At 40.6% G+C, this 72089-nt stretch overlaps 1 pseudogene; it reads right to left on the bottom strand.

The window, feature by feature from the left end:
- Positions 1 to 5021: 5021 nt before the first annotated feature.
- On the bottom strand, positions 5022 to 52727 carry LOC105033390 (probable inorganic phosphate transporter 1-8; annotated as a pseudogene).
- Between the last annotated feature and the right edge of the window lie 19362 nt (positions 52728 to 72089).

Consider the following 72089-nt stretch of genomic DNA (forward strand, 5'->3'; position numbering starts at 1 on the left):
CGGTAAGGTGGGAGACCTCCTCGGTGAGACAGGAGATCTCCTCTTCAAGCCGAGCCTCCCGATAGACTGACTGCTTCAGTTGGTCGACCATCACCGCCTTGTCGGCCTCGGCAGCCATGGTCTTATCTTTCCAGGTCGTCCGAAGATCGCCGAATCTCTGATATCTGACCTCCAGCTTGGACATGTTATAAATCAGCTGCAACCAACAAGACCGACCGTCAGAAGACCGAACTTATAAAAAATGACGACGAAAATGAAAAGTAAAGGAGAAAGACTTACCCGGATCATGGTCGGGTAGAAGGAGAAAAGCATGTCGGATACCCGCTGGTTCTTCATGACCTCATGGTCGGTCGGAAGGATGATCGCCTGGCACAACCTCCTGGCCAAGTCGTGGTTGGCCAGGGCCGATGCTCCTTCGGGAAGTGGGGCATTGGACGACGTGCCACGGTCGGCCGACCTCCTATCATCACCGGATGCCATCGGGGCCTTCCCTCGTTCAGACACCCAGGCCCTGACATCAGAAAGGGAGGGTAGACTCGAGCCCGACTGGGTCCCTCCCGAGGGTGCAGCGGCCGTCGATGCAGGTTGATCGGGCTCGCGTACCTCTGTCCGAACCTCTTCTGCCGGCTGAGCGGCCGGCACATCCTCGACCGTTTCCTCGACCGCCCGTCCCTCGGATGGGGCTGCTCCCTCGGCCGATCGTTCCTCGGGCGGGGCTTCAGTAGGCACTATTGGCACTGATAGTGCGATGATCGGCTCCCGGTCCGGCACCCGTTCGGAGCTGGGCTCCGCTCCCGTCGCCGCCGGCTTGCTCGGTAGTGCTACCTGAGGCCTCTTGGGAGGTCGAGATGATTCGGCTCCGTGCGCCGGCCTCTTCCGTGCCGCGTGTTGCCGAAAGTCGGCTTCCGTCAACCTCACCCTTGGTGGCATGTCTGCAATTTCAACAGAGGATCAGCACCAAAAAAAAAAGAAAGAAGAGAGAAGAAAAACAGACCTAGGCGAGGAACCGAGCTGAGACCGGCGTCATACAGGGCTTGCTCGGTGACGAGCTCCCTCTGCTTTGGCACCGAGATGTCCTTCAGACGGTGGAAGTCCTCTCGGTCTCCGGCCTCCACCCGACTGTTCTCATTTGGTTGAGTTCGGGGGTCCCCCAGTAGGAAGGGAACCCCCAAGGAACGGGAGAAGAGATAAAGAAGAACTGGTTCTTCCATCCATGAATCGACGATGGAAGATCAGTGATGAAGGAAAGACCCTTTCAAGGGTTGAAAAACCACCACCCTCGGGCTTTAGGGTGGGGTCGAAGAACAAAAAAGGCTGGGAAGAGGGAAATACAGGGATTGGTCGGCAAAAGCCGACACAGCAAAGCAAAGCTGACTACTAGTCGGACCGAGTTCGGTGCCAGCTACGTCGGACACAGTCCGTAGTAGTCCAGCACATTTCGGACAAACTCCGAAACCGAAAAGCGAAGACCGACTCGGAGGTCCTCGATGTAGAAAGCCACCTGGCCCGCGGGCGGGTTGTTAACTCGACCATCGGCTCCAGGGGCGAACAGCCGAAACTGTTCCAGGATGCAGTACTGCTCCCGGAGCCGATCGACGTTCGACCCCGAAAGTGAAGAGACCGCCACCTCCGGGGTCGACCGAGAATCGTCAGTCGGGTTCCCCGACCGACTTTCTCATGGGGAGGTTCTGACCATGATGCTAGAACCGAAGTCGAAGGATGAGGAGAAGAAGGAAGAACTTTTCAAGGAGAAAACAAAAGACAACGAAGGCTCCTAGAAAACTCTCTAAGGAAGGAAGCAGAGACAACTACCTGAGGCAAGGGATCGCTCGGCCAGAGTCTTGACAACAGGTTTGAAAAGTAGGGTTTTGGATGAAGGTGACCCTGTATATATAGTACCCCTCGACGGTCGGGATGAGAGCACGCCCAACGAGGATCTCCCAGATCATGACATGTGGCAGCATCTGGGCCTTCCCTCAGTCCGACGATTCAACGCACCTGCCCCAGATCAGGCCATATCGCCTCCATCCGCCTGAACGGATTCGGCCCAATGGCCCCCTGCCACGTGGCGGAAAAAATCGTGGCGGTTTGCGTTCCCGAAGGGATGGCGAAAACAGCGATTTCTATTCTCGATGGGATGACTGATGTCTGGTGCCGGACCGATCAATGGTACGATCGTCAGAGTCAGAGCTTAATGCGACGGATATCCACTCCTTTCGCCCGAAGCCGCCGCCCATGCAAGGATGCTGGCCAGCACGTCATCCGACTCAGGAGTGGGGGGGGGCAACTGTTGGGATATACCAACCATTCCCCCTCATGCCGACACACCGGACCCGCCTAACCGGTGCCCGACTCTACCGACCGACGACTGCAGACACCGTCCGACCGAAAGTATGTCGGTCGGACAGACCCCTTCCATCCCTGACTAGCCGAAAGACGGAGCCCGATCTCCGACTCCCGCAACGCGTCAGACTGACCGTCGGAGGGTCCCTGGGTCTTCATCCGACATCCCACAACCAAATGCCGACGTATGGCCAGTCGGCTCCCTCAAACGCCGTACGACTGCTGAGGACCGCCGTCCTGACAAAGGTATGCGGCATAGCCGCCCTGGGACATTGTCCTGCCAAGGACATAGATTAATCCCAGCGATTTGACAACCCACGATGACTTAACAGTCCGCGGCGACTCTGACAGCCTCCGGCGATTTGACACCTCCCCCAGTTGTCTGCACCATTAATGGCGGCACCACGCTGCGCCCTACTATAAAACGGAGAAGGCAACAGTGCTGCGGAGAGGTTCTTTTTCGAAACCCCAGGACTCTCTCTCTTCCTCACTTGTTGAGTTCCCCTAATTCTTTTCTACTGTTGCCTAGTCTCCTCTCTGACTTGACCGTCGGAGGGTCCCCACCGAAGGCATCTCCGGTCAGTGTGGACTTTCCTTGCAGGTGCTCGTTCCCGACGACCAGGCGACGAGGGGATTGGCCGCAACAGTCCTAATGATAGGAACACGAGGGATGTATTCTTTCAAGAATTGGTGAATATCAAAAGCACTTTGTTAGGGCCTTAGCTTGTTGGTGGTGACTTCAATATTACTAAATCTTATGATGACAGAAGGGGCAACCTACAAAGCGTCAACGACTGAAAAGTATGTAGAGCATTACTATTTACAAGTGATCTCCTCACAATAGTCGAACGCACAAAATCCTATTTAAACTACATGAGTATCCTAGTTCCATCATCATTTTGTCAAGAAAAATGAAACGAAAAGAGAAAAAATAAATGACCAAATCCATGGTTGATCAATCTACACAAATACCTGCAATGGAAGTTCATTCCTTCTTCCATTTTTATTTCCTGAGCAACTTTGAAACCCCTTTTCTTCTACTAAACAGAGAGAGAATATTTAGACCCTGCGATGAATTAAGCTATATAATCCTCTAAATGCAGGTACACTCCTTGATTTTGAGTTTCAGAATCGTGCTCACACATTCTCCACAAGATCTGAAGTCATGAACTAATCCAATGTTTTTCAGGATTATCAATATTTATCAACATTCGTGTAACTGAAGATATAATTATCACCTTTCTAGACAATAAGAAATGCATGCAATCGACCAATTTGGCCTAGTACACTTCTTGCTCATTCCACAGTAATTAAAGAACGCTGGTAGGATATATCCTGGCCTGAGCAGGACTTCACGGGGGCCGGGGTTGGACAGAGTTTATCCACAACTGCTTGGCCCTGTCCGAAACGATACAAAACTGATCTATTAGGAGCCTATACAACAGCAACTTGTCCCGTGATTATTTTTTTTTAAATTTTCCAGGGGGTGGGGGTGATGGGATATTGTAAGCTATTTGGGAGATGGCCAACCAATAAAAGAGTATATCTGCTGGTCTTTGGTGGCAAGCAGCAGGCTTTGTGGACCGTTACACTTTTTTCTTAGATTAACACGCGTTACTTTGCTTTACGTTTTTGATTAAGAAGACACTGTGACCCTTATAAAATCCCCAATATGGTTCTGGAACTGATTATTGAATCTTGGATATTAGGTAGAAAAATGACTCTTCTAATAACTAAAAATTCGTAATTTCATTTTTATGTCACCCACTTCAACTTTTTGAATTCTGCTTCTCTCTCCCACTTGGCAACATTTGTAACGTTTTGCATCAACTATCCAAGTAGAGGCAGCAAATCTCGCCGGTTCCGACTCAAAAGCTTCTTTTCAGGAGCCAAACAAATAGCCAATTTTGTGGATCAATGCATGAAGCTCAAATATCACAATTTTCGTGATTTTGTAAGTTAAATAAACACGCTCTAGGCACCTTGGGAGGTTACTGAGACTGCAAGAAAACTAGATCACCATTTACCTTTAGGCAAGTTGGGAAGCCAGAACACTTTTGAGGACCTAGGTTTCTCCATATCTCAGTTGTCAAGATATCAGAGCAGCAACTAATTTAGTAAAGACAAAATAATCTGTTACAAGATTAATGGCTTGTAGTAAAGACAAAATTATCTATTACAAGATTAACGGCCTGTATGGGACTGCTTGACGAGAGAGAGAGAGAGAGAGAGAGAGAGAGAGAGAGCCAGGGGAGAAGCAAGGTCCTATGTCCACGTGATAAATATAAATATAAATATATATATATATATAATTTTTTTGAGATTAGATCGAAATTATACTTAAATCCAATGATTTAAAAAACCTATGCTAAAGCCCTTGACGTTTATTTTAATCCTACAATTTAGTCCTGACCGTTAGGCAGCCCGTTAACCCAAAATTGGACTGAAGTGCCACGTAATTATTTTTTTGAAATGACTGAAATGCCCTTCATCAAAGGATGAGTAAGAAAAAAATCCTTGTCCTCTTCTCCTCTCTAGTCTTTCCTACCTCTATCATTCAGATTTCTATCAAGAGAATAAAATGGAGGGTAAATTTGAGATGAGGTGATGAGATTCTCACCGACCTATCAAGGGAATGATGTGCTTGGGCTCCATAGGAAGATGTGGCCCTTGGTAGTCTAGTGGTGGTAGGGGATGGTGAGGCTAAGCATAAAAGCGGTCATCTTGAAGAAGCCCATAAGCTGGATTGAACAAGCCGATGATGTCGAATTGTCAATGAACATGATGGTGAACCAATAGTCAGGGACGGTGTTGCAGAGGATGATCAAGATCTGGGTACGGGCAATCTTGTAGACTTCCTCGAGGGTGTTCATGATGGCGGTCTTGGGGATCCAGTCGACGACACTGAAGATATCCTTCTGGAAGAGGTTTTGGCTGTAGAAGGCGATGTCGAGGAGGAACTAGGTGGTGGCGGTGCCAAGGAGGTACAGACTGTGGCGGTGGACGAATTCCTTCGAGAAGATGCCAAAGTCGTCAGCCGATTTCTGGTGAGTTGCTCCACTGTTTGCTACTTCTCGATGATGTTGACCTAGAGCACCTTCGACATATCGGCAGCGGCTTGCTTGGCATTCCTGATGATAAGTGCAGTGTATTGGGTAGTTTCCGGTATCTTCAACCACCAGTAGTAGATGAGCACCGTCGGGACACACACATACATGTGGCTTTGACCCACTCTCACACACACATATACCGCTGCTTCCACACGTACGCATGTTAGTCCGGGTCAAAATTGGTATCAGAGCCAAGCAACCATCATTTTTCGTACCGGGAAGGGGATCTGGCAATTTTCTTAGCCATTTAGTGCGAAATACGTACAGCGAGTACGGTAGATCCCGCTTAGCCGAGGGAAGGTGCTAGAGTGGTAAGTCGCAAATAGTCTGATGGTATTATCTCTATGGCTAGTATCCTTAGATCTCTTGCCGAACGATTGATGACTGATTCTATTCTGTCTTATCTATGCTAAAATCTAAAATAGATAAAAAATCTAATCGCTTTGAAAATAATTTTATTTTAAAAATAACTCAAAATAGCAAAATGAATAAGAAGAAAGTAACAATTGAGGAGTTAGAAAATAGTTTAGAAAATAGTTTAGATAATTATAGTATAGATCTTAAAATAAAAACTTCATTTGATCCTTAGGTAATATAAGTATAGATGTTAAACGAGTAGCTAGAGTAGTATTTAGAGATACATTTGATACATTTTAGTTAAGTTTTATTCTTTCTGTTATATTAAGTAGTTTTATTTTATCTGTTCTTAGTTAACTTAGTTCTATTTCATTCTGTTTATTACACTTACATCTATTTATTTTTGTTTAAATTTTATTTTTTTCTTTTCATTTTTGGTTTGCTCTACTCTTATTTTATTTATTGGAGCCAGCTAGCAATTAGTTTATTTTTTTTGGATAGCTTTAGTTTTAATTATTTTAATCATTTGAAGCTTAATCATAGTTCTAGTTTTAATTCTTAGAAGTCTAGTTTATCTCAAGCAATTGAAGTTTTAATTATTAGTTAATATACTAGCTTGTGTTCTGTTTGTTTTCTCTTTTCATTAGCCTATGTCTTAAGTTTAGGTTCTATCTTATGTACTTAGTTTGTCTTTAGACTTTTTGTTAATCGTATGTCTAAGTTTTGTTAGTCCTTCCTTTATCTTCATTCTATCCATCTTTTACCTTTACCTTTATTTCTTAACCACTTAGCAGAAAAAGAATGTTCTTTGAAAGCTATCAAAGAACATATTTATAAAGTTAGAAGATAGATAACACAACCTCCTCTAAACTCATCTCTCTCTATAATCTCTATGAAATACCAGAGACACCAACAATGATTAAGTTCAAAAGACTTGATTACTGGTAAAAAGCACAAGAGGTTTTAAATTCTGAACTCCAAGAAGATATTTATAAAAAAGCAACTCAGCTGGATGAGTCAAAAAAGCTGTTGGGATAGTCTCTATAGTTGGTATCCTTATATCTCTTGCCGAACGATTGATGACTAATTCTGTTCTGTCTTACCTATGCTAAAATCTAAAATGAGTAAAAAATTTGATCATTTTAAAAACAATTCTATTATTAAAATAACTCAAAATAGCAAAATGAATAGGAAAAAAATAATAATTGAGGAGTTAAAAATAGTTTAGATAATTATAGTATAGATCTTAAAATAAAAACTTTGTTTGATCTCTCAGGTAATATAAGTATAGATGTTAAACGAGTAACTAGAGTAGTATTTAGAGATACATTTGGTACATTTTTAGATGATAGATATATCAAAATAGCTGATTTTCAGATAGATAGGAAACTACTTAGTGCAGATGTTAATTCTATTAAAAATCAAAAAAAAATATAGTTTTATAGAATTTATAAGAAGAAAAAATGAGATTTCATAAGAGAAGTATGGTCTGCACAAATGAGAGCTGAAGAGAAATATTCTTTTCTTTGACTGATTTATAAAATACTATCCTAAAGGTCTTAAAGATGTAAATCCTAAATATCAAGAGTTGGGAATTAAGGTTTTTTTCCAAAATTGGGCGATACTTCCAAATAGAAAAGATAAGGTGCATATTCAGCCAATAAGATACTAAAATCCTGCTAGAATTTCTGCTGAAAATCTTACTGAGGATACAAAAGCTATTTCAAAATCTTATAAGCCAAAGAAAATAAGTACTAGTCTACTGAAAGAAACAGCTAAGGATCATAAAGAAATTTATTTTGATAAGATTTCTAAGCATTTAGATCAGGACAAGGGACAACAAGATTGTTTGAATTATTTTCTCAACCTTGTAGAAAAATAGAATAATAGTTTTCTAGAAGATAAAAAAAAATCTAAATTTGATTGGGATTATTCTAACAATTTATTAGTTAAGATTGATGATTTTACAATAGATATTGATACTATACCCAATCCTTTAGAAACTGAGACTGAAAAGATTGGTGACTCTATCATAAAGCTAGACACTACACCCAATCTATTAAATGTTGAAACCAAAAATGATTCATCTGAAGAATCTGATAAAATTCTGATTAACAAAAATCCTTCTGATGAAATCATTGAGACTGTTTATGATCCTAATATTCAAGTTAATTTGAACCCTATATCTGATGAATCAAATCTAGGCATCAATCAATTAAATGTACCAATTGAAAATGAAAAGGAGATTATTGAAGAAGAACATTTAGATCTGACTAAAGAACCTCCAACATCTGACCTTTTAGAAGCACCATTAGAAAAGGAGTTTTTGGAAGAATCAAATAAAATCATATTAAACCAAGCTGATAAAACTCCTTCTGATGAAACACTGGAAGAAAATACTTCTATATTTGATTCTTGTGCTTCTACTTATGATTTATTCCAGCTAGACTCTTTATTAGATTTGAAATCTTTAAATCAGTCTACCTTAAATCCGTCACTCTCATCTAATAGGTCTAGTTCAAACTATCCGTCACTCTCATCTAATAGGTCTAGTTCAAGCCCTTTATCTAAAGAGATTCATGAAACTTAATATTTCTCTAAGGATAAAAAAATTAATAATTTCTTAGTCTTAGAAACCAGTAGTCTTTTAGGAGTTAGTACTTCTGTAGAAAGTAATAACCTCTTAGTCTCAAAAAATACTGAGAATAAGAGAATAGTTAGTAGGAAAAATATAGTTAGTAAATTATTTATCTCAGAAAATACTAAAGATAAATTAATTTCTAACTATAAACTTGTAGTTAAGGTCCCTAGAATAATAAATTATTATCTTAGACCGATCTGGATGGATATACAGTTATCAAAACCTTTTGATAACTTATCCACTATCCATTCCAAGAGAAGATCTCTTGGTTGGAACCTTGATGGATTTATCGAATTTCAAATGGTTAATAGTTGTCATCAACTGATAATAATATATTTGAAAGTCAATAAAATTTATGATTATTCATAAATTTTAATTACTAAGATAATTGTAAATTACTTGTTAAGATAATTGAAAAGTTGGTGAAAGACTCCTCCACTAACTCAAAAATTATGAATATTGTTCAGAAGAACTCTAAAGGTAACAATCCTTTAGATTATCCTCTGAACACTATAGATAAGTTATATACAGATAATAAATTAAGTAACTTTAGGAGTAGCAATTTAGACGAGTTTAGATGGTATAGAGAGACTTACTCTGCTATATTAGAATCTTCTTTAGATTTAAAAAGATTTTATTCTTTAAATTTAAACCAATTTTTAAGCTTAGGAATTGATTTAGAAATGGTTCTTTTACTCTTAGAAAAAGATAGAACTAGGATAGAATACATAGATATTATCAGTAAGATAAATAGAGTAATTTTTTTTGATAAATTTGAATTGACCAAAGATCCATCTATAAAGTCACATAAAAGAAAAAGGAAAAACTATCTCTCTGACTTTAAAAATTTTGACTATAAATTTGGATCTCAAATAGATAAATTATATAAAAGAGTTAGAAAAATTCCTAAGAAACCAAGTGAAAAATGGATTTATGATGCTTTAGTTAAACCAAAAAATGGATATCATTTTAGACAAGAAGCACCAATAGATTTTGGAGTTGATGTAAACTGTATTAGACAAAACTTAATTACTTCAAGATACTTTGAAAATTTTAATAGAATTCTTCAAACTATCGAAAGAAGAGATTTGAGAATAAATTACACGATATCTGAACTTCATGTATGCATTAAAATATCATTCTTATTGGCCAAAACTCTAAAACTAGGAGTCATATTGGAAAACCCTTTATTGCCCCATCTTAATCCCTTTACTATTACAAAAAAAAAAATTAATTACACAAGATAAATATTGCTATAATTCTGAAAAATTTTCAAAATATGTACAGGAAATATCTTGCAAAAATAATACAAGACCAAAATCTAAAAATAAGAGAAGAATAAATAATCTACGCACATAGCCTATCCATTTACTGCTTCTACGTGTACGCACGTAGGTCACACTACTGTGACAATATATCTGTGGCTTTGACCCACTCTCACATACATACCACTGCTTCCATACATACGCACATTTGCTCGGGTCAAAATTAGTATCAGAGCCAAGTAGCCACCATTTTTTGTGCCAGGGAGGAGATCTGGTGATTTTCTTAGCCGTTTAGAGTGAAGTCCGTACAGCGAGTGCGATAAATCCTGCTTAGCTGAGGGAAGGCATTAGGGTGATAAATCATAACTAGTCTGTAGGTATAGTCTCTATGACCGGTATTCTTGGATCTCTTGCCGAACGATTGATGACTGATTCTATTCTGTCTTACCTATGCTAAAATCTAAAATAGATAAAAAATCTAATCACTTTGAAAACAATTATGTTTTAAAATTAACTCAAAATAGCAAAATGAATAAGAAAAAAGTAACAATTGAGGAGTTAGAAAATAGTTTAGATAATTATAGCGTAGATCTTAAAATAAAAACTTCATTTGATCCTTCAGGTAATATAAGAATAGATATCAAACGAGTAGCTAGAGTAGTGTTTAGAGATATATTTGGTACATATTTAGATGATAGATATATTAGAATAGCTAATTTTTAGATAGATAAGGAACTACTTACTGCAGATATTAATTCTATTAAAAACCAAAAAAGAAAAACATGATTTTATAGAATTTATAATAAGAAAAAATGAGATTTCACAAGAGAAATATGATCTGCACAAATGAGAGCTGAGGAGAGAAATATTCCTTTCTTTGACTGGTTTGTAAAATATTATCCTAAAGATCTTAAAGATTTAAATCCTAAATATCAAGAGTTTGGAATTAAGGTTCTTTCCCAAAAATGGGTATCTCCATCTAAAAAAAATAAGGTACATATTTAGCCAACGATGGTTCCAAAGAAAATCAATACTAGTCTGCTGAAAGAACTTGTTCTGATAAAATCTCTAAGCATTTAGATCAGGACAAGGGACAACAAGATTGTATGAATCATTCCCTTAACCTTGAGAAAATACATATTGATAACTTTCTAGAAGATAAAAGAGAATCTGAATTTGATCAGGATTATTATGACAATTCATTAGTTAAGATTGATGACTTTACAATAGATATTATACCTAATCTTTTAGAAGCTGACACTAAAAAGATTGGTGACTCTATCATAAAACTGGACACTACACCCAATCTATTAAATGCTGAAACTAATGTATCTAAAGAATCTGACATAATTATAATCAAAGAGAACCTCTCTGATGAGATTATTATTGATACTAATATTGATACCTTTACTAAATCTCACTCACTAGATCAAGACAATAGTTATGAGAAGGTAGCAATTGAAGATTATAATGAAACTATTGAGATTGTCTATGATCCTGATACTGAAACTAACTTGAACACTATATATATATCTGATGAGTCAAGCCTAGGCATCAGTCAATCAAAAGTACCTATTGAAAATGAAATTATTGAGGAGATCACTAAAGAACCTCCAACACTTGACCCTTCAGAAGCACCATTAGAAAAGGAGTTCTTGGAAGAATTAAATGAAACTATATTAAATCAAGCTAATGAAACTTCTTCTAATGAAACACTTGAAGAAAATACTTCTATATTTGATTCCTATGCTTCTACTTATGATTTGTTAAAGCCATACTCTTTATTTGATTTGAAATCTTTAAATCAGTCTACTTTAAACTCGTCACTCTCATCTAGTAAATCTAGTTTAATTCCTTTATCTAAAGAAATTCATGAAACTTCATGTTTCTTTAAAGATAAAAAAATTAATAATTTCTTAGTCATAGAAATCAGTAGTCTTTTAGAAGTTAGTATTTATGTAGAAAATATTAACCTCTTCGTCTTAGAAAATACTGAGAATAAGAGAATAGTTAATAAGAAAAATATAGTTAGTAAATTATTTATCTCAGAGAATATCGGAGATAAACCAATTTCTAACTATAATCTAGCAATTCAGGTTCCTTATATAATAAATTATTATCTTAGACCGATCTTAGTGGATTCACAATTGACAGAAATCTCTAACAACCTATCCACTATCCATTCCAAGAGAAGATCTCTTGGTTGGAATCTTAATGGATTTACTAAATTTCAAATAAATAATAATTATCATCAACTGACAATGAGATATTTGAAAGACCGTAAAATCCATGACTATCACAAATTCCAATTGGTAAGATACTGATAAATTACTGGTTGAGGTAATTGAAAGGTTGGTGGAAAACCTCTTTCACTAACTCAAAAATTGTGAATATAATTCAAAAGAAGTCTAAAGAAAACAATCCTTTAGATTATTCTTTAGATAATTTATATATAGACACTCATAATAATAGATTAAGTAGTCTTAGGAGTAGCAAATTAATTGAGTTTAGATGGTATAGAGATACTTACTCTGCTATATTAGAATCTTCTTTAAGTTTAATAAAAAATTATTTAAAATTATCTTCTTCAAATTTAAATCAATTTTTAATATTAAAAATTGATTTAAAAATTATTCTTTTACTCTTAGAAAAAGATAGAACTAGGATAGAATACATAGGTATTATCAGTAAGATAAATAGAATAATTTTTTTAAATAAAACTGAATTGATTAGAGATCCATCTATAAAATCACATAGAAGAAAAAGGAAAAACTATCTCTGTGACTTTAAAAATCTTGACTATGAATTTGAATCTTGGATAGATGAGAAATATAAAAGATCCAAAAAAAATTTGATAGAAAAACTCAAAAAATTTCTAAGAAACTAAATAAAAAATGGACCTGTGATGCTTCATTTAAACTAAAAGATGGATATCACCTTAAACATGAAGCTTTGATAGATTCTGGAGCGGATACAAACTGTATTAGATAAGATTTAATTTCTTCAAAATACTTTAAAAAATTTAATCAAAATCTTCAAACTATTGAAAGAAAAAAATTGAAAATAAACCATAAGATCTCTGAACTTAATATATGTATAGGAAAACTCTGTATTAAAATGCCATTTTTAGTAGTTGAAACTTTAAAACAAGAAATCATATTGAGAAACCTTTTCTTAATCTATTTTAAACTTTTTACCATTACATCAAAAGAAATCAATACATTAGACAATCAAAGGATATTATTTAAGTCTTATTATATTTCTAAAAAATTTCTAAAAATTGTACAAAAAATATTTTGTAAAAATTCAAGAACTAAGAAAAGAATAAATAATCTTTACGTTTCTATCGATTTTTATTATCAATCTAAATTTAGACTAGATAAATCATATATAAAGAAGTATAAAAAATCTAAAAGGAAGTTTGATAAGAGAGCTAGAAAGATCCTTAAAAGGCAGAATAAAATGGATTATCTAATGCTTTATTTATATCTAATTTATTATAAAGACAATAAAAAAGATCATCATTTGATAAACTTTAGAATAAATTATAAGATCTTTGAGCTTCTCACTTATTTGAAAAGATATTACTTTTCAAAATAGAGAGTTACACTTAAAGATCACAAAGGAAGAAGAAAATTGAGTTTACAAAGTTACAAAGACTTTTTGACTATGGAAGATCCCATTACAATAATATTTTGGACAACATATAAGCTTTTACTTCCATATACTAATATAGTGTTCATCTCAGGAGATATACTTCATCAAGACAACTCCAAAAAGGAAGAAAATCAGATATTTGATGTAAGCAGTCTAGATCAACATACAAAGAAAAAAGGTAACTTAAAAGGAGTTGATCAAAGACTATATTCTAACTTTTTATCTCAAAGATTTTGTAGAGAAATGGATCACAAAAAGAAGATACAAAATAGAAGAACTGTTCTTGAGAAAGAAAAATTTTCTCAAAATTACAAGCTAGAATTTTCTCAAAAAACTTATGACTTGATCAACAAGGTATGGGAAACTCATCTTTTGAATCAGAGAGGAGATTTTAGAAAGGCTATAACAGCTCTTGTTGATCATTTATCTGAAAAGAAATTATCTTTGATGATTCTAAGAGAAAAGTTAAGATTATTTGATGAACACTCAAACCAAATAATACCTGATTTGGCTACTCTCCTTAAAGTGAAGACTCCTATGGCAAATAAGCAAAAGAAACTTAACTATTGGAAAAAAGCTCAAAAAGTTTTAACTAATAAACTTCTAGAAGACATTTATCAAAAGGTCATTCAGCCCAATGAAACAAAAGAACTACTTGAAGAATTGCAAATCTTCTTGATAGATGGAAATGAATTGTTTGTAGACCTGTAATTTTTTTGATAGATGGATGGAGTTATCCTAAGTTATATCTTCCATTGATCAATGAGTATGCTAAAGAAGAACTCAAAGCTTTATATAAAGGATTAGTATGAGTAATGTCGGTTAATCCTTTTGCCAACCTATATATGTTTTTAGTTGTGATCAGCAAAGTTCTATATGAAGTGAGAAAGATATATAAAGAAATATTAAAGATTGTAGTTTTCAGTGGCATTGAAACCAAAGATATTGGAGTAGTAAATTATTCTTTCCAAATCTATGAAGTCATTATTTTTGAAGAAGAAGACTATATTACAATATGTGATGCAGAAGAAGAAGAACTTTCAGACAATTTTAATTTTAAAGAATATCAAGAAAAAAGTCTCTTAGAAGTCTACTAGAGAGCTCAAGAAAAGAAAACTCAACGATGATGGTCTGATGGAAGAGTCTGGGTAACTACTGTGCTCGATATAAATCTTAAAGTAGCAGGAGCTCGAAAAAAGATATGGGATCCTTTATTAGATGAAGAAAATTATCCAGAAGAGATACAATGCAAAATAAGATAAATTAAGCAATCTCTGGAGCATGTAGATCCTCAATCAAGTAACATAAATTTGGAAGATATCACTCAACCAATCTCATTCAGAAGGATGACCAAGATAATTTACTTCAGTACTCAACCAACTCATTTTGACAGGTTGAGTTTTGAAAAAAAAAATAAAATAAAATAAAAGAAAAATATTTTCTACTAACCCTTCTACCAAACTCTTGGTAGAAAAGTTTTCTTTGTAGGTACCATCCAGTGGCTTGTCTAGCTACTTTTACAATCTAATGAATACCATTATTTTCTGAAGGCAACATCAACTACTATTATACTGAAGCTAGTTTAATTCGCATATACTGAAGCCGGTTTAATTTGCAAAAATGGTTCAACCTCAAAAGCCAATCTACACCATGATTCAAAGATGATAAGAAAGCTACAGGAAGATTTTTGACATCACTACTGTTCATCTACAGGAAGATTCCTGACACTACAAACAAAAGACAAAAAGCTACAGGAACTCGAACTTAAAATCAATTAAGTTTCGACTTCGGTTCCGACTTCTAGAGGCTTTCGGACTCCAAACCAAGTGAAGTCCACTCAGACTTCAAACTAATTGAAGTCCACATAGTTCGACTGCATAGTTCTCCTCTCTCCTATAAATAAAAGGGAAGGCATCTGCTCAGGGAGGCCGAGCGCGGAGAGGCAAGGCCAAGAGAGGGGTTTAGTGCTATGGCAGAGTTCTTTCCTCTCTTAAGTTATCTCTATCCTTTCTTTCCTCTTCTAATCTTCTTCTCTTAGTCTTCTTCCTCTTTCACCAGAGACCACACAATGTGAAGTCTCTTTTCCTCTTCTACTTATCTTTGTTTAATCTCATCTTGGGTTGCTTTCCTCCATCAAATACCACTTCATACACTCTCTTTTGTTTTCATCTACCAGACTCCATTCTTCCTTCCACTAAACCTCCACTATAAATACCCTTCACTACTTTAGTTAAGGGGAGACTTCTTTCGTATGCAAAGAGAGTCTTTCTTTCTGAAAAAGCTTTCTTTCATTTTTTGAGAAGTTTTCTTCCTTCATCATTGTTGGTGCAAAAATCCGCCTGCGCCGGAGAAGCTGGAGTTGGGGAAGCCGCGGTCGCCGTCGGGACCTGCAAGGGAAGTCTAAACCGGAGGCGAGGTTGCTCCGACAAGACCCTCCGACGCTCAAGTCATTCTCTGCCTCAACAAGAATGGAGTGCTCGAACGGAGAGTTTAGCAGAGTTTTGAGATAAGGCAAAAGAGCTTAAAGAATAACGTATCTGGGTCCCCCTTTTATAGGCGGGGGAGGCAACAGACTGATGGCGACGTTTGTAACCGCCTGGTAGTGGGCCGCCCAAGGTTAGAGGAATTGATTGCGAAAGATAATGGAGCAGACACGTGGCCATCATCATAGCCCGCCACATAGGGCCCGCTGCAGGTAGTGGAGCGGCGTCCGTTGCCGCTAGTTGTCAGCGAGTAGTGGGATCGTGCAGCACCTGCCGCAGGGAGCGGAGCAGCATCATAGCTGTCGACACAGCCTGTCAGAGAGTAGTGGGATCGTGCAGCACCTGCCGCAGGGAGAGGTGGAGCCGCACGGAATCCACTACAGGAAGTGGAACAGGATCTTGGCAGTTATTGTTATCTGCCAAGGGACGCGGATCTGTTGATCAAAGCTCGGCAGCGGTCGAAGTTCGGCCTTTGCAGGAGTCCGGGAGGAGTCCCCCCCTCGGTTGAGGTCGTGGGTGGGGTTCGGCTCCAGCGGCTGATGCTGAGGTCGAAGACTGAGGTCGGAGCTTGGCTCCCGTAGGAGTCCGGGTGAAACCCTCTCGGAACTGAAGTTGCAGGCGGGGCCCGGCTCCCATAGGAATCCGGACGGAGTCGTCCTGCTGCCGATGGAGGAGCCTGGCTCCCGTAGGAGTCCGGGCAGAGCCGTGCTGATGTCGACTGTGGAGCCCGGCTCCCGTAGGAGTCTGGGCGGAGCCGTACTGCTGTTGGAGGAGGAGCCCGGCTCCCGTAGGAGTCCGGGCGGAGCCGTGCTGATGTCGACTGTGGAGCCCGGCTCCCGTAGGAGTCCGGGCGGAGCCGTACTGCTGTTGGAGGAGGAGCCCGGCTCCCGTAGGAGTCCGGGCGGAGCCGTGCTGATGTCGACTGTGGAGCCCGGCTCCCGTAGGAGTCCGGGCGGAGCCGTACTGCTGTTGGAGGAGGAGCCCGGCTCCCGTAGGAGTCCGGGCGGAGCCGTGCTGATATCGACTGTGGAGCCCGGCTCCCGTAGGAGTCCGGGCGGAGCCGTACTGCTGTTGGAGGAGGAGCCCGGCTCCCGTAGGAGTCCGGGCGGAGCCGTGCTGATGTCGAATTCGGCTGCGGATATTTTATACCCAACACTAGTCCCCCTACTTCCGAGTTTGAATTTCAAGTGAAGGAAGTACACAGAGAGAGATGCGTGCAGCCGGAATCGCCCCTTCGAACTTTGCGCACTGCCGCCCCCATTTAATGCGCGCACGTCAGAATCCATTTTTCGGTGAAGGTGACTTGAAAAGTCTTTTCGGAGTTCCCGTCGAAACGCGATCCCAAGCGTCGCTCTGCGGGAATTCGCGAGCGGTCAACCCTTGATGGCGGTGAAGGGGATAAGCGCGCCACGCGGCACACGCCAGTTGGCCCAGGAATACCCGCTGCCATAATTGCGCCAGGATCCATCGGCTATTTAAACCCCTCGGTCCCTTCGTGATTTCATCCTGGCGTGATTCTTTCATCTGAGAGTCCTGCTTCTCTCGCCCCAGTTCCTGTCTCCTCCCCTTATACCATGTTATCCACTCGGGAGGCTGTCCTCGAGGGAATTCTTAGGGTTGGGAGGAAGGAGAGAAGGAAAATGGCGGCCGGGGGGAATCTCCATCGTCCCAAAAGGAGCCCAAGGAAGAATTCCTTCAACAACAGAGGTTTAATAACGGGGGCTGTCGGTGAAGTTGTTCTGCCCACGAATCTCGGAGTAGCAAGGCGGGGTGATACCGGTCAAGAGGGCAGAATAGCCGTTACAAGCCATGACGGGATCCTTGACGCCGTCGGGGCCGAGAGACCAGAGGCGGTCGGTGTCGACGGTGGGACAGTAGAACTTGTTGCGGGGATGGTGGAAGTAACGCATGTCGACCTTGCCGGAGCGTCTCGAGCGGCGGCCGTCGTTGTCTCCTCCGCCTCCAGGGATCTACTCCGCCCCTTTCCTGTTAAGGTTGGGACCTCGGGAACAGAATGAGGCGAGATGGGCGAGAGCTGTTACATGCATTGGAGAATGCGACTGAGAAGGATAGAGACGGAGTTCGTAGCTCGGAGCGGTCTCTGGTTCGTCCTGCCCGAACCGTGCCCGCGATACTTGCGATGACGTGTATCTTCTTTTTTCCTGACCCACCGGGTCCTGTAACGTGTATTTCTGTTAAATGAAAAAGTGGTTTCTGTACCTTGTTTGCATCTTGTGTTAAATAGTCGTCTGCCGAACTCCTCCATTTCCCTTTCCTTCTCTTTGTCTGTGTTACGTCGTTCCAGGGTCGTCGGCGACCTTTTCAGTTCATGTCGTTCGGAGATACCCGCTTGTCAGGTTTGCTCGGATTTTTCTCCGCTCAAGGCTAAGTTTGGCTCCCTTGATAGTCCGAACGGAGAAGCCCTCCGGAGGTTGGAGTAGCTCGGTTCGTAAAAGTTGGGGCAAAGTTTTTCTGTAATCAAGATCACAAATAAAGCCCGGCTTCCGTAGAAGTTCGGGTGGAGTTGTCCTGTAGCTGATGTTAACGGTAGAGTCCGGCTCCCGTGGGAGTCCGGGTGAAGTCTTTTTTGCGACGGAACCCGGCTCCTGTAGGAGTCCGGGCGAAGTCCTTTTCCGGGCGGAACCCGGCTCCCGTAGGAGTCCGAGCGGAGTCCTTTTCTGGGCGGAACCCGGCTCCCGTAGGAGTCCGGGCGGAGTCCTTTTTCGGGCGGAACCCGGCTCCCGTAGGAGTCCGGGCGGAGTCCTTTTGTCGGCGGAACCCGGCTCCCGTAGGAGTCCGAGCGGAGTCTTCTTGGTGTAGGAACCCGGTTCCCGTAGGAGTCCGGGCCTTCCACTTCGCTCATGTCAGGACGAGGTTCTCCTCCTGTTCCTGACAGGGCCGCGGGGGCACATTAGGGCGTTGTGAGGCCTCTCCCCCCATCCGGTCTAAAAGAACCGGGCCTTCGACTTTGCTCAAGTTAGGGCGAGGTTCTCCTCCTGTCCCTAACAGGACTGTGGGGGCACATATGGGCGTTGCAAGGCCTCTCCCCCCATCCGGTCTAAAAGAACCGGGCCTTCGACTTTGCTCAAGTTAGGGCGAGGTTCTCCTCCTGTCCCTAACTGAAGTGAAAATTTAGTGCAGGGGCAAAATGGTAATTTTAAAATTTTTTCAAAATTACTATTTTACAGCGGAATTATTAATTAATCTCATTAATTAATACTAATTAACCCTACACTAGGATCTAAATATGATACAACAGCATGCATTTAAATTTGAAATTCAAATTTGAATCAGTAAACGTTTTACAGTACTGTGTTCAGAACACATCACCTTTTGCGGGTAGTCGATCATCGCAATCTGATCACCGTCGGAGGGCTCTAATCGTTACGTCGCAGCCACCCAACTGTCTGGCCTCTGCGGATCGTCCACACGAAGCTCCCGTCTGATCAGCTCCTCACGAATGCTAGTTCGTGATTTCACCCTTTTGATGGCAGATGTTGATCGAACTCCTTCGATCGATGTGTGCCGACTTCTCGGATGCTCCGGATCATTTGCACAGTTACTTGAGAGGCTGATGGATCTCTCTCTGAAATTTGGTGGACTCACGACACTCGTGGCACACCAATCTCACTTCCCGAACCCTAGGTAGAAACCCTAGGGTACACACCAAAAACCCTGCGCCCAATTTTCTCTCTTTTCTTTCTTTTTCTCTCGGAAGGTTTTGGACCTTCACCTTGAGCAGAAGCCTTCCTCACACCCCAAAGTTTCTCTCCTAATTTTTCTACGCACGTCCCACCTTTCTCCTCTTTTTAAAACAACGTCGAACGTGTCTTATCCGCGTGAGAGGATAAAGACAAGAGGTTACACATTTGAATTCAAATCAAATTTGAATTCAAACGAAAACCAACTTATCCCTATCCTTTTGGGTGTGAGAAGAGAAGGGGTGTGGCTCTTTGTGCGTGGAAAAGTTTCACGAGAAACCTTTTCTCGTGTAAGTAATGTGGCGCACAAAATGGATAAGGATGAAAGGGCAAGTGATAAGTTATCCATTCAAATTCAAACATGCTTTGAATTTGAATGGCTAACTAATTATTTTATCCATCCATATGGTGCACAAATGAGGACGTGGGGAAGGGTTTTGCGTGAGAAAAATTTCACGAGAAGTTTCTTCTCGTGAATTCAAATGGGTGCAAGGAAGTTGGGTGACGCAGGGAATTTAAAACAAGGTGGTTTGATTCAAATTGAGCCAACCTAGTTTAAAATAGGTTGAGCACAATTAGACCAAATTAAACCCAACATAATTAGGCTTAATTAGGCTTAATAAAATCCTAATCAAATCAAGAATTAACTAAACCTAACCCTTGATCAAATCAGGGACTAAACCACCTTAGCGATTAGGTCAACATTTAACCTAATCGGGTCAATCCAAACTGAATCCAATTCAATTGGACTTGATCCAAAAATAATTACTCAATCAAATTGAGTTAATTAGTGATTAAATTACTAATTAAACCTCTCATAAATGTTGAGTCCAAATTCGATGGGCAATCAGGCATCAGAGACCATCGATATGAAACCCTGATCAAAGAGTTCAAATTTCAAATTCAAAATTCGAAATTCAAAATTTTGACCCCGGCACCAAAAATGTGTGGAACTCATGATTAGAGAATCCTAATTCTCAATCATAGAGTTCCAGATAGATAAGACTCATAATCAGCCATCAGATCAGAAAGGAACCTCTAATGTGTGTGACCCCGCAGGTTCGAACATAAGCCGGTAGCACAGGAACCAATTTCTGTACTAATCGAAGTGACCATCTAGCAATGGTACCCGACGATCGAATAATCGCAATCGCAACATTCAGAACCTACGTGAATATGGTTACCGTATAATTCATCCCTTTTGACCCCTGTGTTTAGGATGACTCAGGGTTAAACTGTCAACCCTGATGATATCATCCGAATCGTGCTCAACTCAATTAGTCCTGTGACTCCTCACTAGGACTACCCTGGCCAAGGTTTTGCTAAATTGAAACATGACTGTACACAGCTCCTAAACTGGAGTGGTCAATCCCATCTTGACACACGCACCGACAAGTCAAGTACTTGACTACACCCAGCAATCTTCCGTCACTGAATTAGAAATTCAGATAGTCCAGTGCCTAAGTGCAGTGAGTTGCTTGCAAGTCACCGTGGCGGTCTCAGGTTGGAGGGACATTTATACCCATATCCCATCGGAGCAAATCTTGACAGCAGAAATAGCTCCGGAGTTGATCACGTTCAGTGCAGATGTACCATTACATCTCACCTGTATGCCATACCAGTGTCTCCACACTCTTTGGTTATGAGGACAACCAACCCATATGGCACACAACGACCTATGCTCGATAAATATTATCGTCCTTGGTAACAACGTATCATTTGGTCACGAACATGTTTAAGGACTAAACGACAAATCCTCCTTAGTCGAGTCTAAATAGTCTTAAGGACTTCACCACAACACAGGAGTTCATTAGAAGATGAAACATTTGTGATGAAAAAATACCAAAATAACTTTTATTTATTTATAATTTATGTACTAATACAAAAGGAGCACAACCGTCAACAGGCTGACGATTGGCTTTGGGACACTATTCCCAACAATCTCCCACTTGGCCTAAAGCCTATCGGTGCAGTATCTAATACCCATCTTCGACTTGTAGTTGTTGAACTCCTTCACCGCAATGGCTTTAGTGAATGGGTCGGCCAGGTTCTCCTTCCCGTCGATCTTCTGAAGGTCGACGTCACCTCGATCCACGATCTCCCGGATGAGATGGTAGCGGTGCAGAATATGCTTCGTCCGCTGGTGTGCCTTTGGTTCCTTCGCCTGAGCAATGGCTCCAGAGCTGTCGCAGTAGAGCAGAACTGGACCAACAAGGGAGGGTGCTACTCCGAGCTCGGTGATGAATTTCCTCAGCCACACCGCTTCTTTGGCAGCATCTGATGCAGCAATATACTCCGCCTCGCATACTGAATCAGCCACAGTGTGCTGCTTGGAACTCTTCCAGCAGACAGCCCCACCATTAAGGGTAAAAATAAATCCTGACACACTCTTGCTATCATCTCGATCAGACTGAAAACTAGAGTCTGTAAACCCTATAAGTCTCAAGTCTGATTCACCATATATAAGCCACTGGTCCTTAGTATTTCTCAAATACTTCAGGATGGTTTTAACAACCTTCCAGTGATTCTCTCCTGGATCAGATTGGTATCTACTCACTACCCCTAGTGAGTATGCCACATCTGGTCGTGTACATGTCATGGCGTACATAATAGATCCCACTGCCGAAGCATATGGAATCCTACCCATACGCTCTCTCTCTTGAGGTGTTGTCGGACAATCCCTCTTCGAGAGAGAAATTCCATGGCCTATCGGTAGATAGCCTTTCTTGGAATTTTCCATGCTAAACCTTTTCAGCATAGTATCAATGTACGTGGACTGGGATAAGCCAAGCAACTTTTTGGATCTATCCCTATAGATCCTCATCCCTAGGATGTAGGAAGCTTCCCCAGATCCTTCATGGAGAACTGTGACGATAGCCAAATCTTTATTCCCTGTAATGCAGGGACATCATTTCCGATTAAGAGAATGTCATCCACATACAATACAAGAAATACTACTGCTGGACCATTAGCCCACTTATAAATGCAGGGTTCTTCTCCGTTCTTAACGAAGCCATACGTTTTGATCGTCCTATCAAAACGTATGTTCCAACTCCGAGATGCCTGCTTAAGTCCATAAATGGACCTCTGTAGCTTGCACACCTTAGACTCATCTGTGGATGTGAACCCTTCAGGTTGTATCATATACACCTCTTCGTCCAGCTCTCCGTTTAGGAAAGCTGTCTTCACATCTATCTGCCAGATTTCATAGTCCAGATGGGCAGCTATCGCAAGCATAATCCGAATGGATTTGAGCATTGCCACAGGAGAAAACGTCTCGTCATAGTCTATACCATAACGTTGACGATATCCCTTGGCAACCAGACGGGCTTTATAGGTCTCCACCTTTTCGTCTGCGCCCCTCTTCCTTTTGAAGACCCACTTACACCCTATGGGTTTTACTCCTTCGGGTGGGTCAACCAATGTCCACACATCGTTGACCTTCATGGACTCCATTTTGGATTTCATGGCCTCTAGCCATTTCTCAGAGTCAGGTCTCTGCATTGCATCCATGTAGGTGATCGGATCCTCATCATTTTCATCAAGTTCGATAGGATCACCATCCCGGACCAAGAAACCATAATATCTATCCGGTTGATGTGGTACTCTACCAGACCACCTTAAGGGTGCATAATCAATGGGCTCCGGATCTGATCTAATCAAATCCGGTTCAGGTTCAGTAACATGTGTCGGTTTTTCCACCTGTCGAACTTCGTCAAGTTCGACTTTAGAGGCAACAGTTCCTTCACTAAGGAACTCCTTTTCTAAAAAGATTGCCTTAAGGCTGACAAACACCTTTTGCTCATCAGCAAGGTAGAAATAGTACCCTTTGGTCTCTTTTGGGTACCCTATAAAATTACACTTGTCAGACCTAGTCTGTAATTAAACATTTAACATAAGCCGGACACCCCCAAACCCTAAGGTGCGAGAGTACTGGCTTACGTCCTATCCATATCTCATATGGCGTTTTGGCTACAGACTTACTCGGAACTCTATTTAGAAGGTAACAAGCCGATTCGAGCGCATATCCCCAGAGAGAGATCGGCAGACCAGCAAACCCCATCATGGATCGAACCATGTCTAACATGGTCCGATTCCTCCTTTCAGACACACCATTATGCTGTGGTGTTCCAGGAGGAGTCCACTGAGAGAGAATCCCATTCTCCTCTAGATACGTCAGAAACTCATTGGAAAGGTATTCACCTCCTCGATCAGATCGAAGAGTTTTAATACACTTTCCAGTTTGTTTTTCTACCTCATTTCGGAATAGTTTGAACATTTCAAATGATTCCGACTTATGCTTCATTAAATAGACATACCCATACCTAGATAGGTCGTCTGTGAAGGTTATGAAGTAGAAAAATCCACCTCTTGCACTTGAGCTCATGGGTCCACATACATCAGAATGTACCAGACCTAAGAGTTCACTGGCTCGCTCACCTTTTCCAGTAAAAGGTGACTTGGTCATCTTTTCAAGAAGACAGGACTCACAGGTTGGAAGTGATTCACAATCACTAACTTCAAGAATTCCTTCTTGAGCCAACCTGTTTATCCTGTTCTTATTGATATGACCTAGCCTACAGTGCCAAAGGTAGACTTCTGACACATTATCTATTCTAGAGCGTTTACCAAATTTTTGAACCACATTAACAGGCTGTGATAGTAAGTAAATTCCATTATTTAATTGTCCAACAAATATTGTAACACCATTCAAAATGATATTGCAAATATTTTCTTTTATTAAAAAATCATAACCGTACATGGCCAAAAGGCCTACAGAAATAATATTTAATAAAAAACTTGGACAATAGTGACATTCACTCAGAATTACATTACGAGAATTGATTACAAGACTCATGATTCCTAAAGCTAGAACTGGAACTTTGCTTCCATCTCCAACATTCAGGAACCTCTCGCCTTCATCAAATCTTCTACTGACCTGCAGACCCTGCATCGAATTACAAATATGATAAGGGCTTCCGGTATCCAATACCCAAGCAGTAGTATCACAAATCGAAAAGTTGCAAGGAGTTATCATATAATTACCTTGCTTCTTCTTTGGCCTGTTCGGGTCCAGGGAGGCAATGTATTGAGGACAGTTCCTCTTCCAATGCCCGTGCTTCTTGCAAAAGAAGCACTCCGCCTGGCTCTGGTCATGCTTGCGCTTCTTGGTCTGACCCCGTGCTACTGTCCCAGCATGAGATTGCACCTTCTTATTTTTCTTCTTCTTGTTCTTCTTCCCCTTCCCAAAGGGTTGACGACGAGAAGAAGACCCTCCCACTACATTCACCGACTCCTTATGGAGTTGGTGATCCTTCTCAAAGTTCTGCAGCAATCCCAACAATCCGTGGTAGTTTACTGCAGGCTTTGTCATTCGAAAATGAGTAAGGAATGGGAGGAAGGACTTGGGCAAGGAATTAAGGATCGCATCCTTACCGAGCTGCTCGTGTAGAGGAAAGCCCAATTTGCTTAGGTGCTCAATCATCTCGATCATATACAGTACATGATCAGTGACTGAGGCCCCATCCCTCATCCGAGCATTGAAAATAGCACAACTAGTTTTGTGCCTTTCAACGTCGTCAGGCGTGCCAAAGGAGTCGTTCAACATTTGAAGCATCTCCTGTGGCTGGGCGTTCTCAAACCTTCGACTGAACTCGTCATTCATTGCTGCCAGCATAATACATCGAACGGTGGTGCGGTCATTGAGCCACTTCAAGTAAGTGTCTCGGATCGCTTTACTAGCGTTCGGAGCTGGCTCCTCAGGTGCTGGATCCGTTACTACATAAAAGATCCGTTCATGCTCAAGGACGATTTTCAATTTTCGATACCAGCTATCAAAATTGGGTCCCATGAGCTTGTCATTATCTAATAATGACCGGAGCGACAGGGTAGTGGCCATAGCTGCTTAAAGGAAAACGAGACCTCTATTAGTACATAAATTAATACTAAAGACTTGGACTTTAGTCTAAAGTTTTTCCCAATATTTTTACGAACTGGTAGCCTCATCCTCCAATTCGAGAAATTACTTTAATTCCTTAATGGGTACTAGAATCCACACAGACTACACACGAGCCCAACTTTGGTTGGTCAACCCATGAGCATCTATGGGTAGGTTCTTAACCAGTTGTTTCTCTAAACAACTTCTAGTAATTTATTTTGCCCCAGAACCTAATCAGTAGGCTTTGGCCTCCACTGAAAAGATCTGGTTAGGTCCAACCATTAACATGACTTAATTTAGTGAATCGGACCAATAAATGATCAGGCCCGACTTTGGCCGGCCAACCTAACCACCATCAGAAAGACTCAATCAAATTATCATATTATGAATAATAATTTCATTAGCCAATGAGCACCAGGCCTTTGGGCCTCCAATGATCATTGAACTAATGGACTCATTATCATTCACTTAATGGGAGGCTAAGACTTAGTTATCATTATAACTTAATCATTTTAGGGACCTAATAATTTTGAAGATTTTATTAAAGAATAGTAGAGAAGAAATCATCCAGCCAATTTCAATCCTCCCACTGACTTCACCAAGTCAGATTAAAAAGGATTTAATTAAAGCTGGCATTAGGAGCACCTAAATCAGTCATACTGATTTACCTAATGACATGGGTGAGCTCTAATCACCAAGTGATCTAATCAAAATCTAACTTACCAGATTGGCCAGGTAAGTGAGATCAGTGGTGGGGATTTGCCATTAACTCGTCAATGATCGAATCAATGCGAGTAGCTCCCGCTTAAGAACCACTGGTCAAAACTGCCAAACTTACCTTAGACACCAACCGGTTCATTAGTTTTAATTTTGATCAACTTAGTAAATAGAGCTCCACCGCGTAGCCATGAATTAAGTCCATCTTGGTCTAGTTAAAGACATGGACCCATTCAACTACAACTATTGAAGTTGAGTCTAGAGTATCCTTGACCTAATCTAATTCAACTTTTGATTAGATTTGACCAATTACTCCAATTCGTCCATTTTTTAAACTAACCTTAGGTCTAACCCAATTATGGACCTAATTCATCTAACCCATTGACCCAAAAGTTTATGCAATTGTCTTAGGTCTTAATTCACAATTCTAGACCTACTAGACAACACTTAATTCTTTTAATTAAGTACTTGGACTGATGGGTCAGGGTTTGGCATTTCGAAAACAATTTTCAAATTTGAAAGATTTTATTTTCTGTTCACCAAATGTGTTAACTCATTTCACAAACGGGTCAGCACATTTCATAAACAGCAATTCTATTGCTCATTTCATAACAGAAAATAACTCAAAATAAATCATAAATTTTCTTTTAGATCTAATCTAACACATTCATGATAAATTTCTTAATTAAGTCCTTTCGCTGCTTCATCGGCATGGGATATAATTGCATTGGCACCCCTACCGCCATAGGAGACCCCATCGAATGAGAAGAGAGGGTCTTTAAACCCTACTTTTCTCCTATGACCGGACGGCCATGGCAACCAACCCAATTAGATTACTTGCTACTTGGATCATGTATATCTAAATATACAAATTTCAAAATTTAAATTTTGAATTTCAAATTTCAAATTTCAAATTTCAAATTTTAAATTTCAAATTTGAGATTTCAACCAAATTTCAAATTTCGAATTTTCAATCTTTGAATTTTAAATTTTGAATTTTGAATTTCAAATTTCAAATTTTGAATTTCAAATTTCAAATTTCAAATTTGAGATTTTAACCAAATTTCAAATTTTAAATTTTGAATTTTGAATTTCAAATTTCGAATTTCAAATTTCAAATTTCAAATTTGAGATTTCAACCAAATTTCAAATTTCAAATTTTGAATTTCAAATTTGAAACTTCTAACAAATTTCAAATTTCAAATTTCAAATCTTTTTGAATTTCGAATTTTGAATTTTGAATTTCAAATTTAAACTTATAGATTACACCTTAATCTACGCATGCATATGTATATCATATTCTAGAACCTGCTCTGATACCAATTGAAGTGAAAATTTAGTGCAGGGGCAAAATGGTAATTTTAAAACTTTTTCAAAATTATTATTTTACAGCAGAATTATTAATTAATCTCATTAATTAATACTAATTAACCCTACACTAGGATCTAAATATGATACAACAGCATGCATTTAAATTTGAAATTCAAATTTGAATCAGTAAACGTTTTACAGTACTGCGTTCAGAACACATCACCTTTTGCGGGTAGTCGATCACCGCAATCTGATCACCGTCGGAGGGCTCTGATCGTCACATCGCAGCCACCCAACTGTCTGGCCTCTGCGGATCATCCACATGAAGCTCCCGTCTGATCAGCTCCTCACGAATGCTAGTTCGTGATTTCACCCTTTTGATGGCAGATGTTGATCGAACTCCTTCGATCGATGTGTGCCGACTTCTTGGATGCTCCGGATCGTCTGCACAGTTACTTGAGAGGCTGATGGATCTCTCTCTGAAATTTGGTGGACTCACGACACTCGTGGCACACCAATCTCACTTCCCGAACCCTAGGTAGAAACCCTAGGGTACACACCAAAAACCCTGCGCCCAATTTTCTCTCTTTTCTTTCTTTTTCTCTCAGAAGGTTTTGGACCTTCACCTTGTGCAGAAGCCTTCCTCACGCCCCAAAGTTTCTCTCCTAATTTTTTTACATACGTCCCACCTTTCTCCTCTTTTTAAAACAACGTCGAACGTGTCTTATCCGCGTGAGAGGATAAAGATAAGAGGTTACACATTTGAATTCAAATCAAATTTGAATTCAAACGAAAACCAACTTATCCCTATCCTTTTGGGCGTGAGAAGAGAAGGGGTGTGGCTCTTTGTGCGTGAAAAAGTTTCACGAGAAACCTTTTCTCGTGTAAGTAATGTGGCGCACAAAATGGATAAGGATGAAAGGGCAAGTGATAAGTTATCCATTCAAATTCAAACATGCTTTGAATTTGAATGGCTAACTAATTATTTTATCCATCCATATGGTGCACAAATAAGGACGTGGGGAAGGGTTTTGCGTGAGAAAAATTTCATGAGAAGTTTCTTCTCGTGAATTCAAATGGGTGCAAGGAAGTTGGGTGACGCAGGGAATTTAAAACAAGGTGGTTTGATTCAAATTGAGCCAACCTAGTTTAAAATAGGTTGAGCACAATTAGACCAAATTAAACCCAACATAATTAGGCTTAATTAGGCTTAATAAAATCCTAATCAAATCAGGAATTAACTAAACCTAACCCCTGATCAAATCAGGGACTAAACCACCTTAGCGATTAGGTCAACATTTAACCTAATCGGGTCAATCCAAACTGAATCCAATTCAATTGGACTTGATCCAAAAATAATTACTCAATCAAATTGAGTTAATTAGTGATTAAATTACTAATTAAACCTTTCATAAATGTTGAGTCCAAATTCGATGGGCAATCAGGCATCAGAGACCATCGATATGAAACCCTGATCAAAGAGTTCAAATTTCAAATTCAAAATTCGAAATTCAAAATTTTGACCCCGGCACCCAAAATGTGTGGAACTCATGATTAGAGAATCCTAATTCTCAATCATAGAGTTCCAGATAGATAAGACTCATAATCAGCCATCAGATCAGAAAGGAACCTCTAATGTGTGTGACCCCGTAGGTTCGAACCTAAGCCGGTAGCACAGGAACCAATTTCTGTACTAATCGAAGTGACCATCTAGCAATGGTACCCGACGACCGGATAGGTCGAATAATCGCAATCGCAACATTCAGAACCTACGTGAATATGGTTACCGTATAATTCATCCCTTTTGACCCCTGTGTTTAGGATGACTTAGGGTTAAACTGTCAACCCTGATGATATCATCCGAATCGTGCTCAACTCAATTAGTCCTGTGACTCCTCACTAGGACTACCCTGGCCAAGGTTTTGCTAAATTGAAACACGACTGTACACAGCTCCTAAACTGGAGTGGTCAATCCCATCTTGACACACGCACCGACAAGTCAAGTACTTGACTACACCCAGCAACCTTCCGTCACTGAATTAGAAATTTAGGTAGTCCAATGCCTAAGTGCAGTGAGTTGCTTGCAAGTCACCATGGCGGTCTCAGGTCGGAGGGACATTTATACCCATATCCCATCGGAGCAAATCTTGACAGCAGAAATAGCTCCGGAGTTGGTCACGTTCAGTGCAGATGTACCATTACATCTCACCTGTATGCCATACCAGTGTCTCCACACTCTTTGGTTATGAGGACAACCAACCCATATGGCACACAACGACCTATGCTCGATAAATATTGTCGTCCTTGGTAACAACGTATCATTTGGTCGCGAACATGTTTAAGGACTAAACGACAAATCCTCCTTTATCGAGTCTAAATAGTCCTAAGGACTTCATCACAACACAGGAGTTCATTAGAAGATGAAATATTTATGATGGAAAAATACCAAAATAACTTTTATTTATTTATAATTTATGTACTAATACAAAAGGAGCACAACCGTCAACAGGCTGACGATTGGCTTTGGGACACTATTCCCAACACTAACAGGGCTGTGGGGGCACATATGGGCGTTGCAAGGCCTCTCCCCCCATCCGGTCTAAAAGAACCGGGCCTTCGACTTTGCTCAAGTTAGGGCGAGGTTCTCCTCCTGTCCCTAACAGGGCTGTGGGGGCACATATGGGTGTTGCAAGGCCTCTCCCCCCATCCGGTCTAAAAGAACCGAGCCTTCGACTTTGCTCAAGTTAGGGCGAGATTCTCCTCCTGTCCCTAACAGGGCTGTGGGGGCACATATGGGCGTTGCAAGGCCTCTCCCCCCATCCGGTCTAAAAGAACCGGGCCTTCGACTTTTATAAGGTTGCCCTCTCATTTTCGATATCGTCTGCTTGAATTGTCCCAAGACAAACGGGCACGCATTTTTTGATTAGGACGAAATTACTGGTAGTACATCTGTAAGTTTTCTGAGCTCCAAGGTCGCGGGAGGTCGGCTCCTCCGAGTTCCTTAAGATAATAAGTTCCAGGTCGGACTACTTCTTTGACCTCATAAGGTCCCTCCCAATTTGGGGCAAGCTTCCCCTGGCCCTGTGGTTGTGAGACAGCAGCTCGTCGGAGTACTAGGTCCCCTGCTTTGAATGCCTTGTTCTTTACTCGGGCATTGTAATATCGGGCAACTTTCTGTCTGTAGGCTGCCATTCGAACCTGAGCAATCTCCCGCCTTTCTTCCAGTAGTTCGAGGTTGGCTCTGAGACTTTGCACGTTTTGGGGTTCGTCGAATGCCACGACTCGTGCCGACGGGAGTTTAAGCTCGATCGGGATGACGGCTTCCGTACCAAAGGCTAGAGCAAAGGGAGTCTCTCCTGTAGGCAACCTCTGGGTGGTCCGATAAGCCCATAGTACATGATAAAGTTCGTCCGCCCAAGTCCCTTTTGCTCTTTCGAGCCTGGTCTTAATCCCCTGCAAAAGGGTTCTGTTTGTTACCTCGGCTTCACCGTTCGCCTGGGGATGGGCCACTGATGTGAATTTGTGGGAGATGTTTAGGTCTTCACAGAATTCAGCAAATCTGGCTCCCGCGAATTGCCGTCCGTTATCAGTGATGAGGGTTCTAGGCAAACCGAACCTGCACACGATCGACTTCCAGACGAAATTCTGTACTTTCGCTTCTGTGATTTTGGCTAGTGGCTCGGCCTCGACCCATTTGGTGAAGTAGTCGATTGCTACAAGAAGGAATTTCCTTTGACCAGACGCCATGGGAAAGGGACCAAGAATATCCATCCCCCACTGCGCAAAAGGCCATGGGGCGCTCAAGGGTGTAAGCTCGGTAGCAGGTTGTCTCTGGACGTTGGCGTACCTCTGGCATCGATCACACTTTTTGACATATTCGATTGAATCATGATGCATTGTTGGCCAGTAATACCCTTGGCGGAGTAGCTTGTGGGATAGAGACCTGGCACCTAAATGGCTTCCGCAAGCTCCCTCGTGTATTTCCCATAGAGCGTAGTCAGCTTCTGAGGGTCGGAGGCATCTTAAGAGAGGCAAGAAGTATGATCTTTTGTACAATTTGTCCTCATAAAGGATGTACCGGGAGGCTTGATTCCGGAGTTTCCGGGCTTCTTTAAATCCTGGGGGAGAACCCCATCTCTAAGATAGGTTATCAGTGGGTCGACCCAGCTGGGCTCGTGGTCGATCTCCATTACGAGTCGCGGCTCCTCTGTACTCGGATGCTTTAGAACTTCAAAGAGGACGCCTTTTGGCAATTCGGCCGGAACCGATGTCGCCAGTTTGGAGAGAAGATCGGCTCTGGTGTTCTCCGACCTTGGAATTTGCCTGATGTCGAAATTGCCAAAGGCAGGAATGAACTCCTTCACTTTTTTGAGATATTTGGCCATACTGTCCTCCCGCGCTTCAAAGCTCCCGCTGACCTGCCCCACCACAAGTTGGGAATCGCTGTGCACCCGGAGCTGACCTATTCCGAGCTCCCTGGCGATCCTCAACCCTGCAATCAGAGCTTCATATTCCGCTCCATTGTTTGTTGCGGGGAATTCGAAACGCAGAGCGTACTCTGCAACGACTCCCTCCGGGCTGGTCAAGATCAGGCCTGCGCCCGCGCCTGCCATGTTGGAAGATCCGTCCACATGGAGGGTCCAAAAGCTATCGGAGGAACTGGCTTCTTCGTCGGGGGAGTCCGGTTGAGTCTTCAGGCCGTCAATTTTGCTTTGCTCGGGTTCGGCCTCCTCGGGGATGGTGCATTCTACTATGAAATCCGCCAATACTTGGGCTTTTATTGCCGGTCTAGGTTTGTAGTTGATGTCGAATTCTGTGAGCTCGATTGCCCATTTCGCCATCCTCCCGGAGATATCAGCTCGGTGCAAAACTGCCTTGATCGGTTGGTCGGTGAGTAACGTCACCGTGTGCCCTTGAAAGTAAGGTCGGAGTCTCCGAGCTGCAATCAACAAGGCGTAGGTCAGTTTTTCTAATTTAGTATACCTGGTCTCGGCGTCCCTCAACACGCGACTAATGTAGTAGACCGATCGCTGGACTTTCATTTCCTCCTTAACAAGGACGGCTGCAAGGGCTGTGGGAGAGACTGCCAGGTACAAAAATAATTCCTCCTTGGGCTCAGGCTTTGCCAGCAGTGGGGGTGAGCCAAGATAGCTTTTCAATTCTTCGAATGCCTGTTGGCATTCAGGGGTCCAACAGAAGTTCTTCGGCTGCTTGAGAGTTTGAAAGAAGGGCAGACATCGCTCGGCCGACCTTGCGACAAAGCGATTAAGAGCCGCAACTCTTCCTGTGAGGCACTGAACCTCTTTGATCGATCTTGGGGCAATCATATTTTGGATGGCGCGGATTTTTTCCGAATTGGCCTCGATCCCGCGCCCTGATACCATGAAGCCCAGGAACTTCCCCGAGGTTACCCCAAAGGCGCATTTGGTTGGGTTCAGCTTCATTCTATACTTTCGAAGGGCGCCAAAGGTTTCTTCGAGGTCGGTGACATGATTCCCGGAAGACCTGCTTTTCACGAGCATATCGTCCACATAAACTTCTATATTTCGGCCGATCTGCTCCTTGAAGATTTTGTTCACCAGTCGTTGATAGGTTGCGCCCGCGTTCTTGAGGCCGAACGGCATAACCCTGTAGCAGTAAAGGCCGCGATTAGTGATAAAAGCAGTCTTTTCTTCATCTTCCGATGCTATCCTAATCTGGTTATAGCCAGAGAATGCATCCATAAAAGTGAGAAGCTCGTGGCCCGAGGTAGCATCCACCAGTTGGTCGATCCTGGGAAGGGGGTAGCTGTCCTTTGGACAAGCCTTATTCAGCTTTTTGAAATCGATACACATCCTCCACTTGCCGTTTGCTTTCTTAACCAAGACAACATTGGAGATCCATTCTGGATAATTGACCTCCTTGATGAATCCGGCCTTGAGAAGTTTATCCACTTCCTCGGCTATTGCCTTCTGCCTCTCCGGGGCGTGACTCCGGATTTTTTCTTTTGTTGGCCGGTGTTTAGGGTCGACCGCCAGATGATGTTCCATGACTTCTGTGTCAATCCCCGGCATATCCGCCGGGACCCATGCGAAAACGTCCGCATTCCTTCGGAGGAAATCCACGAGATGCGTCCACACCTCCTTTTCCAGGTTGGAGCCAATTAACACCACATGCTCCGCATTCCCATCATTCAAAGGAATTGGTATTAGGTCCTCGATCGGGCCGCCCCTCTCTTCAGTGAGGTCGTCGCGCGCATCCAACCCGTCGACTGGACAGAGGTCCGCTTGATTGCTTCTTTGCAGGGCAATATTGTAGCAGTGCCTGGCCAGCGCTTGGTCTCCCCGAACTTCTCCAATCCCCTCGTCAGTGGGGAACTTCAATTTCAAATGGTAGGTTGAAACAACGGCTCTGAGGGCATTGAGGCCGGGTCGGCCAAGAATTGCATTGTAGGCAGATGGCGCCTTTACCACCAGAAAATTCACCAGGGCTCTGGACTGCTTTGGATGCTGACCCGCGGTCACAGTTAGAGCTATCGTTCCTTCTGTCGGAACGGCGTCACCAGTAAACTCTATCAAGGGGGAGCACATCGGCCTTAGATGACCGCCAAGAGCGGCCATTCTCGAAAAGGCACTGTAGAATAAAATGTCGGCCGAACTTCCGTTGTCGATGAGAATGCGACGGACGTCATAATCTGCTATATTCAAAGAAACTACGACCGCGTCGTTATGAAGGAATTGGACTCCCTGGGCATCTTCTTCAGTGAAGGCTATGGGCTCTTCAACTTTTTGCCGCTTGAGGGGTGCAGCTGATGTGATAATTGCCTCCTGCCGGGATTCCCCCGAGATGACGTTGACGGAATCCGGTGAAGACTGGTCATCCGACCATCCTTTATCAGCAACCATAGCTGGAGGTAGTTGTGCAGAAACCTCGCGAGAGGGCATCGGATGGGGAAAAGAGGATTGGATGCCGAAAAAGATAGCCGGAAGCGGGTCCGTTGAGCGCTCCTTCAAGAACAAGGGTGCTGCGAAGACACAGACCCTTCCTCTAGCGCCAATCCTGTTGGTGCAAAAATCCGCCTGCGCCGGAGAAGCTGGAGTTGGGGAAGCCGCGGTCGCCGCCGGGACCTGCAAGGGAAGTCTAAACCGGAGACGGGGTTGCTCCGGCAAGACCCTCCGACGCTCAAGTCAGTTCTCTGCCTCAACAAGAATGGAGTGCTCGAACGGAGAGTTTAGCAGAGTTTTGAGATAAGGCGAAAGAGCTTAAAGAATAACGTATCTGGGTCCCCCTTTTATAGGCGGGGGAGGCAACAGACTGATGGCGACGTTTGTAACCGCCTGGTAGTGGGCCGCCCATGGTCAGAGGAATTGATTGCGAAAGATAATGGAGCAGACACGTGGCCATCATCATAGCCCGCCACTTAGGGCCCACTGCAGGTAGTGGAGCGGTGTCCGTTGCCGCTAGTTGTCAGCGAGTAGTGGGATCGTGCAGCACCTGCCGCAGGGAGCGGAGCAGCATCATAGCTGTCGACACAGCCTGTCAGAGAGTAGTGGGATCATGCAGCACCTGCCGCAGGGAGAGGTGGAGCCACGCAGAATCCACTACAAGAAGTGGAACAGGATCTTGGCAGTTATTGTTATCTGCCAAGGGACGCGGATCTGTTGATCAAGGCTCGGCAGCGGTCGGAGTTCGGCCTTTGCAGGAGTCCGGGAGGAGTCCCCCCCTCGGTTGAGGTCGTGGGTGGGGTTCGGCTCCAGCGGCTGATGCTGAGGTCGAAGACTGAGGTCGGAGCTTGGCTCCCGTAGGAGTCCGGGTGAAACCCTCTCGGAACTGAAGTTGCAGGTGGGGCCCGGCTCCCATAGGAATCCGGACGGAGTCGTCCTGCTGTCGATGGAGGAGCCCGGCTCCCGTAGGAGTCCGGGCGGAGCCGTGCTGATGTCGACTGTGGAGCCCGGCTCCCGTAGGAGTCCAGGCGGAGCCGTACTACTGTTGAAGGAGGAGCCCGGCTCCCGTAGGAGTCCGGGCGGAGCCGTGCTGATGTCGACTGTGGAGCCCGGCTCCCGTAGGAGTCCGGGCGGAGCCGTACTGCTGTTGGAGGAGGAGCCCGGCTCCCGTAGGAGTCCGGGCGGAGCCGTGCTGATGTCGACTGTGGAGCCCGACTCCCGTAGGAGTCCGGGCGGAGCTGTACTGCTGTTGGAGGAGGAGCCCGGCTCCCGTAGGAGTCCGGGTGGAGCCGTGCTGATGTCGACTATGGAGCCCGGCTCCCGTAGGAGTCCGGGCGGAGCCGTACTGCTGTTGGAGGAGGAGCCCGGCTCCCGTAGGAGTCCGAGCGGAGCCGTGCTGATGTCGACTGTGGAGCCCGGCTCCCGTAGGAGTCCGGGCGGAGCCGTACTGCTGTTGGAGGAGGAGCCCGGCTCCCGTAGGAGTCCGGGCGGAGCCGTGCTGATGTCGACTGTAGAGCCCGGCTCCCGTAGGAGTCCGGGTGGAGCCGTACTGCTGTTGGAGGAGGAGCCCGGCTTCCGTAGGAGTCCGGGCGGAGCCGTGCTGATGTCGACTGTGGAGCCCGGCTCCCGTATGAGTCCGGGCGGAGCCGTACTGCTGTTGGAGGAGGAGCCCGGCTCCCGTAGGAGTCCGTGCGGAGCCGTGCTGATGTCGACTGTGGAGCCTGGCTCCCGTAGGAGTCCGAGCGGAGCCGTACTGCTGTTGAAGGAGGAGCCCGGCTCCCGTAGGAGTTCGGGCGGAGCCGTGCTGATGTCGACTGTGGAGCCCGACTCCCGTAGGAGTCCGAGCGGAGCTGTACTGCTGTTGGAGGAGTAGCCTGGCTCCCGTCGGAGTCCGGGCGGAGCCGTGCTGATGTCGACTGTGGAGCCCGGCTCCCGTAGGAGTCCGGGCGGAGCCGTACTGCTGTTGGAGGAGGAGCCCGGCTCCCGTAGGAGTCCGGGCGGAGCCGTGCTGATGTCGACTGTGGAGCCCGGCTCCCGTAGGAGTCCGGACGGAGCCGTACTGCTGTTGGAGGAGGAGCCCGGCTCCCGTAGGAGTCCGGACGGAGCCGTGCTGATGTCGACTGTGGAGTCCGGCTCCCGTAGGAGTCCGGGCGGAGCCGTACTGCTGTTGGAGGAGGAGCCCGGCTCCCGTAGGAGTCCGGGCGGAGCCGTGCTGATGTTGAATTCGGCTGCGGGTATTTTATACCCAACAATCATCTACTAATCCATCTCCATTACTCTCCACTCATCATTCTTCCTTCAAGCAATTTCATTCCATCTCTTTCCATCATTTCCTCCATAGATATCCCACAAGCTCTGTCTTAGCTCCGCTAACCCATGTGAGTTTTTTTTAAATAAGTGTGTTTATAGTGTAATTAGTCATGTATTAGTATATATTAGCACTTGTGGTTTGTATTTAAGTTTGCTCGAGTTTGATTAGTGTACGTAAAGCTTGTACGTTGTGTATTTCAATTTCTTCGGACTCTATATAAGTGTGCTTTTATAAATAAAGCCCATTTTTCTTTCCGTTTACTATTATTAATTATGTTTTAAGCTTTCTTTACGTTTACGTTTAAGCTTGTTTACTATTCATTACTATTCATAGTTACTATTTAGTACTGTAGTTAATTACTGTAGTATATGTACTGTGCAGTACTGTAGTAGAAATACTGTGCAGTACTGTTACGCATATAGTACGACGGTAAATAATCGGAATACTACTGAGGCTGTGAAGTAAACAACGGATCAGTCTCCTAAGGATAAACAATCCTAAAGTTGGTAGAGATTGTGAAGTAAACAACGGATCAATCAGGATAAACAATCCAAATACCATCTGTAACATGCTATAAGATTGTACTAAAAGTATAGTGCAATCTCTTGTGTAATCGCAAAGTAAACAACGAAGCGACTACATACTAATAGATTAGTTAAAGTATTTTGTTTATACTTTGTTTATACTTTGTTTACTTTTAAGCTTTTGTTTATTTTTCTGCTTAAGTACTATACTTTATTTTATTCTATTAGTTTTATTGATCTTTTTATTTAGTTCCATTTATTTCACTTTATTACTACTCTTACCTTATCATTCTATTCTGCTTCCGTATTACTTGTCTTTAGTTAAGTTTTATTCTTTCTATTTGTAATCTTTTTCATTTCAGTTTGTTCTTTTGTTAATTTATTTATTCTGTAGTTAGTTTATCTTTTTGGTCATAGTTTATAATTTATTTAGTAGTTTATTTATTACAGCTATGCTTCTTGCTCTTATATTAGTTCTCCTTACTTTTATAATAATTTATTTACTTGCAATCTGGATAATCTTAGTTATTAGAAAACTTAGTTCTCTTGATAGTGTTTATTAGCTTTAGTTTTCTTTAAAGCTTGTACTTTTATGTTTCAATATATAGTTTCTTATAATAACTTAACTTGCATTTTGGTTCATTTTAGTTTTTTACTAGCCTGTATCTTAGTTTAGATTTTTATTTTATGTACTTAGCTTGTCTTTAGACTTTCGTTAGTCTATTAATCGTATGTCTGAGTTTTATTAGTCCTTCCTTCACCTTCATTGTGTCCATCTTTTACCTTGTTTTCTATTTGTTTAGGTATCTGTAGGCCTGACGTTTACTTCTCAATCATAATCATTTTGCTTTTACTCCTGGATTCCAGGTTGTTTATTATATGGTGCATGCGAGCAGTATCGTACAGCTCATAGTTTGCGTATCCATTCACTGCTTCTACGTGTACGCACATAGCCTATCCATTTACTGCTTCTACGTGTACGCACGTAGTCTATACATTTCTGCTTCTATGTGTACGTACGTAGGTCACACTGCTGTGACAATATACCTGTGGCTTTGACCCACTCTCACACACACACCGCTACTTCCATGCGTACGCACGTTGGCCCCGGTCAAAATTAGATTGGATGATATGAATTCCCTACCAAACAGCCCCTTCATGAAAGGTACAATAGAGAAGAAACTAAAAAAGCTCTTATTCTTCTGCATCTCCTGATCTTTATCCCACATAATCCCAAAAATTTCCACTTTCCACATTAGCAATCCAGAGATCGGCAACAGCAATATATAATATTGGTAATATGATTGGAAAGTATGTAGCATATGTAGCATGGGTCTTGTTCTGAGTCTATGTGGTATTGGACGTCTCTCAAAAATAAGGATATAGATGTATGGTTGAGGCAGTTTGATGCTTGGTGTGTGTCGATGATTCTTTTCTACCCAGCAGACCTATGTTTCATTGCTTGCTAATTATATGGAGGTATCGGTGCTCTGTGTTGGTGCTATCGAGAGGAAAACAAGTGTTGCTATGATTATTATTTCATGGAATGTCAGGAGTTCTGGAGACGCTAAAAAGAGGAGAGCAATTAAAGATCTTGTTTTGTTCTCCTCCTTTGACATCATTCTTATACAAGAATCTAAAATTGCAGCACCTTCACTAGTCTTATTAAGTTCTATGGGCGGTTCTAAATTGGATTGTTGGGCACATTTGGATGCTATCAGCTCGGCTGGAGGAATTCTAATTGGGTGAAACTCCAGGATGTTTGATCATAGAAACTCTATTATAAAAGAATACACACTCACGGTTGAACTGTATTGCTTGGTGTTGAAGACAAGTATTTATGTAACAGCTGTTTGTGGTCCTGATGATAGGAACACGAGGGATGTATTCTTTCAAGAATTGGTGAATATCAAAAGCACTTTGTTAGGGCCTTAGCTTGTTGGTGGTGACTTCAATATTACTATATCTTATGATGACAGAAGGGGCAACCTACAAAGCGTCAACGATTGAAAAGTATGTAGAGCATTACTATTTACAAGTGATCTCCTCACAATAGTCGAACGCACAAAATCCGATTTAAACTACATGAATATCCTAGTTCCATCATCATTTTGTCAAGGAAAATGAAAGGAAAAGAGAAAAAATAAATGACCAAATCCATGTTTGATCAATCTACACAAATACCTGCAATGGAAGTTCATTCCTTCTTCCATTTTTATTTCCTGAGCAACTTTGAAACCCCTTTTCTTCTACTAAACAGGGAGAGAATATTTAGACCCTGCGATGAATTAAGCTATATAATCCTCTAAATGCAGGTACACTCCTTGATTTTGAGTTTCAGAATCGTGATCACACATTCTCCACAACCACAAGCTCTGAAGTCATGAACTAATCCAATGTTTTTCAGGATTATCAATATTTATCAACATTCGTGTAACTGAAGATATAATTATCACCTTTCTAGACAATAAGAAATGCATGCAATCGACCAATTTGGCCTAGTACACTTCTTGCTCATTCCACAGTAATTAAAGAACGCTGGTAGGATATATCCTGGCCTGAGCAGGACCTCACGGGGCCGGGGTTGGACAGAGTTTATCCACAACTGCTTGGCCCTGTCCGAAACGATACAAAACTGATCTACTAGCAGCCTATACAACAGCAACTTGTCCCGTGATTATTTTTTTTTAAATTTCCCCGGGGGTGGGGTGGGGTGGGGGTGGGGGTGGAGGGATATGATAAGCTATTTGGGAGATGTCCAACCTATAAAAGAGTATATCTGCTGGTCTTTGGTGGCAAGCAGCAGGCTTTGTGGACCGTTACACTTTTTTCTTAGATTAACACGCGTTGCTTTGCTTTACGTTTTTGATTAAGAAGACACTGTGACCTTATAAAATCCCCCATATGGTTCTGGAACTGATTATTGAATCTTGGATATTAGGTAGAAAAATGACTCTTCTAATAACTAAAAATTCATAATTTCATTTTTATGTCACCCTTATTAGTACGATCACTTCAACTTTTTGAATTCTGTTTCTCTCTCCCACTTGGCAACATTTGTAACGTTTTGCATCAACTATCCGAGGCAGCAAATCTCGCCGGTTCCGATGCAAAAGCTTCTTTTCAGGAGCCAAACAAATAGCCAATTTTGTGGATCAATTAAGGAAGCTCAAATATCACTATTTTCGTGATTTTTGTAAGTTAAATAAACACGCTCTAGGCACCTTGGGAGGTTACTGAGACTGCAAGAAAACTAGATCAACATTTTCCTTTAGGCAAGTTGGGAAGCCAAAACACTTTTGAGGACCTAGGTTTCTCCATATCTCAGTTGTCAAGATACCAGAGCAGCAACTAATTTAGTAAAGACAAAATTATCTGTTACAAGATTAATGGCTTGTAGTAAAGACAAAATTATCTATTACAAGATTTACGGCCTGTGTGGGACTGCTTGACGAGAGAGAGAGCGAGAGAGAGAGAGAGAGAGCCAGGGGAGAAGCAAGGTCCTATGTCCACGTGATAATATATATATATATATATATATATATATATATATATATATATATATATATATATATATATATTAGATCAAAATTACACTTAAATCCAATGATTTGAAAAACCTATGCTAAAGCTCTTGACGTTTATTTTTATCCTACAATTTAGTCCTAACCGTTAGGCAGCCCGTTAACCCAAAATTGGACTAAAGTGCCACATAATTAATTTTTTTTGAAATGACCGAAATGCCCTTCATCAAAGGATGAGTAAGATAAAAATTTTTGTCCGCTTCTCTTCCCTGGTCTTTCCTACCTCTATCATTCAGATTTCTATCAAGAGAATAAAATGGAGGATAAATTTGAGATAAGGTGATGAGGTTCTCACCGACCTATCAAGAGAATGATGTGCTTGGGCTCCATAGGTAGATGTGGCCCTTGGTAGTCCAGTGGTAGTAGGGGATGGCGAGGCCAAGCATGAAAGCAGTCATCATGAAGAAGCCCATAAGCTGGATTGAACAGGCCGATGATGTCGAATTGTCGATGAATGTGATGGTGAACCAATAGTCAGGGATGGTGCTGCAGAGGACGATCAAGGTCTGGGTGCGGGCAATCTTGTAGACTTCCTCGAGGGTGTTCATGGTGGCGGTCTTGGGGATCCAGTCGATGACACTATAGATATCCATCTAGAAGAGGTTTTGGCTGTAGAAGGCGATGTCGAGGAGGAACTAGATGGTGGCGGTGCCGAAGAGGTACATGAAAGGGGAAAACCGCTTTTACTCGTAGAATCTTCCAGATTTCATCAAATCTGGAGCGAAATAATTTTAAAAATTTATTCTACATATTTTAGATCTAATTCTCTAGATCTAATTTTATTATCTGATATTTAAAAACTAAAATTAAATCTAAATCTATGATGAAAGAAGAAGTACCTCAAGGGTAATCTGATTATCCTGTAGATGATCTTTGCACAATCCGAGATTCTGATATAGCCATGCAAGCGCCTGGCCTCTACCGATATCCACTCAGGCAGGATCTGGAATGCCTTCTCCTCATGAATCTACGCTCCAAAAATCAGATCTTTATCTGATTTGAAGGTACTTCAGAACTCCTTCTGAAGTTGGAGCAGTAGCCTGTCGAAGATGTCCTACAGCCTTCTGTTCCAGGCATCACCACGCCTTGGATCTTTGCTAGATGGACGTCCAACTCTTTGAACGTGAAGAGGAGAGGAAGGAGAGTAGGGAGGACATGGAGAAGAGAGGAGGGGGCGATAGCTATTGGGTTTTGTGCATAAAATAATTTCTTCCTCGAAACCCTAGACGCAGCAGGGTTTATATAGACCCTGTATGCTGCGCAGTGCCACATCATTCAACCAATCAAAAATTTTCAATAAATTTTGAAAAAATTTTGATTGATGGAGTGATATCATCTGATCACATCAAATAAGAACCCCATCCTCTCTCCTAAGTTGGCGCCAACATTGGATAAGCTCAATCAAGGTGGCGCCAAAGAGTCCATGTTTATCAGGACTCTTTGGTTCTTATCCATTTGGGGCGCCCACTTTAATCCAATTGGGCTCATGCCATAATCTGATTATGGTACTCAATTCAATTAGGTTTTGACATGTGGACACTCCACAAAAATTCTCCAATGAGCCCTCTTCAGTTTAAGACCCATATGTCAACTTTTGATAGATGTCCTAAAATGAAATTGGCAGGTGCTAGAAATTAGCAGGTGTTGTCTTAAATTCATCTCATGAATTAAGACAAACCTTTTCTGAGCTAGACAAGCTTCATTTAGACTGAGAGAAACATTCCTAAGGTTCTCTGGATGGGTCAAATCATATTTGGCTCAGTAGAGACAGAAAAGATTACACAAGGAGAAAGTTAGGCTCAATCGTGTGCTAGCACGATTTTCTTGAACCTAATTGGATCTAATCCAAATCAATTGAGTTAGCCCAATTGATGACATCTAGACCCTAACCCTTGTTTGTATGATCCAGTTAGGTTCAATTTCATATAGTAATGATACATGTCGTGATCTCATCATCGACATCATCGAAACTCCTTTCGATGGGCCAGAACTCTTCTGATTCAGACAATTAGAATGATCGATCATCAATATCATTCTAATTGCTTCCAAAATCCACCAGTGATGCCTAGCAGTATGTAGTGGCAACCCATCAGAACTGAAGACGAACCTCTCGGTGCAGCTACCTGTGTGATTGAGTTCTTCTATCATGAGTTCCGACTGAATTAGGGTTAAGGTGAACTCGTCAAACCCAACATCAGTCATATGAGTTAATCGATCGATCTGAGTCCGATGTGAAATCTTAATAAAAAATTCTTTTTCATTATTTCACTCTGCCATGGCCATGGACTTAAGGACTTAATCTTTCAATTATCATAGGACTACTCCTCTCATCTACCGAGATTAATAGATCCCATCTTGGTGCGATCTAGTTCCTATAATGAATATGCCACAGCCAACATACACCTCAGGGTTTCGAATGGCTAGTAGATCGAGTTATGGTGTAGTCAAACTATAATACACTTAAGGTGAACTGTCGATGCACCTCAGGTCAAAGAACTAGACACACAACTGCAACATCGAGCTAGTAATCGATGAGAAGGTAGACTTCCTTATGACTGCTCGAAGTGGTCACGCTCAGTACTCTCATTCTCAACGAATACCTATACTTTCGCTCCGGTGTTTCCACACCATAAACTCAAGACACATCTACCCTAAGAAAGCGATCGTACACCAACCTTCTGGATCGATTACCATCCTCGTGATGATCCTATGGTCAGGAGCTATTTATGAGTTAGTTATGTAAATTCATGCCTTAAATTTTCAACTCTTGAAAATATAAATTTACATTCCCACTAACTCAAAGGATGTATCATAGACACAATGTACACAATGTGATAGAAAAATAATCTTTTTATTCATTTATAGTCAAAATTATAAATTTGCCCTTAGATCTGTACAGGAATGTGTCAGCCGATCTGGCATCTAGGGCACACATCTAACAAACTCCCACTTGACCTAATGCCAATTGGCTACATATCTAAGTCCCATCTTCTCAAGGTGGGCTTTGATCTTCTGTTGGCCCAATGGCTTAGTCAGCGGGTCTGCCACATTATTTATGGAGTTGACTCTCTTGACCTCGACATAACCCTTTTCGAGGTAATCACGGATCAAACGGAATCGTCGCTCGATGTGCTTGGACTTCTGGTGAGACCTTGGTTCCTTAGCTAGGACTATGGCACCATTATTGTCGCAGTAAAGAGGTATGACATCCGATGACATCACTCCAAGCTCTACGACAAACTTCTTATACCAGAATGTCTCCTTCGCAGCTTCCGATGCAGCAATATACTCTGCCTCCATGGTGGAATCAGCAATCACCGTCTGCTTGGAACTTTTTCAGCTAACTGCACCACCATTGCAAATGAACAGACTCCCAGATGTCGACTTTCGATCATCTATATCAAACATAAAGTCTGAGTCTGTATATTCCTGAATTTGGAGTTCTCCATTCTCAAAGACTAGAAACATATCCTTAGTCCTTCTCAAGTACTTAAGGATACATTTCACAGAAGTCCAGTGCTCTTCGTCTGGATTCAACTGATATCTGCATGTGACACTCACAGCATGGGCTATATCAGGTCGTGTACATAGCATGGCATATATGAGGTTCCTTATTGCCGAAGCATAAGAGATCTTGCTCATGCGTTCAATCTCCTCAGCTGTGCTAGGGCACATCTTCTTGGAGAGATTAATGCCATGTCTAAAAGGTAATAAATCTCTTTTGGAGTTTTTCATGCTAAATCTTTTTAGCACCTCCTCTATGTACATCTTCTGTGAAAGTCCCAGCATCCTATTTGGTCTATCTCTATAGACCTTAATACCTAGTATAAAGGATGCCTCTCCTAGATCTTTCATAGAGAACTCTTTAGACAACCATACTTTGATTGAGGTCAACATGGAAATATCATTCCCAATTAGGAGGATGTCATCTACGTACAATACGAGAAAGACAACTGCGCTCCCACTGACCTTTTTGAACACACATGGTTCCTCCTCGTTCTTGATGAAACCAAACATTTTGATAACATCATTAAAACGAGTATTCCAACTCCGAGGTGCTTGCTTAAGTCTATAAATGGACCTTTGTAGCTTGCAGATCTTGTGATCATCATCATTGGATGTGAAACCAAGCGGCTGTTCCATATAGATATCTTCCTCAAGATGTCCATTTAAGAACGTCGTTTTCACATTCATCTATCATATTTTATAATCAAAATAGGCTGCAATAGCAAGCAATATGCAGATGGATTTTAGCATGGCTGCGGGCGAAAAGGTATCCTGATAGTCAATGCCTTCGCGCTGACTATAACTTTTTGCTACGAGCCTAGCCTTGAATGTCTCCACATTTCCATCTACACCTATCTTTCTCTTGAAGATCCATTTACACCCAATAGGTACAATACCTTTAGATGGATCTACCAAGGTTGAGACTTGGTTTGAGTGCATCGAGTCAATTTTTGATCTCATTATCTCTAACCATTTCTCGGAGTCGATATCTAATATCGCCTCATCATAGGTCTTGGGATCATCACCATGAGCCCATTTCCCATGAGGAACATTTCCTCTACTTCCTCTTGTATAGTACCTAAGTACCTTTCAGGAGGACGAAAAATCTTAGTCGATCTACGAGGTGGAAGAGGTTGTATTGGGACTGGTTCTGATTGATTAGGTTCCTCAGGTTCTTGAGCTCGTTACTCTTGGGAGACATTCTCCTTGAGCTTAACTATTCTTCTGATGCCACCATCTTGAATAAACTGTTGTTCAAGAAAAATAGCATTTCGACTCACAATCACATTGTGGTCTTTCGGAATATAAAAATAGTATCCTAATGACTCTTTAAGATATCCTATGAATCGAGCTCTAAAAGATCTGAACTCTAACTTGTCTGTCTGCTGTCTCTTGACATGAATCGGACAACCCCAAATTCTGAGATGATTCAGACTTGACTTTTTACCATGCCATATCTCATACGGTGTGGTAGGAACGGTTTTAGAGAGAACCCTATTCAATACATAAATTACTGTCATGAGACAATATCCCCAAAGAAACTCAAGGAGGTTGTGAAGCTCATCATGGAATGGACCATATCTAATAGGGTCTGGTTTCTTCATTCTGAAACCCCGTTGAGTTGAGGTATTCCAGGTGGAGTCCATTGAGAGACTATGCCACTGTCCTTAAGATAGTCTAGAAACTTCTGACTAAGGTATTCACCTCCTCGATCTGATCGAAGAACATTAATAGGCTTTCCTGTTTGTTTTTCTACCTCAAGTCTGAATTCTTTGAACTTTTCAAAAGCTTCAGACTTGTGTTTCATTAGAAACACATACCTGTACCTAGATATATCATCGGTAAAAATAATGAAGTAGATGTAGTTGCCTCTAGCCGGCACATCAAATGGGCCGCACACATCCGTATGTACTAGGGCAAGTAGGTCTGTGGCCCTTTCCCCATGTCCCACAAAAGGAAGCTTGGTCATTTTGCCTTGAAGGCATGATTCATAAACTGGATATGACTCGGAAGTCAACGGACTCAATAGCCCAGATTTCTTTAATTTGTTAACCCTGTCTTCTGCTATATGACCTAGCCTTAGGTGCCACAGATACTTATCATTTAGACTATCTCTAGGCCTTTTAATTCTTATGGCATTCACATTTTGCTCAATATTAAATACAGATACATCAATATGTAACTGATAGAGACCGTTAATAAGAAAACCATCTGTAACTTTATTATTTTTATAAAAAATATTACAATGGTCCTTATGAAAGCTAATCACATAACCTTCTTGTACTAAACATGAAACAGAAATCAAATTCTTGCTTGCTGCAGGCACATAATAACAGTCTCTTAAAACTAAATCTAATCCTAACGGTAATCGCAGAGGGTAGGTTCCCATGGCTACAGTAGTAATTCTTGCTCCATTTTTGATACGTAGGATCATCTCTCTATCCCTCAGCCTTCTGCTCTTCTCAAGACCCTACATAGAAGTGCACAAATGAGCACTAGAACCAGAGTCAAGCACCCAACTGGATGCAAAAGAAATCGTAAGATTAGATTCTAAAATGAGCATACCTCCAGAAGGATCATCCTTCTTGTTCTTCAGGGTGGCCAGGTACTGAGGACAGTTCCGCTTCCAATGACCGTCTGATTGGCAGTGGAAATATTTTCCCTTATCAGCAGCCTTCTTCTTCGGTTCTGTCTTCTTCTTCTTGCCATCCACCTTCTGCTCTTGGAAGAAGTCCACTCCACAGTAAGAACTGAGCCTTTTAAATTTTTCATAGAAAGTTCAGCCGTAACCAGCATGTTCATTAACTCGGCCAAGGTACACTACATCTTATGCATATGGAAGTTCATGATGAACTGACCATATGCATCGGATAAGGACTGAAGGATCACATCAATCTGAAAATCCTTGTCTAAGATGATACCGAGCTTCTCAAGCTCCTCAAGATCCTTGATCATTGTCAAACAATGATCTTGGACTGACTGTCCATCACGCATCTTGGCCTTAAAAAGTCTTTGACAGACTTGATACTTGGCCGTGCGACTCTGTTCACCAAACAACTCTTGTAGGTGAGCTAACATTTGGTAGGTAGTCAAAATGTTCTCATGTTGGCGCTGCAAGTTATTAGACATTGCACCCAACATATAGTACCTTACTTTGTTATCATCCGTCCACCTTTCCAGAGACACTCTCTGTTCAGTAGTCGGACATGCTGGTATGGCAGGTGGGTCCTGGTCCAAGATATGAGTCAATTTTTTGAAATCCAGAATAATTCTATAGTTCCTCAACCAGTCCTTGAAATTGGGTCCAGTCAGTCTATGAGTGTCTAGAATTTTGGTCAGAGGGTTTAAGGCAGACATATTTTCTGTAGAGAGTCAAAAGTTTTTAGTTAGATTTTATAATCAGACTCAACCAATTTGTTTAGGATTTTTATTTTGAAACAAATTAGGCTCTCACTATTTTCTCAGATCCCTACACTCCCTTGGTAGAGATGTAAAAATCTCCGTGATTAGTGATTTTTAGTGGGTGGTGTGGTCTCACCGATTGGCTCACCACCTCACCTAACAGTTATTGATGATGGGTCAACCGATGAGTGGACAACTCTTGTTCAATGATTCTCTAATCATGGTGCACCCAAAACTTGGTCTCTAATTCATGAAGCTCATCGTGTCTGGGATATTGCTCCAATCCTTAGTTAAGTCAAACCCACCATTTGCACAAACTAGATTTCTGATTGGGTCCCTCACCGTATCCAGAATATTGAGCCCAATCCATCCTCTAATCCATAGCATCCAATGCCTAATGGACATGGTTGCATTTTTTCGGTGCAACGAGCCATTGTAGCCAGCTAAGAACAATCAACCCCGGGAAGAGCTCACACATCCACAATAGTGGAAGACCTAGACTTAATATTTTCTTAGAGAGATTTATTTAGGTCTCATTAAACTTGACTTGACATAGTCATAACAATTATGACTAACCTAGTGGCATGGGCTAGCTCGAATTGTTAGCCACCTCAAATCAGAACTGAGTCGACACATATAGCCAGGTAAGTGAGACCGATGGAAGGGATATGTCATTAACTCGACAAGAACGCATTCGAGTCGAATAACTTCCAATTAAAAATCAGTCGGTCGCATCTGTCCAACTTACCTTAGATACCAAATTGTCGAACCAGAACTAATTGGGTTAGCCTACAATTCAGGCTCTAACCACTGAACCAAATTAAGTCTTAACTTGATCAAGTCACATCTAAATATGATTCGACCTTCACCCAGACTTAATCCTATTAGGCTGGTCAATTATTAGCTTTCATGATCCCACCTAACCAACTCTTGATTCGGTTTGATCAACCGCTAGACCTAATTAAGCTGTCCAAGCCCGAACCCAATTTTATGAAAATATCTTAGATCTAAAATTCTCAATTTTAGACCTAACTTAATTTCATAAGCTTAATTCATTAATTAAGTTTGGGTTCATAAACAAAGCATGTAAAATAAATCCTAGGATTTCAGGATCTAAGATTTTGCAGAAAAGTAAGTTTTGATTTCTGATTAAGGATGAACGCCGGCACCCCTACACGTCATATGAACACCCCATTGAATGAGAAGAGAGGGTTTTAAAACTCTACTTTGTTCTTATGACCGGACGGCCATGAGGAACACCTTAATCAGAAATATAAATTTAACTACAAAACTAGTTAGATCTAAATTAACATATTACATATACAATTTAAAATCTAACTAATACATGCTTTGCATACATCTCATGTATCAAAAATCAATCTAATTAACATGTTTTCAGATCTGATACATCACATGTAATATCTAAAAAATAGAATTTAAATTAAACTATTCAAAATAAAAACTATTCTAGACAAGTTACTAGAACAATTCTACAACTAGTCTAGGCATACAACAGATCAATTTTATGAAATAATTAAAATTTTATTTTTTATTTTCTGATCTGATTATAATAATTATAATATCAAAATAATAAAGAATAAATTAGATTTAATTCATATTTTAATCTCATTAAAATATAAAATTTAAGACCATTCAAAGATTCAACTAATCCTAGTCTAGTCATGCATCTTATGCATGTTAGATCTTCTTAGATTTAATTTTAAATATTTTGATTTCAGATCCTATTACATCTGATATGACATCTAAAATTTTTTAATATCAGATAAATTAAAATTAAAATTAGATCTAAAATAGATCTAAAATAGAGCCAACAACCTGGCTCTGATACTACTTGAAAGGGGAAAACCGCTTTTCCTCGTAGGATCTTCCAGATTTCATCAAATCTGGGGTGGAATAATTTTAAAATTTTATTCTATATATTTCAGATCTAATTTTCTAGATCTAATTTTATTATCTAATATTTAAAATCTAAAATTAAATCTAAATCTATGATGAAAGAAAAAGTACCTCAAGGGTAATCTGATTACCCTGTAGATGATCTCTGCACAGTCCGAGGTTCTGATGTAGCCACGCAAGTGCCTGACCTCTATCGGTATCCACTCAGGCAGAATCTAGAATGTCTTCTTCTCACAAATCTACGCTCCAAAAATTAGATCTTTATCTGATTTGAAAGTGCTTCAGAACTCCTTCTGAAGTTGGAGTAGCAGCCTATCGAAGATGTCCTGCAGCCTTCTGTTCCAAGCATCACCACACCTTGGGTCTTTGCCAGATGGACGTCCAACTCTTTGGATGTGAAGAGGGAAGGAAGGAGAGCAGGGAGGATGTGGAGAAGAGGGAAGGGGGTGGCAGCTATTGGGTTTTGTGCATAAAATAATTTCTTCCTCGAAACCCTAGGTGCAACAGGGTTTATATAGACCCTGTATGCTGCGCAGTGCCACATCATTCAACCAATCAAAAAATTCCAATAAATTTAAAAAAAAATTTGATTGGTAGAGTGATGTCATCTGATCACATCAGATAAGAACTCCACCCTCTCTCCTAAGTTGGCACCAACATTGGATAAGCTCAATCAAGGTGGCGCCAAAGAGTCCATGTTTATCAGGACTCTTTGGTTCTTATCCATTTGAGGTACCCACTTTAATCCAATTAGGCTCATTCCATAATCTGATTATGGCACTCAATTCAATTGGATTTTGACATATGGACACTCCATAAAAATCCTCCAATGAGCCCTCTTCAGTTTAAGACCCATATGTCAACTTTTGACAGATGTCTTAAAATGAAATTGGCAGGTACTAGAAATTAACAGGTGTTGTCTTAAATTCATCTCATGAATTAAGACAAGCCTTTTTTGAGCTGGACAAGCTTTATTTAGACTGAGAGAAACTTCCTAAGATTCTCTGGATGAGTCAAATCACATTTGGCTCAGTAGAGACAGAAAAGATTACACGAGAAGAAAGTTAGGCTCAATCGTGTGCTAGCACGATTTCCTTGAACCTAATTGGATCTAATCCAAATCAATTGAGTTAGCCCAATTGATGACATCCAGACCCTAACCCTTATTTGTGTGATCCAGTTAGGTTCAATTCTGTATGATAATGAGACATGTCGTAATCTCATCATTGACATCATCGAAACTCCTTTCGATGGATTAGAACTCTTCTGATTCAGATAATTAGAATGATCGATCATCAATATTATTCTAATTGCTTCCAAAATCCATCAGTGATACCTAGCAGTATGTGGTAGCAACTCATCAGAACTGAAGACGAACCTCTCGGTGCAGCTACCTGTGTGATTGAGTTCCTCTATCATGAGTCCCGACTGAATTAGGGTTAAGGTGAACTCGTCAAACCCAACATCAGTCATATGAGTTAATCGATCGATTCGAGTCCGATGTGAAACTTTAATGGAAAACTCTTTTTCATTATTTCACTCTGCCATAGCCATGGGCTTAAGGATTCGATCTTTCAATTATCATAGGACTACTCCTCTCATCTACCGAGGTTGATAGATCCCATCTTGATGCGACCTAATTTCTACAATGAATATGCCACAGTCAACATACACCTCAGGATTTCGAATAGCTAGGAGATCGAGTTATGGTGTAGTCAAACTATAACACACTCAAGGTGAACTGTCGATGTACCTCAGGTTAAAGAACTAGATACACAACTGCAGCATCGAGCTAGTCATCGACGAGAAGGTAGACTTCTTTATGACTGCTCGAAGTGGTCACACTCAGTACTCTCATTCTTAACAAATACCTGTAGTCTCGCTCCGGTGTCTCCATATCGTAGACTCAAGACACATCTACCCTAAGGAAGCGATCGTATACCAACCTTTCGGATCGATCACCATCCTCGTGATGATCCTATGGTCAGGAGCTGTTTATGAGTTAGTTATGTAAATTTATGCCTTAAATTTTCAACTCTTGAAAATATGAATTTACATTCCCACTAACTCAAAGGATGTATCACAGACACAATGTACACAATGTGATAGAAGAATAACCCTTTTAATCATTTATAGTCAAAATTATAAATTTGCCCTTAGATCTGTACAGGAATGTGTCAACCGATCTGGCATCTAGGGCACACATCTAATAGTACAGACCGTGATGGTGGGCGAATTTCTTCGAGAAGATGCCAAAGTCATCGGCCGATTTCTGGTGAGTTGCTCCACTATTTGCTACTCCTCGACGATGTTGACCTAGAGCACCTTCGACATGTCGGCAGCGGCTTGCTTGGCATTCCTGACGATAAGTGTGGTGTATCGAACAGTTTTCGGCATCTTCTACCATCAGTAGTAGATGAGCACCATCGGGACGGCATCGAACATGACAATTATCCACTAGACATAGTCAGCCTAGGAGATAGTGGAGGTGGCTCGATTGACATTATAAGGTGGCGCCTTGAAGCTGTCCTTGATGGCGGCAGAGATAATGAGGGTAATGATTCCATCGGAGAGGTTGCCAAAGCCCTGCATAGCAAAAAAGGCAGCAGTGAACACACCATGAGTGCGCTTATTGGCGTACTCAGACATGATGGTGGTGGAGAAAAGGTAGTCACCGCCAATGCTGAAGCCAAGGCAGAAGTGGAAGACGTAGAGGGTGGCAATGATGGCCTTGGCGGTGTAGCCGAAGGAGATGCTGAAAGCGAGGGAGCAAACCACCAGGAGCATGAGGGGGAGGCCGTAGACCTTCTTCTGACCCATCTTGTCACCGAGCCATCTGAAGAAGAGCTGGTCGGAGAGCGTGCCGTAGAAGGCCACACCATTAACGATGGTCGACACATTCGGCAGCAACGAGCCGGAAGTACCAGATGCGGGGTCGAAGTAGTAGATCCAGTCGAGGAGCTTGGTCACCAAGAAGATGCAAAAGAGGTCATAGGCATCAGTGAAGAAGCCCATGCCGGCGATAACGATTGCCATTAGTGGAGAAAGGGGGAAAAAGATGGTGAAAAGAATTCTGATAAATTTCATTTACTTAGTGGAGGACAATTTGGTCATTTCAGATATCTGAAATAGTTTGACTAACGATGTTAAATTTCAAGGGTGTAAGTGTAGATTTTGAAAAATAATGAGTGTAACTGTAATAAACACAAACTTCAAAAAAACTTTTGTAATTTATCCAAGAAAAAAAGGCAAAGAAAATTAGAAGGCCTTGTCTCTGAGAGTCCTGAGAGTTGTAGGCGATGGGACCCTGCACTCTCGCTTCTTCCTTTGTCTCTCCTTTCCTTATTTGACCCATTACTCCGTTTCTATCATGGGTCCAGCCAAATAGATGGCAAGAGCCCGTTTAGATGTTTCTATATGAATCTCATATAGGAATTACGTCTATTGATCCATCCAACCTACATCTTCTAAAGACTTGCTCAAGTTCCATGGATCCTTTTTCTTTCCATGCAATTTAGGCCGGAAGGTATTGAGTTGATGTGAGACGTACTTAAATGAGCTACTCTATCCAGCAATAAATTTAGCCCAATCTTGCTGAATTATCCAAACAGACTAAGAATAGTATTTTAAAATTCATATAAATATATTTTTTTTAAGAATAAATAAATCTGTTGAGAGACCAGGATGTGTTGGCCAGCATACTGATAAGATATTAAAGTATATCAGTTTAATTATAAAAAGCATTATTATGTTATCCAATATAAGCTCCATTAAATTTCTCATCCAAGTAACAAGCCTGTCTGCTGCACATTTTCATGCTGGCATTCCAGCTCACAGTACAAATCTTACATGGACAAGCACAAGACACTTTCAACGCAGTAAAACAGGGGGTGGTTTCAAAATATCCGGATTCTGTCAGGACGTTTCTGTCACACTATGGACAGGGTATTGTTTGAGACATTTTCCGAAGGAAATAGAATCCTATGTCACGTTCGTACTGAACGTGGATTGAATCATAAGAAACCAAAACACTAAAAACTCATACGGCACAACTTTGACTCCCCAAATCCTGTTCTTGTGCTCGATCTTGGCCACATCTCAATAAACCCCAGCCCAATTCTCTCCATGTGAATCACCACTTGCCCTCTTCAAGTTTCATCCATTCATACCCCTCACCGGCTTCTTTAATTAAATATGAACCAACCTTCCCCGTTGTTCCTTGCTTTCTCTACGCCGCCTGTTAATTAATTTGTCTTCTTCAACTACAATGCACGTCGCACGACGTTCTCTTTTAGGAGGAACACTACTACGCCAACAATGAGCCCTTTTGCGTCATGTCCGTTGTCCAAGCTCGTGACTCTTTCCCCCCCCCCCTCAAAAAAAAAAGAAGAACGGTCTGCGCTCGTGATTTCTCCCATCATGCGTCCGTGACTCACTACTACCAGACAAATTAAACGTACCGCAGTGGAGAAGGCGACAAGACAAGATAGTCAGATAAAATCTACGCCGAATTCTAAATCTCGTCCTCAAATTACGGCTTACAAACACCCTAAGAATGGCATTTTATATGGGTGATGTCTATTAAATTCTATGTTATGATATAAGGACGGCATTCCATCGTTGAGGCCATATGAAACATTAATCTGACTGAAAATTCATTGACCAAAAGGTAGCGTATCCCGTGGACTGGGTTTTGGTTTACCATTTAATTGATAAAGTTTTATGGAGTTGGGCCTATATTAATTGGCCTGCAAAAGACCAACTAAAATCATGGATAGTAGGCAAGGAAAAATAACTCAACTAGTTGCAGCTTACCGAAAAGTTTTCCCACCATCGAAGCTTTCTTTTGAGTCATTAAGACACATTAATCCTATAATACAAATACTACCAAATTCTCATTAAGAAATGTTGATACTCTCGTATAGCAATATCAAAACACAAAATTCATCTAATTTGCAAAGGTATTCGATTTACAAGGGTGTTGGGCAATTCAACTGGCTCCCTCAATTTCACCTTTCAATCGACTTGATAAGCACGAACCACCGACTATCAATCGGTTGGCCAATCAATAGTCGGCTACTCTCAACCATCCCTAACAAGCTCCGACTGTGACGATGTAACTGACTTCAGATCGATGACTATTGATATATCAGAGTTGCTGATTGATTATCATTCGGATTTCCACAACTACCGACATACAATCGACATGTTTAGATTGCCAACATACAGTAGGCATACCAGAAATCGCAAGCGTAGAAAGTGCATAATTACTAAAACATGGTTAGTGATGGGTATAACTATCCATCCCACAATCACATAATATCGAAATAAGTGGGATCCATGTGTCTAACCGTTACAAACAGTTACTAACAACTCGTCTATAAAAGGAGGTAAATGAATAGCATTTGGGAAGATATCCTTTGAGCTGATACTCTGTTTTTCTAAACATTCATCTGTTGTTCACTACTCCCTACTGACTTAAACATCGAAGGGTCCCCATTGGACATAATTCTGATTAGTGCGGATTTCATTTTGTAGATGCTCTTCATCGGTAACGGGTGCAATAGGAGATTGGCCAAACAGATTGACGTGCCAAGTAGGGGGCAAATTTCGAGAAATTATGACAAAAATTAAAACTCAAAACAACTCTACAAGATCTGCGAGGCAATCTTTCCGCCGAAAAGATCTCCCTCCCCCATCTCTATTAGCAGAGCCCAGCTCTTCGCATTCTCTTCACGTTTTGTAGTCACTACGGATGCACAAATTGCTGCTTTAATGTAGCAAATGAAGGTGTTGATGGAGGCGGCATAGCCTCGGACAACAACAAACAGCAACAGTAGCAGCCGCTGGCAGAGAAGCCGGTGGCACGTTTAGTGCTATCCAGGCACAGCCGCCGTCCTCTACGACACTCACCCTCTTCATCTCTAGAATGACAACCGTCTCGACGTTCTCATCAAGTCGAGCAATTATTTTCTCGATATTCTCATCATGCCGCTCATCATTCACGGTGATCTCCCTCTCCTTCCTGTGTACATAGCATCAAGAAGAAAAAGAGGCTGCATGTACCTTCTACTTCTCCATCCTCAAGTTCTTCAGGGGACTCTACTCTTAGATTTTTTCAGCAACAGCGGCTCGATAACTACGAGCGTAAATTCAAGGAGATCGATCGCCAACTTACCTGACTCTAAGTGGAGGATCGAAGGTCTTCTAACGATCTCGACTTCCACACTATCCAACCTCTCTCTCAGCATATCTTGGACGAGCCGATTCCATCTCAGTTCAAGATACCGTAGATGGAGCCATGTGACGGCTCCACCGGCCCAATTGATCATTTAGAGAGTTATAAAGCTGTTATGATGATCTAGGAGGCGATCGACATCCTCTTATGCATTGACTTTTTGATAACTATTCGGAAGGCTACTCGAGCCTAGTACTCTGGACTTCAGTCGGAGAGCATAAGTTCTTTCGAGCTGCTCGAATATTTCTTAGTGATCTATTTTAGCACTAATCGAAAGGTACCACAGATATCAGATAGTCTTTTCTCCATCAAGTAAGGTGAGACAGAGACATTGAGTGATTTTGTGGCTCACTTTAACATGACCACACTTGAGATCAGGGATCTCAATGAAGATATAGCTATTTTCGCTATGAAAAGAGGTCTGAGGGGATCCAGATTTACCTACTCTCTAGATAAAACTCTCTCTTGGACCTATGCTAAACTTTTAGAGTGTGCATACAAGTATATTCGCGTAAACGAAGGCATTTTTGATCGGCCCCAGACAGAAGAAAAAGATAAGAAAAAGAAATAAAAAAAAATGGAGCTCCAATCGAATCAAGTTGATCAACAATCAATAAAGGAGCTTCACCCTATCAGAGTCCAAGGCTGAACAACTATGGCAGTAGGTATGACTCCTATACTCCTCTTTCTGCTCCTTATACGTAGATCTTAATGGAGATCAAAGGAGAGGAGTATCTTCGACATCTCCCATCGATGAAAGCACCATCGAAGAGTCATGACAAGAAAAAGTATTGTCAGTTTCATCATGATCACAGTCATGATACCGAATAATGTATTTAACTTAGGGATGAAATAGAGGTCCTGATCCAATGTGGCTATCTCGAAAAATTCTGACGAGATCACCCAACTCGACTTAGAGGCCTTGATCTGACGTGGCTACCTCAAAAAATTCTGATGAGATCGCTCGACTCAACCTCACATCGACCAATAGTCTCAACCACAAGCTCAGAAAATGATCAATAATCAGCCAACGGCAGGAGTGATCAACATGATTTTTGGGTGATCGAAGGATTGGAGGGCAACTTTCAAAGAAGAGTCGACAAAGAAACGACAACTGGATAATGTAATCTCTTTTTCAGAAGATGATATCTGGAGAATATAAATTCTCCATGATGATGCTATCATCATCTAAAAAATGATAGCAAATTATGATATAAAAAAAAATCTAATCGATAATGAAAGTTCTACTGATGTTCTCTTTTACTCGATTTTTTTTCGAATGCAACTACCGACTGATCAATTCAAAAGAGTTTCAACGCCATTGATCAGTTTTACTGGAGATATAGTTATCATAGAAGAAAAAATTACTCTCTCACTAATTACAAAAATAGATCCACAATAAAGTACCATTCTTTTGACATTCATAGTCATCAAAGTTCCTTCGGCTTACAATGCCATACTTGGATGACTAGGACTTAATGCCTTGAGAGCAGTAGTATCAACATATCATTTATTTATCTGATTTTCAATAAAAAAGAGTTGAAAAAATACGTGGAGATCAACAACTTGCTCGACATTGCTTCATGATCTCTACAAAGAATAATCGATCAGAAAACTCTTTATCCGTTGATAAATTGGATCAAAGAGAAAATAAAAAAAAGGGTGAACCAGCTGAGCAACTGATTTCTATCCCATTAAGAGAAGATAATCCCAAGAAGATGGTCCAAATTGGATCGTAATTATTTGATCTGGAGCGATAACAACTGCTAAATCTACTAAGAGCAAATGCTGACATTTTTGTGAAGGAACCAAATCTAGGGTTTCAGAGTTAGATCTTGAAACTTTTTCAAGATCAGACAGTGGAAGACTAAAATAAATCAAAATTTAACTTATAAAATTAGAGAATCTCTAGATTTAAGATTCTATTACATGATTATTATATGGCATTCAATCAGAAATTAAAATATAAAGAGCAAGAACTACATGTTGATCATATCAATATGTTTCTATACTACATCTAATGTATGTAAAATATAATAGATCAGATCTATTACCTTGCGAGTTAGACGTTCTAACTTTGTTGATCCGAGCTTGAGGATGAAGTTGCGAGCTATACGTATGTCCGATCTCTAGGAGTCATCCACACGAGCTCAGAAATCACGATCAGAAGTTTAGGTCCAGAAAATCAGCACAGTATGCTAGTACTGTACTGATCCTTCTTCGATGGTCGATCAGATGCCTCCTTCTTCTTAATTTAGACTCTTCTAAAGATGAGAACTAGGAGAAGGAGTTTTAGATATGAGACACTCTCAGAAAACTCACAGATGGAGGAAGAAAAGAGGTGAACTCAGCAACCCTAGAAGAAGACCCTCTTCTTCTTCTCTTTGCTCTAACCCAGATACTTAGTTTTGTATCTATTATATCTCCATGCCCCAATACTCTTTCTCTCTAATTTTCACATGCCCCAAAGGTCTCTCAATGCTCTATAATCTACAAAAATCTCAAGAAGAAATTCATCTTAAATAAAGAGATATGAAGAATCCTTGTCTAGATCAAATACCTAGTCAAAGAAAATCCAAACAGGGCAAGACAAGGGGTGTGCAACTCTTGGGTGCCCCCTCCTTTTTTTGCCATGGACCACCAGCAAAGGGCGCACAATATGTGCCATAAAACCTACAAAAATCTCAAAAAAAATCTGGATAAAATCAGCGCCATAAGGAAAAAGTTCTGATTTCCTAAAATTCTATCTCATAAAATTTAAAATCCAAACTAATTCTTACTTTGACTTGGTCCACAACCACATTCCATATAAGAAAGAAAGAGTGAAAAGCTTTGAGCATGTGTGAAGGCCTGGGAGAGAAGGTTTTGTCACACAAAATAAGAGAGAGTGGGTGTGGGAGGCTAAGGTGCCGCAATATGGAATTCTAGTCTTACTAGGGTTCAATCTATGACTTGTTCAAATTTGGTTTCTCAAACCAAATCAAACCAAAACCAAATCAATCCAATTAAAATAGGTCTTAACCCAATTAAGAATCTAATTTAATCAAATTAAATTAGATTTAAATCTGATTTAATTTTCTAATCGAATTAGAAATTAGGTTGACCCAAGTCCTAATTGAACTAGGACTAGTTTTTCCTTGCACTTTGGTTATCTAATAAACCAATTGGACTTGATCCAATCAAGTTCAAATCAAATCTAATTAAATCATATTCAATTAGACTTAATCTCAACCCATTGACTTAATCAAATTAAGTCAATTAGCAATCAAATTACTAATCAATCCTCCAGCAATACTTGTGCTAGGTTAAATATCAATCGTATTGATCGTTTAACCCTAGAATGATTCTTAATCATTATTGATCAACCATCCGATCAGATCATGAACTCTAATGTGTGTGACCTCATAGATCCGAACCTAAGCCAATAGTATAGAAAAAAAATTTCGTACCAATCTAAGTGACCATCTAGCAATGGTACCCGATGGTCGGATAAGTCGAATGTGTAGAACAACAACCTTAAAATCCATACGGATATAGTTTCCATATAATTCATCCCCTTGACCAAAATACTCATAGGACACCTCAGAGTTCAACTGTCAACTCTGATCAGGTTGTCCACATTGTATTTTAAAATATCAAATCTATCTGATGGATTATCCTAATCAAAGTTTTACTAAATTGAAATACAGCAACTAATTCTTCTCTAACTCTTGGAGTGGTCAGCAATCAAATTACTAACCAATCCTCCGGCAACACTTACACTAGGTTAAATATCAATCGTATTGATCGTTTAACCCTAGAACGATTCTTAATCATTGATCAACCATCTGATCGGATCGTGAACTCTAATGTATGTAACCTCATAGGTCCAAACCTAAGCCGGTAGCACAGAAAAAATTTTTTTGTACCAATCTAAATGACCATCTAGCAATGGTACCCGACGGTCGGATAGATCAAATGTGTAGAACAACATCCTTAGAACCCATGCGGATATAGTTTTCATATAATTCATCCCCTTGACCAAAATGCTCATAGGACACCTCAGAGTTCCACTGTCAACTCTGATCAGGTTGTCCACATTGTATTTCAAAATATCAAATCCATCTGATGGATTACCCTGGTCAAAGTTTTACTAAATTGAAATACAGCAACTCATTCTTCTCTAACTCTTAGAGTGGTCAATCCCATCTTGATCACACTCTAACTTCGCAAGTACTTAACTATACCCAGAAGCCTTCCGTCACTGAATTAGAAATTCAGTTAGTCCAATACCAAAGCACAGTGAGTTGCTTGCAAGTCACTGAGGTGATCTCAGATTTAAAGGACACTTATACCTATATCCCATCAGAGATATTTTCGATAGCAGAATGCTCTAAAGTTGGTCACGTTCAATGACGATATACTTTTACATCTCACTTGTATGCCATACCAGTATCTTCATACTCCTTGGTTAAGAGGACAACCAACCAATATGGCCTACAATGATCTATGCTCGATAGAAGCTGTCGTCCTTATTAACAGCCTATCATTTGATCGTGAACAGTTTTAAGGACTAATCGATAAATCCTCTCTTTATCGAACCTAAATAGTGCTAAAAATTTTATCACAACAACGGAGTTCATTAGAAGATGAAAACTTATGATGAAAATGCCAAAAATATATTTCATTTATTAACAAATCAATTACAATACAAGGTTCCTCAACCGTCAACAGGTTGACGATGGGTTTTTGAGATATATTTTCCAACATCTCCCACTTGTCCTAAAGTTACTCGACACAGTATCTAATACCCATCTTCGACTTGTGGTTGTCGAACTCCTTTATTGCCAGGGCTTTAGTGAAGGGATCGATCAGGTTCTTCTTTCCGTCGATCTTCTGAAGGTCGACGTCACCTCGATCTACGATCTCTCAGACCAAGTGGAAGTGGCACAAAATATGCTTCGTCCGCTGGTGTGCTTTGGGTTCTTTCGCCTAAGTAATGGCACCAGTGCTGTCACAGTAGAACAGGGCCGGACCATCAAGGGAAGGTGCTACTCCGAGCTCGATGATGAATTTCCTCAGCCACACAGCTTCCTTCGTGGCATTCGATGTGCGATGTACTCCACCTCACAAACAGAGTCTGCCACAGTATGCTGCTTGGAACTCTTTCAGCAGATGGCTCCACCATTCAGAGTAAAGATATAACCCGACACGCTTCTGCTGTCATCATGGTCAGATTAAAATCTGGAGTCTGTGAACCCCATAAGTTTTGGATCTGACTCGTCATAAACCAGCCATTGGTCCTTAGTATTTCTCAAATACTTGAGGATGGCTTTAACCACTTTTCAGTGGTTTTCTCCAGGATCAGATTGGTATCTACTCACTACTCTTAGTGAGTATGCCACATCTAACCTTGTATATGTTATGGCATATATGATAGATCCCACGGTCGAAGCATATGGGACTCTACTCATATGTTCTCTCTCTTCAGGAGTTGTCGGATAATCCTTCTTAGAGAGAGAAATTTCATGGCCTATCGATAGATAGTCCTTCTTGGAATTCTTCATGCCGAACCTCTTCAGCACAGTGTCTATGTACGTAGACTGGGATAACCCAAGTATCCTTTTAGATCTATCCCTATAGATCTTCATCCCTAGGATGTAGGATGCTTCACCCAAGTCCTTCATGGAGAACTGCGATGATAATCAAACTTTTATTCCCTGTAGTGCGGGGATATCATTTCTGATTAAGAGAATATCATCCATGTACAAGACAAGAAATATCACAATTGGACCATTTGCCTATTTATAGATGCAGGGCTCTTCTCCATTCTTAACGAAGCCATACGTTTTGATCACCTTATTAAAATGCATGTTCCAACTCCGAGAAGCTTGCTTCAATTCATAAATGGATCTTTGAAGCTTGCACATCTTGGACTCATCTGTGGATGTAAACCCCTCAGGTTGTATCATATACACCTCTTCGATCAGCTCTCCATTTAGGAAAGCTGTCTTTACATCCATCTGCCAGATCTCATAATCCAGATGGACAGCTATTGCAAGCATTATCCGAATGAATTTAAGCATTGCCACAGAAGAAAACATCTCGTTATAGTCAATACCATAATGTTGACGATACCCCTTGGCAACCAGACAGACTTTATAGGTCTCCACCTTTCCGTCTGTGCCCCTCTTCCTTTTGAAGACCCATTTACACCCAATGGGTTTAACTCCTTCAGGTGGGTCAACCAATGTCCATACATCGTTGACCTTCATGGACTCGATTTCGAATTTCATAGCTTCAAGCTATTTCTCGGAATCAGGTCTCTGTATTGCATCCATATAGATGATCAGATCCTCATCATTCTCATCGAGTTCGATGGGATCACCGTCTCGGATCAAGAAACTATAGTATCTATCTGACTGATGCGGTACTCTATCGGATCACCTTAATGGTGTAGGTAATCAGATCCGACTCAGGTTCAGCTATTGGTATCGGTCCTTCTACTTATTGAACTTCATCAAGTTCAACTTTAGAGGCAACGATTCCTTCACCAAAGAACTTTTTTTTTAAAAAAGATTGCCTTAAGGCTGACGAACACCTTTTATTCATCAGCATGGTAGAAAAAATATCTTTTGTTTACTTTGGGGTACCCTATGAATGTGTATTTGTCAAACCTAGGTTTAAGTTTATCTGTAACTAACCGTTTGACATAGGTCAGGCACCCCCAGATCCTAAGGTGTGAAAGTACTGGCTTACGCCCTGTCCATATCTCATATAGAGTCTTAATTACAGACTTACTTGGAACCCTATTTAACAGATAATAGGTCGATTTGAGTGCATATCCCCAGAAGGATATCGACAAGCTGGCAAAACCCATCATGGATCGGACTATGTCTAATAGAGTCCGATTTCTCCTTTCAGACACACCATTATGCTGTGGTGTTCCTGGAGAAGTCTATTGGGAGAGAATCCCATTCTCTCGTAGATATGTGAGAAACTCACCAGAAAGTTATTCTCCTCTTCGGTCAGATCGAAGAGTTTTAAAATTCTTTCCAATTTATTTTTCTATTTCACTTCGAAATCGTTTGAACATTTCAAATAAATCTGACTTATGTTTCATCAGATAGATATATTCATATCTGGATAGATCATCCATGAAAATGATGAAGTAGAAATATCTATCTCTAGCACTTGTGCTCATGGGCCCGCATACATCAGTATGTACTAGGCCCAAGAGCTCAGTAGCTCTCTCACCTTTTTTAGTAAAAGGTGACTTGGTCATTTTACCAAGAAGACAGGACTCACAGGTTGGAAATGATTCACAATCACTGACTTCGAGGATTCTCTCTTGAGTCAACCTGTTTATTCTGTTCTTGTTTATATGACCTAGCCTACAGTGCCATAAGTAGATATCTGATACACTATCTAATCTAGGGTGCTTGCCAATAGAATAAACTACGTTAATATGTTGTGATAACATATACACACCATTGTTCAAATATCCACAAAAAATAGTAACACCATTTATAATGATTTTACAAACTTATTTTTTTATTAAAATTTTATAATTATTTTTGGCCAGAAGGCCTACAGAAATAACATTTAAAAAGAAACTGGGATAGAAATGACAATCATTAAGAACAACGATATGGGACTCAAATACAAGTTTCAAGATTCTTAATGTTAGAACTGAAACTGATCTTCCATCTCCAATGTTCAGAAACCTCTCGCCTTGCTCGAATCTCCTACTGACCTGCAACCCCTGCAACAAATTGCAAATATGGTAAGGGCTACTGGTATCCAATACTCAGTCAGTTATATCACAAATAAAAAAATTACAAGGAGTTATCATATAAATACCTTGTCCAATAACAGCTTGCTTCTTTCTCTGCCTATTCGGATCCAGAAAAGCAATATACTGAGGACAGTTCCTCTTTCAGTGCCCCCGCTTCTTGCAAAAGAAGCATTCAGTTTGACTCTTATCGGGCTTGATCTTTCTGGTCTGGCCCTGCACTGATGTCCCAACCTAAACTTATACTTTCTTCACTTTCTTCTTCATGTTCTTCTTCCTTTTCTTAAAGAATCGAGAACCAGAAGATGAACCTCCTACTAAGTTCACCGACTCCCTGTGGAGTTGGTGATCCTTCTCAAAATTCTGAAGCAATCCTAGTAATCTGTGATAGTTTAGTTCAGACTTTGTCATTCTATAATGAGTGAGGAATGGGAGATAAGACTTGGGCAGCGAGTTCAGTATTGCATCTTTTCTAAGTTGCTCATGCAAGGAAAAGCCGAGCTTGCTCAAACGCTCCATCAGCTCGATCATGCACAATACATGATCAGTGGCAGAGGCACCATCCCGCATTTTGACATTGAAGATGGCATAACTAGTCTTGTGCCACTCCATATCATCGGGTGTGCCAAAGGCATCCTCCAATACTTGAAGCATATCCTTTGGCTGAGCCGTCTCAAATCTATGATTGAACTCGTTGCTCATGGCAGCCAGCATGATGTAGCACACCGTGGTCCGATCACTGAGCCACTTTTGATAAGTGTCTCTAACTGTTCCACATACATTGGCAGCTGGCTCCTCAGGTGCAGGATCCGTTATCACATATAGGATCCATTCATGCTCCAGGACAATCTTAAACTTTTGATACCAACTACGAAGTTGGGTCCTATCAAATTTTCATTGTCCAATAATGATCGGAGCGATAAGGAAGTGACCATATCTGTACAAAAAAAAATCATAACCTAATTAATAATTGATTCATTAAACCTAAAGATTTGGACTTTAATCAAAAGGTTTCTCCCACTATTTTATTCGAATTGGTAGCCTCTACCTCTAATTTGAGGAATTACCCTAATTCCTTAGTGGGTACTAGAATCCACTTAGACTGGACACAAGCCCAACTTTGGTTGGCCAACCCATGTACATCTAAGGATAGGTTTATAACCAATTATTTCTTTAAATAATTTTTAGTAATTTAAATTTTGCCCCAGTCCCTAATCAGTAGGCTTTGGCCTCCACTGAAAAGGTCTGATTAGGTCCAACCATTAACATGACCATACTTGGCCCATCTAGCCAATGAATGATTAGGCCCAACTTTGGTTGGCTAACCTAACCACCATTTAGAAAGATACAGTCAAGAAATCATATTATGAATGACAATTCCATCAATCGATAAGCACCAGGCCTTTGGACCTCCAATGATTATCCAACTGATGGATCCATTATCATCCACTTAATGAGAGATTATGATCTAGTTATCATCATAACTATTTTATTTTAAGGACCTAATAATTTTAGAAAATTTAATTGATTTAGAGGAGGAGGTCAGATGAACCAGCTTATTATGATCTTTCCACTGGCTTCACCAAGTCAGCTTAAGGGAGACCATTAAAAGGGCTGGTCTAGGAGCACCTAAATCATTCACACTGATTTATCTAGCTGACATGGGTCAGCTCGAATAGTCAAGTGATCCAATCAAAACATAATTTCACCAAGAGGCCAGGTAAGTTCGATCGGTGGGAGGGTCTGCCAAAGCTTGCCTTAAACATCATTAGAAATGGGCAGGTAAGCGGGCTGCCAATTAAAAACCACCGATCTAATTTACCTTAGACACCAACTGGTTTAATTAGTTTCAATTAGATCAACCTAACAGTTCGTGCTAGACCGCTTAGCCAAGAATCAAGTCCATTTGCTCGTTAAAGACATGGACTTGACCAACTACAACTATTATAATTGATCTAGAGAATCTTTGACTTAATCTGAGACAATAATTGATTAGATTTAGTCAATTCTCTAATTAAGTCCATCTTTAATTTAACCTTAGGTCTAACCCAATTAATGGACCTAATTCCTACTAACCCATTAACCCAATGTGTTATGGTTTGTGTCTTAGGTTCTTCAATTCACAATCCTAGAACTTAATCAAATAATTTCTTAATTTTCAATTAAGTTTTGGGCTGAGGGTTGGGGTTCGACTTTTCAAAATAATTTTTATATTTATAAAATATTTTTACAACATAGTTCTACCAACCAAGTTGCATGTTTGATTCATAATTAAAATGCAAGTGAAATAAGCATGAAATTACTTTAGATCTAATCTAAACAGGTTCATGTAATTGAAACAATTTCAACTTTAAACTGTGCAAATTTTTCAGACAAATATATGATGGTTCTTTACGTGAAAATTATTACCAAAGAGATTTTATTTTAGATTTAAATATTTTTTAAATTTAATAAATCATAAATTTAATCTAAATCATATCTAACAAATTTATGATTAAAGATAGATCTACACGAACTAGGACAACCTTTGCACTATAAGGGATAAATCTTACAGCAGGACAACCTATAGTTCATGATTGATCTAAAAATTTTAATTTCAGATTTAACAATCAGATTATAAATTAGATCTAATATAAGAAATAATCTAAGTATGTATAAATAATCGTGTAATAAATAACCTGGCTCTGATACCAATTGAAGAAACCAGATCTAGGGTTTCAGGGTTAGATCTTGAAATTTTTTCAAGATCAGACAGCGAAAGACTAAAATAAATCAAAATTTATCTTATAAAACTAGAGAATCTCTAGATTTAAATTCTTATTATATAATTATTATATGATATTAAATTAAAAATTAAAATATAAAGAGCAAGAATTACATGTTGATCATATCAACATATTTCTATACTACATCTAATGTATGTAAAATATAATAATTCAGATCTATTATCTTGCAAGTTAGACTTTCTAACATTGCTAATCTAGGCTTGAGGATGATGTTGCAAGCCACACATGCATCCAGCCTCTAGGAGTTATTCACACGAGCCCACGAATCACGATCAGAAGTCCTGGTTTAGGAAATCAGTATGGTATGCTAGTACTGTGCTGATCCTTCTTCGATGATCGATCAGATGCCTCCTTCTTCTTGATTTGGACTCTTTCAAAGATGAAAAGTAGGAGAAAGAGTTTTAGATGTGAGACACTTTCAAAAAACTCATAGATGGAGGAAGGAAAGACGTGAACTCAGCAACCCTAGAAGAAGACCCTCTTCTTCTTCTCTTTGCTCTAACCCAGATACTTAGTTTTGTGTCTATTATATCTCCACGCCCTAACACTCTTGCTCTGTGATTTTTACACACCCCAAAGGTCTCTCAATGCTCTATAATCCACAAAAATCTTAAGAAGAAATTCATCTTAAATAAAGAGATATGAAGAATTACTGTCTAGGTCAAATACCTAGTCAAAGAAAATCCAAACAGGGCAAGACAAGGGGTGCCCAACTCTTGGACGCCCCCTCCTTTTTTCTATCATGGACCACTAGCAAAGGGTGCACAATATGTGCCATAAAACCCACAAAAATCTCAAAAAAAATCTGGATAAAATCAGTGCCATAAGGAAAGAGTTTTGGTTTCTTAAAATTCTATCTCATAGAATTTGAAATCCAAACTAATTCCTACTTTGACTTGGTCCACAACCACATTCCATGTAAGAGAGAAAGAGTAGAAAGCTTTGGGCATATGTGAAGGCCTGGGAGAGAAGGTTTTGTTGCACAAAATAAGAGAGAGTGGGCATGGGGGGTCAAGGTGGTGCAAGGTGAAATCCTAGTCTTACTAGGGTTCAATCTATGACTTGTTCAAATTTAGTTTCTCAAACCAAATCAAACCAAAACTAAATCAATCCAATTAAAATAGGTCTTAACCCAATTAAAAATCTAATTTAATCAGATTAAATTAAATTTAAATATGATTTAATTTTTTAATCAAATTAGAAATTAGGTTGATCCAAGTCCTAATTGAACTAGGACTAGTTTTTCCTTGCACTTGGCTTATCTAATAAACCAATTGGACTTAATCCAATCAGGTCCAAACTAAATCTAATTAAATTATATTTAATTAGACTTAATCTTAGTCTATTGGCTTAATCAAATTAAGCTAATTAGCAATCAAATTGCTAATCGATCCTCCTACAATACTTACACTAGGTTAAATGTCAATCGTATTAATTGTTTAACCCTAGAATGATTCTTAATCGTTGATCAACCATCTGATCGGATCATGAACTCTAATGTGTGTGACCTTATAGGTTCGAACCTAAGTCAGTAGCATAGGAATAAATTTTTGTATCAATCAAAGTGACTATCTAGTAATGGTATCCGACGGCCAGATAGGTCAAATGTGTAGAACAATATCCTTAGAACCCATACGGATATAGTTTCCATATAATTCATCTCCTTGACCAAAATGCTTATAGGATACCTCAGAGTTCAACTGTCAACTCTGATTAGATTATCAACATTGTATTTCAAAATATCAAATCCATCTGATGGATTATCCTGGTCAAGATTTTGCTAAATTAAAATACAGCGACTCATTCTTCTCCAACTCTTGGAGTGGTCAATCCCATCTTAACCACACTCTAACTTTTCAAATACTTGACTGTGCCCAGAAGTCTTCCATCACTAAATTAGAAATTCAGTTAGTCCAGTACCAAAGTACAGTGAGTTGCTTGCAAGTCACTGAGGCGATCTCAAGTCTAAGGGATACTTATACCTATATCCCATCAGAGACATTCTTGATAACAGAATACTCTGGAGTTGGTCATGTTCAATGATGATGTACCCTTATATCTCACATGTATCCCATATCAGTGTCTCCACACTCCTTGGTTAAGAGGACAACCAACCCATATGGCCTACAGCGACCTATGCTCGATAGAAGCTATCGTCTTTATTAACAGCCTATCATTTGATCGTGAACAGTTTTAAGGACTAATCGATAAATCTTCTCTTTATCGAACCTAAATAGTCCTAAGAATTTCATCATAATAACGGAGTTCATTAGAAGATGAAAACTTATGATGAAAATACCAAAAATATATTTTATTTATTAACAAATCAATTACAATACAAGGTTGCTCAACCATCAACAAGTTGATGATTAATTTTTGGGATATATTTTTCAATATTTTGCTTGATCGGCAATCGATATGTTAGAAATTTTTTTGAAAGTAATAACTCACCAACTGAATATTGATCCTAAAATTAGACCAGTGAGGTGGAAGAAAAGGCCTTTTGTCCCTGAAAGATGGAAGGTCATCGATAAAAAAATCTACAAGCTCCTCACGACTGGCTTCATCGGAGAAGCTAATAACTCCGATTGGCTTGCTAATGTAGTAATGGTAAGAAAAGCTAATGAAAAATAAAGAATCTGTATCGACTATATAAATTTAAATAAAGCTTATCGAAGGATAGTTTCTCCTTATCAAAGATCGATCAACTAGTTGATGCGACTTTGGGACATCAATTTTTGAGCTTTATGGATGCCTTCGTGGGCTACAATTAATTCGGATGGCATTTGAAGATAAGGAGCACACTACCTTCATAATTGATAAAGGCATTTACTGTTACAAAGTAATGCCATTCGATTTAAAGAATGCTGGAGCTACTTATCAATGGCTAGTTAACAAACTGTTCAAAGCACAAATTGGACGTAATGTAAAAGTCTATGTTGATGACATGCTGATGAAAAATTTTCAAACCTCTGATCACATTCAGAACTTAAAAGAAGCTTTCGACACACTTCGATGATATCAGATGAAATTGAATCCGACTAAGTATGCATTTGGAGTAACTTTTAAGAAGTTTCTCAGATTTCTCATATAGTAACAAAGAATTGAAACTAATTCTGAAAAAATAAAAATTATTATTAATATAAAGCATCCAAGCTCCAAGAAAAAGATATAATAACTCAATGAAAGGATCGCTGCACTTAACTAATTCATCTCAAGATCGATAAAAAGATGTCTACCCTTCTTCAAGACCTTGTGACAAGCAAAAGATTTTTCATGATCAGACGAGTGCCGACAATCCTTCGAATATTTGAAAAAATATTTGACATCTCCACCATTACTCATAAAATTGAAGGTGGAAGAAATATTATATCTTTGTCTGGCAACTTTAGCAGAGATGGTTAGTTTGGTACTTGTCTAGGAGGATGAAAATTAAATTCAACAATCGATTTATTACACCAGCAAGGTGCTTCATAATGCTGAATACGATATCCAAGAGCGAAAAAGATAATCTGCATCCTAATTATATCATCACAATGACTTCGATCGTACTTTCCAGTACATCCAATAGTTGTCTTGACAGATCAGCCATTGAAGGTAATTCTGTATTGATCTGATACTTCAAGTCGAATGGTGAAATAGACAATAAAATTTAGTGAGTTTGATATTTAATATCGCCCATGACATCAATGAAGGCATAAGTTTTGGTTGACTTTATCATCGAGTGCACCGTATTTGATGATAATCTTGAGGATGAACTCGACGGTAAATCAAAGTAAATTGAAACTCCTGAGGTGACTTAGCATCAGTGTGGGTACTACATATTGATGGAGCATCCAACGCATAAGGCAGTGGAGCCGATCTCATCCTCACCATTTTCGAAGGAATCGTAATCGAATATATCATTTGATTTAATTTTAAAGCCTCAAATAATCAAGCCGAGTATGAAGCTCTTTTAGCCGACTTGAAGATTGCCAAAGAATTTGACATTAACAATTTGAAGATCTTCACCGACTCACAATCGATCATCAGACAAGTTAAAGATGAGTTTGAAGTCTGAGACCCTGTTATGATAAAGTATTTTCAGAAAGTGAAAGTTCTTACATCAATCTTGAAATATTTTGAGATCTTTTACATTTTAAAAGTAGAGAATACTCGAGCTGATGTGCTTTCTCGACTCACAACTACTTCATTCAGCTCACTTGATAAGACATTCATTGAATATCTTGAACAATCTAGTATTGACAAAGTAAAAAAAGTACTATAAATCAATGACGAGACAAGTTGGATGGATCCGATCATCCAATATTTGACTGATAGAACTCTATCTACAGATCCTTCAGAAGCCAAATGACTAAGGTGGATAGCCTCATAATATATTTTAATGAATAGATAATTCTATAAAAGATCATTCTGTCTTTCCTTACTAAAGTGCTTGAGACCAACGGATGCCGACTATGCGCTCCAAGAAGTTCGTGAAAGGATTTGTGAAAACCACTTGAGGGGTAAATCATTGGCTTATAAAGTCTTATGATAAGAATACTATTGACCCACCATGAAGAAAGATGCAGCTAAACTTGTCCGAAGATATGAACTATGTCAGAAATATGCTAACATACAACATCAACTAACTAACCAGCTGACACAATTATTGCGCCATGGCTCTTCACGTAATGGAGAATCGACATACTTGATCCTTTCCCTCCGGCATTTGATCAAAAAAAATTTATAGTGATTATCATTGATTATTCACCAAATGGGTGGAAGCTGAACTCTTGGCATAAATTATTGAAAGTAAGATGAAAGACTTCATCCAAAAATTAATCATATGCAGATTCGGTCTACCACACACCATCATCACCGATAATGGGTTGACAATTTGATAACCAAAATTTCAAAGAATTTTGTATGAAATTTTATATTACATATAAGCTCACCTCAGTCGACCATGCACATTCCAATGATGAAGTGGAGGTGACAAACCGAACAATTCTACACAATCTCAAGACTAGATTGAATGAAACTAAAGACCTCTGGGTGAAAGAATTATATCCGATCTTATAGGCATATATCAAACAACTCGTATACCGATAGGAGAATCGCCATTCAACTTATCCTATGGAACTAAGGCGATAATTCCACTTGAGATCTGATTGCCATCAGTAAGAGTCAAACAATATAATGAGCTAAGCAATTCTGTGTAGAAAATATGTCCCAAAAGCCAATCACCAACCTGTTGACGGTTGAGCAACCTTGTATTGTAATTGATTTATTAATAAATAAAATATATTTTTGGCATTTTTATCATAAGTTTTCATCTTCTAATGAACTCCGTTGTTGTGATGAAGTCTTTAGGACTATTTAGGTTCGATAAAGAGAGGATTTATCGATTAATCCTTAAAACTGTTCACGATCAAATGATAGGCTGTTAATAAGGATGACAGCTTCTATCAAGCATAGGTCACTGTAGGCCATATGGGTTGGTTGTCCTCTTAACCAAGGAGTATGGAGATACTGGTATGACATATAGGTGAGATGTAAGGGTACATCATCATTAAACGTGACCAACTCCAGAGCATTCTACTGTCGAGAATGTCTTT

Source organism: Elaeis guineensis, chromosome 12 (assembly GCF_000442705.2).
Source record: "Elaeis guineensis isolate ETL-2024a chromosome 12, EG11, whole genome shotgun sequence".
In the NCBI taxonomy this organism is placed as follows: Eukaryota; Viridiplantae; Streptophyta; class Magnoliopsida; order Arecales; family Arecaceae; genus Elaeis; species Elaeis guineensis.